The sequence below is a fragment of the Mixophyes fleayi genome, chromosome 4 (genome assembly GCF_038048845.1).
Source record: "Mixophyes fleayi isolate aMixFle1 chromosome 4, aMixFle1.hap1, whole genome shotgun sequence".
Lineage (NCBI taxonomy): Eukaryota > Metazoa > Chordata > Amphibia > Anura > Limnodynastidae > Mixophyes > Mixophyes fleayi.
In genome coordinates, this window is record NC_134405.1 from 22336515 (window position 1) to 22398094 (window position 61580).

Here is a 61580-nt window from a genome sequence, read left to right on the forward strand (position 1 = left end):
AACCACCAACCACTCCCCACTGTCACCCCCGGCAACCACCAACCACTCCCAACTGTCACTTCTCCTTCAAGAAATATATATATATATTTTTTTTAAATCTTTATAAACACTTTTAACAATTAACAAATTAAATTAACAAATTAAAAACATCTTAGTATACCAAATTTCAGCCCTTTCCACACACACTAAGAATTTAGTAGGTCAGTGTATAACTCCGCCCAGCAGGTGGCACTGCAGCTTGGTTTTATTTTTTCCACACACACACAGACAGACTAACACACGCCACTAGACATTTATATTATAGATATGTGGTTTTAAAGATGTATGTTGTCATTTGTCCCATTCCCCAAAACAAAATATTTAAACATCCATTTGGTGGCAAGTGGCATACTACATTATGCAGAAAACTACATTGTGATTACTGGTGTAGAGTATATTGAACTGTAGAATCAGTTTGTTAGAATAGAGTCCACAATTACAATGGTATCCTTTAGATGTCAGTATAGCACTACAGTAAGGTTATATAGTAATTGAATTTTGGAAATCAATAAAAGCTACATGTAATGACATATATAAAATTTAAGCAACAAGATTATATCTGTAATATAAATGTAGGATTTGTTACCAAGTGACAGAATAAATATAAATTCTCCTATATATCTTCCAAATAAAATATATCCTTATAATAAATTGAGAGTAGTATGATAGAATTTTTATTTTTTTATTTATTTTTTTTTGTTCTTTTATTTCTTTTTATTGTTCTTTTTTTTACCTTTTTTTTTTCCTGTTCTTCACAGATATTTTTACAATAACCGTAAACTGTGTAATTCCACATAATGCAAGTGGTGTCTCAATAAAGATATATAACAAATTCTCAATTAGTTGATAAAAATAGAAATAATCTGAGTTATCTCTTTATTAAAAAAGATGTGTTTGCTATTTGCAAGTTATTGGTAGGAATACGGTTTTATCTTGAATGACTTGTGATTTTCTTAGAGAATATTATCTTGATCTGATTATAAGTAATATACTTCTACCTTTGGGGACAACACATCTATACACTATAAGTGTATAGTGTTTATAATCACTGCATCGATTATTTATATAGGATATAAAGCAGGTTTTGTGAAAAGAGGTAAGTATCACTATTTGGAGGTTATATTAAATTATATATTGTAAGATACTGGTGAGTCTATTTTATCCTTACTGATAATATGATGCTTTCTTAGTAAAATAGCGAATATAATTTCAGGCTGACATTAGAGCCCAAGGAGGCTGTGAAAGTGATAAAGAGAAGTGTGTCCATTAGACTAAACGCAGTTAAAATCATGCGGGTGAGTGACTTACCAAATAACCTGTTATCTGTGTATTCCTGGAGTTCCAGCCAATTGGAGCAGGAAGGGGTTGGGACTTATACACAGTTATAAGTCAATGCAGACAGGATATAGTTCTTCCTGCTTCCGGATTCCTCCCGCCCTCCCTGCAAGTTTGTGGGCAACATTTGGAGTTGTTAGTTGGTTAGAGTAGGAGAGCAGTGCAGTCGGTAACTGTGCATATGGTGCTCGGTTGATCTTGTCATAGGTCACTACCCCTCTGTGGTTATGGTGTCATACTATGGTTGGTCTGCCTGTTAGTTGTACCATTGGGCCAGTATTGTATGGTTTTTACTGGCGGAGTTAATAGGGGGCGTAGTCTTGCCTTTGGACTTGATTTTAGCACCGGCCAATAGATAAGGTATGATCCTGGGTTGGTGGTACTATGGTCTGACCTTTCCACCTTTATTGGTTTTGCGTTCCTGACTGCCCTGCTCTTGTCCGCCTTACAGTCCCATTAGTTTAAAGATTAGTTTAAAGATTAATAAATACCGCCATTTATTCCAACTTTAATTTGGTGTCCGTGTCTTTATTTGGTTTGGTAAAAGGTTTTGTCACAGTGTGTGTTATTTCGGGAAAACTTCCCCGCTATGCATTTTATAGATAGATAGAGCAAGATTCTTTTTTCCAGCAGCCTCACTCTACGTTATATAGGAAAAAAGATAACCAGGTTAATCTATCTGTCAATTTGCTGAGTATTGAATAGGAATGACCAAGAGGTTAAAATGTTTTCTGTTACAAAATGGAATTCAGGCAAACTGTATGATGATGGACTCACACTCCACCCATTCCTCGTGAGAGTCTCAATCGTCCGAGATGAATTTCCAATTTTGATATAAATGTGAATATAATTAAGTATTCAAACTCCCCGGCAGACTTCAACAAGGTAGGGGATCAACGAAGGAAAATCTTATCTTCAAGTAATTTTGCTCCAAGTATTTAAAATCAACCAATTTGCGGTATAGTGGAGTAAAGAGAATCAGCTAAACGGGTAAATATCTCAAATTAACTTTTCCAGTCCAAATTTTATGTGAGTCTGTTGAACGCTGAACTGAAGTAAGTGAAAGATTAATATGGCACTGGTGTTATAACGGAACTCCGATGTGAGGATTGGAAAAACCAACAAGTATAGACAGGGCCGGATTAAGGGAATGGAGGCCCCTGGGCTAAGAGGGCATCTATTCCCCCGTGATTTGAACCGCCCTCCGTCCCCCCCTCCCCCGGTGAGACACGCCGCGCCGCCCCCAAGGAACTTACCTCCTTCTCCTGGCATTGTAGTCCTTCCCCAGAGCGCTGTACACTCTTTGCTGAGGAGATCTCGTGAGAGTAAGACTCACGAGATCTCCTCAGTAAGGAGACTACAGCGCGCTGGGGAGGGACCGCAGTCAAAGTGCTCAGCAGCATTGATCAGGCCGGGGGCGCCCCTGCCCCCAACCGATCAATAATGCTGCTGAGCACTTTCAAGGGTCCCCTGGATATCCGAGGCCCCTGGGCTGTAGCCCAGTTAGCCCTAGGGTTAATCCGGCCCTGAGTATAGATCCTCTTCACTCTTCGCAGTCCTCCTTAATAAGAGATCCTCAGTCACAAGATGTCAACCTACAAATTTAGTGTAAAAGCTGATGTAACCAAGTATTTAATCCATGACTAGAGGTTCCCACCTGACAGAACTAATGAAAATAATTGTTGGCCATCTTGGCTACCAAGCCATGCCCACTATCCCACACTTTAAAATTACATTTCCTATGGATTTTTGTTGAAGAAAAGTTTTTACTGGGTGCCCACCCAGGAGAGAAAATTGGACTTTCTTCCAGGTATTCTTGAGTTTAGTTATAGCTATCTTGGTGTCCCAATTATCAGTATTTACACTGTCAGAGAAGGAGCATGCTTTAGGATGGTAGCCATAGGTACAGAAAAATAGAGATGTGCAAGATGATCAGTGGTGGGTATTATTATATTCAAATTCTGCCAAGGTGGTGCATGGGCCTAACTGTTGTGTAAGGGGTGGGGTACGAGATAGCTAAGAACACATTTCCGGCATCAGTAACTGTGACAAAAGAATGCCGATTGCTGTAATTTAGACATGTAGGAAATAGCGACTTATTGAAAAAGTGACAAAGAGCAATTCCGGCAACCCTGCTATCAACACCGACTGTAGAACATGGCGGCACTCAGAGTGACGTCACTTCAAATAGCAACAGTTAAATTGCTAGTATTAAAGGGGCAATTCAAGAACCTGATGGTTCTTACTGTTAAACCCTTTGTAAAAATAATATGATTATGATTTTTATTAATCTGACACTTCATTAATCACTCACTAATCTATATTTCGTATTAATTATGCTTTATGAATAATATTTGTCTCACAGTTTCAGTCACTTTACAATTTATCTTTCACTCCTTATTGCTGTGTTCTTATGAGTGTCTTACAGTTTTTCACATTATTTCCACTCATCTTGTATGAGTGTCTCACCACTATTATAAGTAATATCAATATTTATTATCTTGCAATTCTTAGTCAGTATTAGCTTTGCTTATGATGATAAAGGATATTAGATGACACATACAAGGAATATATAGAATAACAAAGGAATATAGTAATAATATTTATATAACAATCATGAGGCTTGTTTTCTAATTTATCTAAAAATAAAATAATTGAATATCATTAAAATAATCATGAAATCTCTCCTTAAATCAAAAGTTTAAATTATCATTAGGATATTATTTTATGTTCTACTTTTATGTACACGATTGCCTTAAAAAATATCAGCATCTTTAAACCAATAGATTTACATCTGGTCCTGGTTGAATGAGGTTCTTCCGGTTTCAAAGAATTAATGGCTCATGAATGTAAGATTTATTGTGAAGTTTACATTTATTTTTATAGTAAACATAACATTAAATAAAAGTAAATCAAATGCTTAGTTTCCAATATGTTCAAGTAACAGTCAGATTCCTGTGCTCAAATAGTTATAACAATCATTTATTTTGGATATATGTAAGTGCGTTATCATGAGGGTCTCTTAACTACTAGTTAAAGAGAATCCCTCATTATTCTCACATTTTGAAATCTCTTCATCATCATCGTCATCTATTTATCTATAGAGCGCCACTAATTCCGTAGTGCTGTACAGAGAACTCATTCACATCAGTCCCTGCCCCATTGGAGCTTGCAGTCTAAGTTACCTAACATACACACACACAGACCGAGAGAGACTAAGGGCAATTTAATAGCAGCCAATTAACCTATCAGTATGTTTTTGGAGCGTGGGAGGAAACTGAAGCACCTGGAGGAAACCCATGCAAACACAGGGAGAACATGCAAACTCCACACAGATAAGGCTATGGTTGGGAATCGAACTCATGACCCCAGTGCTCTGAGGCAGAAGTGCTAACCACTAAGCCACCATGATGCCTATCTTATCCTGTGGTCTTCTGTGGTTTGGAAACTTAGAGATTTCACCATTGGCTATCTATGTGGTGGAAGGAGTGTTCACATAGGGTGCATATATATTATATTGGAAATATATATTACACTATTACTGTTTCCTTTTATATTTGAGGATATCTGGTAGTGTCACCCCAACATCACTCCAGGTTACCATCTGACAACACCAAGTATGCCATTGAACCTTTCGGACTTTCTTTGAAGATTCAAAGGAATATCATCTGTGGGACTGCTATATGTAAGATAATTTTTTGTATTTGAATGCTTCATTGGAATCTATACACTTTCAAATATTCCTCTATGCAATATTATCTCTGTATGCAAGGGATCAGTGCCGTATTGCCATACCTGTAATTGAATGTACATGTCGTGAAGGGTATTTGGTTAAACCCTTATTGATATTGGTTTTGGCTGCAGATTTATGTTGTTTGGCCAGTCACTTCAATCATTCATGTCTCTACAATGAGATAAGATTTAAACACTCTGTTTTAGAACTATTTGCCTATATTATCAATGAATATCTGATGAACACTGAAGGATTCTGTTGTTAATATTCACAATTACTTTTCTTTTACACATTCTCTATGTATAGTTTTATTTTAATATTTCGCCAACATCTAATCTCTGGAATAAAGGCAAGTTTGCCAAATAATGAGAAAAGATATGCTGGTTATAGAAATATTATTGTATTTGCACAATTGTAATTAGTGGACTGAAGTGATTTTTGTTTATTTCTCTGGTCTTTATATTAATCACTAAGAACAGTATTGATTATTAGGATAACATTTGACTCTTGTTGCCCCTTTTTCTTGAAACTGCTGATTAATCTTTTTTTTTTTTTTTTTTTGCTGCTGATTAATCTTTTATCTATTCCCATTAACTCATTAATACAGCAAAAATTGTTAAATGTTATGGGGCTGTTGCAGAGTTGGTAGAAAAATAGGATGTAAATTACTCGAATAAAGAGCATGGAAAAACAGCGTATTTCCGCCCATATGCAGAGATGGGCACATATTAAGATTGGCAGCATATGTACTTGGTTTACGACAAGTCATCATCATCAGTGAGTAATTGCACCTGCCCTATAGCAAGTGCAGAATAAACACCTCAAAACAAACGTAAATGCAGGTCTGCATGACCAACATTTGCATAAGCACGACCTTACTGTGTTTGGCCAATGTTACAATGCCCCTTACCTCACCCATCCCACCTCTCCAAAGGCAGGAGATTATTAGTGCCAGAGTCATACAAGTCTGCATAGGTGCATATGCACGTGCTTACTTTCTGAATATGCACAGAGCGATTTGACGCTTGATACACTGCGCAAACTAGCGAACGTCCCACTCTGAATCAGTCCGTGTCCCTGATGTTGATTCTAATTAGTGACACATTTCCCGTTATTCGTTAGCTACATTCCCCGTTTTCATTCATCATCATCACCATTTATTTATATAGCGCCACTGATTCCGCAGCACTGTACAGAGAACTCATTCACATCAGTCCCTGCCCCATTGGAGCTTACAGTCTAAATTCCTTAACATACACACAGACACAGACAGACAGAGAGAGAGAGAGTCTAGGAGCAATTTTGATAGCAGCCAATTAACCTACTAGTATGTTTTTGGAGTGTGGGAGGAAACACGGGGAGAACATGCAAACTTCACACAGATAAGACCAAGGTCGGGAATTGAACTCATGACCCCACAGAAGTGCTAACCACTTAGCCACCTTGCTGCCCCATTGAGCAATACATTTTTTTTTATACGTCTCTAACTTTAATAATAATATGCTCTGACTGTCAGATACTGAGCTTTGTTTACCCGGTCGGTTTTATCATTACCTACAGCTGGGAAATCACATCTGCACAATTATATCACGTATTTTTCCCTAAACTATAATGGCCACAGATCTCATTTGGAAATAGACCACTGAGAATGCTGCAAAATTAACTCATTACGATAAGGGATTGTTACTATGAATAGACTGAGGAAAAATCAATTAGTGTATTGATCAGATCATTAAATATAATTACAGTTATCTCTATAAAGCTGGGTGATAACAGTGAGGAAGAAATAGAGAGACTTGTGGCGATGTAAGTATAAGACATATTTTATAAGAATGTTATTGCAACTAAATTATATACTGTCGTAACACACATCACTGTCACTATATCTCTATCATACACTGTATAGAACCTCATCCAAACACATACACTTTGTAAGTAAAACTTCTTAGTATACTGTTACCCAGATGGTGACAAGTCTAAGGCAGTCACATTTTGATAGTAACAATAAAGTATATTTCTGTTATTCTATTAGTGACTACACGAACACTTAAGCTTACTATATTATTGTTCCTAAATACGACAATTTCTAGATTAAAATATTCTAGATTAAAATATTCAGTACCTGATACGTCTCCTCTTTTATAAACACATCTTATATCACTAGTACTCTGCTTTATTCCATCATAGAAGATCACATTCATCACTTTTTAAGCCCATCTGAAGATTTCACAATCTTGATAGGTACAGTACATTAAGCTTGCTGTATATATTCTATAACGCATGTCACCAGGGCCGGGCTGGGTACTACGTAGTCTACCAGGAAATATAGGACCACTTCTGAGTCACAGTTAAAATATAGAGTACAGAGCAAATGCAAAAAAAACCATGAATCGGAAGATTCACAAAGGGTTAACTTTAGATTTTAAGTTATAAGACAAAAGAGTAAAGTAAAATAACATTTTTACTTTAAATTCTGCACAATACGGCTCACTTAATGCTCTAAGACACCAGCGTATAACCAGCTAACCTGAAAAACCTGTCCAAGCCCAGACACTGATTTCACATCAATCCTGTAAGCACATTTCTAATACCTGAAATCTGTACAGACAAACACAGTACACATCTGATGCCAGGTGATGCATTTGATGAACATGGTAAAGCAGAACATGAACAGTGATGTGTATTTTCTGTTTACAGATTGTCTACTGTCTACTGCAGACAGCATGGACCTTATATATACCAAGTGTTTAAATGTCATCTTGTTCCACATTCTAATTGTTCGCTCCATGGATCAGAGATGCAGACTGTCACCTCTGCCAGCGCTGGAGGGGATAACACAACCTGGAGATATCATGATAGGAGTCTTAATAGGAATTCACTTGGACAAAATATATCAAAAACATACATTCAATGTGAGGCCAACCAAGACCTTGTGTACATTGTAAGTAAATATTATGATATAACTGATGCTCTTTTATTGTCTGATTTGTATCTGACTCTGTATATGAACTGTAGTTCAGTTAGTCCTGCACTGTTACAAAATACAAGTGTTATCCATACTTGCCAACTCTCCCAGAATGTACGGGAGACTCCCGCCTTTAGGGTGAGTTTCCCGGACTCCCGGGTGAGTATGGCAATCTCCCGCATCTGCCCACTTCCTAGTGAAGCGGGCAGAATTAGGTCCAAAATGCCGCAATTCACCAGGTATCACGGCATTTGGCCCTGTCCCCCGCAGTTAAATGATGTGTTTGTGTCATTACGTCACAGGGGCGGGGACAAAATGCCACCATTTTCGGAGCCCCATCCCCTGCACGCCCACCTTCCCTCGGCAGCTCCCGGATCATACCGGATCATAGTTTGTGTCTGTTTGTCTCTGTGTGTGTGTTAGGGAATTTAGACTGTAAGCCCTGATGGGGCAGGGACTGATGTGGGACTGATGTGGGTGAGTTCTCTGTACAGCGCTGCGGAATTAGTGGCGCTATATAAATAAATGATGATAATTATACTTGCCATAAGTTGGCAAGTATGGTCTTATCTGCAAGCAGGTGGTCTTATCTGTCATGAAGATCTGGTAAAACCCCTACATCTAGATATATCAGTGTTTCTGGACATATGAATTCTGTAGCCGACCTTCTGTTTCTACAGCATTTTGAATTTAGCTGTTTGACTACTGGAATATCTTACCAAGGGTTAATATCACTAATCCTCTCTCTATGCTCTCCAGTATTTAATTGTTCTTGACTGTTCTACACTGCTCAGTGTATTTTGCAGCTGCATATACCCTGCTCTCTATACTGATGTATCTAAGTACAATATTTTGCTTTGTCATCTTAAAAAGAGTTTATACACCTTATGCAGCCAAATAAAACCTAGATACGTGGTTCCATTTACTGCAATACCTTATACCAAATACATTTTTTTGAAAAATCTTAGACTTTCTTTTTTCAGTTAAAGAAGTATTGCAATATGTGGTAGTATTAATGAAATATGATTTTGCAAACTTTTGAGCATCATGTGTAGTTTTTTTAAATAAATATATAGTAATAAAGATTTTTTGACCTAGTTGTAATGGAGTATAACACGCAATATGTTCACTTTCTGTGAACATTTTATTTCAACCAATAGTTTCGGAATGAAATCATCATACATTACACAAGTTGCGTTTAAAAAAAAAAAGCATGGAACTTGTGCGCAGTTCCGGCCGTATTCAAATACAAATGTATCTCAAGATATGTTTCAATTTGAATCTGGATGTAAGTGTGCTCTGCATAAACATTACTTGCGATATCTAGATATACACAGCATACCCACAAGCGTCTGTTCACATCAAGACACATTAAAAAAAAATTACATAAAAAAATAAATTGACAACTCTTGATAGTATAATTATTAATAAAAATATGGATTTAAAAAAATATTTTTTTTTTACATTAAATACATAAGTCAAGATGTTTTTAATGTGTTCTGTAAATTCTATGCACCTGAGTCATTTAGGAGAGCAAAGTGAAAAAAAAGGAGTAACTTTGCACCTGGGTAAAACCATGTTGCTTTAGAGTGGGAGGTAAATTTAAAATGTGGGGACAGATTTATAGTTGGCGTAGGACATGTCCTAGATCAACTTTCATTTTCAGTGTGTATATAAAGCTATCAAGAATTTGTGTGCGACATGAAAAAGCAGCCAGTATTTAGCTTATGTGCAAAATAATAAACTAATTTGCAGCCCTTGCATTGCAACATGGTTTGTCCAGAAGTAAATTGAATCCTTTTTTTGCCTTGCTTTCCATAATGACTCAGGCCCTCTGTGTTATATAGCCTGTCTTCCTTAGATAGATATGTTGTGTGTTAATTACTGCCATGCATATGTGTAGTTTATAATACAAAGACTGTGATTTGCCAGTTATCGATTTCAGTCAGCACTTACACCTGCCCTGAAGCTGGTAAGCTGGTGCAAAAGACACAGCTGAAACCAGACTTACATATAAGAAACCCAGGTCTTGAATCAGCTGCATCTGCGTTGACATGCCCGTACTGTACACGGGTTATGTTCATTCCGTCATAAGCAGTCCTAAGTGTAATTTGCGTTCAGACATGAATAACGTGTCATTACGCTCATTAGAGTATCTTATCTTCCTTTCATGCCACTCTTCCTCTGCCTCTCGTCACTGGCTTGCTCTACACTGGCTACCTTTCCCCTACAGAATCTTTATCAAACTCCTTACCCGCACCTACAAGGCCCTCTCCCACTCCACTGCCCCATATATCTCCAATCTCCTCTCCTTTTACACTCCCGCCTGTTCTCTGCGATCGGACAATGACCATCACCTCTGCTTCTTTCTGGTCACCTCATCCCATGTTAGAATTCAAGATTTCTCCCAGGTGTGCCCTCCTCCACTAGAATAACCTCCCTCACTCTATCCGACTGTCCCCTAATGTGTGCACCTTCAAATGGACACTTAAAACTCATCTGTTCCTCAAAACCTACCAGCCATCCACCTAACTTGTCCACACCTGATCTCCTCAACTCCTTCTTCGCTGTGTGTGTACCTCTTGCACCTGTTTCCCTCCTCTAACTCCCTCTTGTGTTTACGGCCTTTTTACCCTCTTTTTTAGTATATAAGCTCTTATGAACAGGGCCCTCTTCCCTCCTGTCTCTACGAGTGGGGTACGTTAATCCTACGCTTGCAATACCGACAACGAGTATATAGACAAAAAAATTCTGATGACGATAGGAGCGATATGGTTTAAATGAACCCTAACCCTTACATTAAATTGTCTAGTTGCCGGGTCCTGCCATTGCTGCTTTAAATTCTGAAATCTCAATGTCACTCTTTTTTCTGACGTCAAAGTGACGAGCTGGCCCGCAGTATGTTCGCTATTTCTACCAGTCTGCATGTCAGTGTCTTCGGAAATGTCTTTTTGTTTCTTTTTCCGATTAGGCATTATAAAGGAATAGCATTACCGGCCTCAATTTTTCCCCCAACAATTAAATTTTCTTTGAGTAATAAGATAATTTTTAACAGATACTGTTTAAATGATTTAATGTAATATAAATAAAAATAAGGAACAAAGGGAAAATATCTGATATAATATTTTATCTATCTTAAAGGTTCAGTTTGGAATTCTACCTACAGCTTCAGACTCTGATACACACCATTGAAGAGATCAACAGGGATCCCAATATTCTCTCAAATGTAACATTAGGGTTCCAGATGTATGACACATGTAATGTACCTCATTATGAACTACAAGGAGCTTTACAATTCCTAACTGACGTCACCACACTCTCCTCCAACAGCCGGTGTAACACTAGACCATCTTTCTCTGCTGTTATTGGTTCCAGACTTTCTGCAAACTCCATCATCTTGGCTCATGTCTTGGGGGCTTTCAGATACCCACAGGTAAGAAGTTTGAAGAACATGTATTTATAAACCATCAAATTATTTCTACTATTATAAATAAATCCCAAATTACCATATAATCAACAAGTAAACAATATTATCAAAATGGAGACATGTTTTCAGTGCAGTAAAATAATTCAGTGTCTTGTTAACATATTTATATTCTCCATTTCTGGGCTTCTTGATGGATGTGATTTTGATTGGTGCCATTTTCAGTAACTTTGTGTTAATGAAATAGTCAATAATATTGTTTACAGATGGTAGGCCACAGCATTCTTTCTCGGCGTAATGCCATGGGTATACAAAGCTTGTCTATTTGAACATTATTCTTAAAGATCAATTCCATCAGAAGCTGAAACTTCAATTTTCAGTGGAATAATGTAAGTTCAACCTTGTTATAATAGTTTACTAGTGTACGGTCTAGCTTTCAGGCTATGCAGATGGTTCCGTGACCTCTTTCACACCTGCACACCATTTCAGTCCTGCATACTCCTGCTAGAAGAGTGTAGTTAGTGGACCACCAAGGTAGCCTGAACATTTAATCACAGCTAAATAACTTTTTCGGACAATGGGATCTAAATGCTACAGGCGTCTCATCAATGTTTAGATAAAATAAATAGGGGATAGCAGAGAAGTACAGAAAGAACAGCAGAACTCAAGATATGAGATTACCTTGTACTCTAATTTTGATGTCTTCCTATTTTTGACAACTCAGTGTGGTAGTAATATGTAGAGTTTCTTCAATAAGTAGTCAACCTGACAACTACAGTATACTTTCTGCCCCCAACATATATGATAGACTTTGTTATTTCACTAATTAATATTTTTTCTCAGCAACACACTCCATTGTTTTCCTGTTCTCTTCATCTTGAGCACTTGAGCAATCCCTTCTATGAATGTGTTATTCCTGTGCACACAGCTACTCCTTACAACAAGAGTGGTTATCGGTGTTGGTTTTCTGTTTGATACATAGGTTTTGGTGATGGGATGCCCCAAAACAGATTTTGTTTTTAAAAAAATACAGTTTTTGACTCAAAATGTTGCAAGGTAGCTGCATTTAACATATTGCTATACTCAGTGGTCGAAGTGGAATTTTAAAAGTAGTGGAAAATGTGATGGGAATGTAAGTCAATGGAATTTGAAAGTTTTACATTTAAAGCAGTAGAAGAAGTGACTGTATGGCATACCAACGTATTCCAGCCCACTTTGACCACTGGTTATACTGCATATATTGTTATCTGGTTATTTCTTTGAAGTCAATAAACTAAGGTGACCTTACCAAACAGATAACATAGCAAAATAATGCACTCTCTACAGAAAAATATTCTGCTTACTGTGAACTTACAATATGCCCATATTTGACTATTGATAACAACAGCTGATGTATACGTTGTCATAGTGCATACTGTAACATCCCTTACTGACAAAACTGATAAGTTTACATGTCTGTGGTCATGCAATCTTGTATCTTATCTATTGCAACTACTATGCTAAGTTTGAATTTACTATAAGTTTTCCATATTTGACTATTGTTAACAACTGAGATATACTCTATCTGAGTGCTACATATATCAAACAGGGACCTTATTGATAATGCAGATACATATTATATCATCATCATCATCATCATCACCATTTATTTATATAGCACCACTGATTCTGCAGCGCTGTACAGAGAACTCACTTTAGTCCCTGCCCCTATTGGAGCTTACAGTCTAAATTCCCTAACATACACAAACAGACAGACAGAGAGAGATTGGGGTCAATTTTGATAGCAGCCAATTAACCTACTAGTATGTTTTTGGAGTGGGGGAGTAAACCGGAGCACTCAGAGGAAACCCACGCAAACACGGGGAGAACATATAAACTCCACACAGATAAGGCCATTGTTGGGAATTGAACTCATGACCCCAGTGCTGTGAGTCAGAAGTGCTAACCACTTAGACACCGTGCTGCCCATATGTTAGCAACATCTATGTTTGTGAAACCTTATAACCAATTATATGCTACTTACTCCACAATCCGTATAAGCCAAACCACAATTTGCTTTGTAGAAATTTTATTATAAACACATTCTGAAATATGACATCCAATCTTAATATTTGATATTGCATTTACAATTTAAAGACAAGACATCTTAGGAATCAACACCCATTTTCAGATTTCCTATCAAGATCTCATCCATGACTTTTCTTATGTTCCTAACTTATTCAGTTTGGATGTAGAGATATTGAAGGGTCCCCTTAAGGAGGACTAAGGATGCATCCAAACCCCTTTTAGTTAAGTAAATATATGTAAAAAATAAATAAAACAAAATCTAACAAACATATATTAACATTGCAGTTTCCTTAAAATGTATAGCTTAGCTACTTTTGGTCAGATTCCTATATCATATGGGTAACATATTTATAAGGGTAAACAGACAGATGACATTAACAGCACCTGTGTTCTTTATAAATAGTCTGTATTTTTTATTTTTTAAAATTGGTTAGCAACACAATAATATCTTAACACTTATTTTATGAGATATAGAATTCTCTGTTAATAGCAAGCAACATTCTCTAACTGCACCACCACAGCTAATAACAGCAATGACTGCAGGGAGTGTGTCACAGATGATAAGTAAGCCTCTTTGTAATTTCTGACAAGTTCAAGCACCTACCTCATATCATCCTGGAAACTCTGAAGACTCTTCAGAGCGACCTTGGGCTTATGATCGGCATCCGCACAGCAATATCACCGCTGACTAAATTGTTGGCTCTATTACATTCCTGTGTGTCTGACTCATTCCAGACCATAGTAGCTCTGGTTTCAGTAATGTTAAAGACAGTTGTTCACTGAAGCAAGTCATACGGACATTCCTGTGGCTCCTCAGGGTTTAATTATTTGACATTGGATAAATAATCCCTTTTGCTGATAAAGGAATAAGTTTACAACATTGCTCAATTTCAGCATGCTTTAGGGACAGTGGATGCTACACATGTAGCCTTGGTACTATCAGCCCTGAAGGAATCAATCTTTCAGAACTGCAAACATTCCTATTCTGTCAATATTCCATTGATGTACAGGTTATATGTGATGCTTCTCTCCTTACCCATAGCTTGGTTGCAATATATCCAGGGATTAACCATGATTTCATCCTTCATCTTGAAGCAATCAGCAATATGGAGTAGATTATGTCTTATGCCCAGTAAGTATTAAGGTACATTGAGTACAATTGTCACAATGCTTCATGTATTTTTTATTTTGACAATGCTTGTAAAAGTATGATCACAATATTCCTTTTTAAAAATAAAGAATATTGTTCTTATTATGTACTTTTCTCAAAAGCAACACATAGCAGAGATTTCGATGTTTATATATTAGCATAGAATTGAACCACACATTGTTTTTCAAATATGTGTTTGTTATAGTTGCAGGAGACAGCATCTACCCTCTCTGACCAAGGATTCTCACTCCACTTTATTATCCAGGCACAAAGCAACAACTTACATACAATTCAGCACATAGCACCACAAGACTAGTCATTGAATGAACTTTCAACCTGTCTGCATTGCTTTGATCAGTCAGAAGGAGTCCTCATGTATGTGCTGGAAGTTATTTGCAACATAATTGCACTATGTGCAATTTTTTCATAATGTTGCTCTCATGACTGGGTGCATTTTAAGTATGAGGTAGACATTGTTTTGGAGGAACCAGACAATCTTCATCTTGAGCATTCTGCCATGGAAGAAAGACAGAGGGATCACAATGATGATCTCCATAAATACGTTAGTTGTAAGTGCTACTTAAAAATAAATAAGTAAAGGCAAAACCTGGAAATGTATAGTTCTTCTATTTGTGATAAAAACATCTAGCAGCTGATTCTCCAAACCATGCAGACCCATGTTGTAATGCAAATCATTTTTAAATAGTTAATTTATGTACACCTGGTCATAACATGCATGCAGCTTGAATAAATCAGCTCTGTTTCCCCAAATAAATTTCCATATATTGTGTTTAATTGGTGATATGCACCGCTCTAACAATGCAGCCTATTTTTCATAAAGTATTATTCATTTGCATGTTGAAAATGAACATTATATATAATGCTTTATTCATGTAAAAATGTAAGGATTTTTTTATTAAATACTAGCATATGTTTCATGTAAAATAAATAACATTTCAATGTTTAACAAATATTTGTTAAGAAAAAAAGAAAAGATGGGCTATTTCTCAATCTTTTCTTTCTGGTTAAATGTTGTCCCTGCATCTGACTCTGTGCAAGCCGAGTAGTGGGGGCTACAGGAGCAGAAGAATGTGTTGTGGCTGCTGTCCCATATGGCTTTGCTTCATCAGGTCCAGATGAGTGCCTGGTCAATGTCTGGGGCTTGGAGGACCATCCTATTCAGGGTCCTAGACTGGGATTCCCAAATGTTTGATTTGTGAACAAATAACATAAATCTCAGCAATAATAATATAATAAAAAAGTAGAATGTATAAATATAAATATGAAAACAATAACATATAGTTAATAAAAAAAAGAATGAAGCATGAAATAAAATAATGTTATATCTATATAAATACTTATATATGCTTAATCCAAATCCAGAGCCACTGAGTAGATGCAAAGTGTTTGTTCTTTGCTAGGCATTGAGACTTGCACTGAAGAGTAACGTGGAATCCCCGACAGGCACTGTAGCACTTCCTTAACTCTGTTGCTATATCAGACCTATAACAAAAGGACAAAAGAGAGCTAGAAAACAGATATAAACAGAGAACAAAGAATGGAGAGAGAGGAGAGAGTTATCCATAAAATAGAGCACAAAAGAGGAAAGGCAAAATAAAACAGATATATACAAACACAATATAATAATCATAATACATACAGTAACATAAAACTCAGATGAATTTAAGAACAAGAAATCATCAATGGGCACCTAATGTAAATTAAATGGCCCACTAAAATATAATCAAACTGCGCTGAAAGCATCCTAAATTGAAGTCATCATTCACACCACAAGGGGTTAAGATTTTCAGTCTATAAATCCAATTTTCTAACTGTGGTAAACATTTATCCCGATCACCTCCTATCCTAATGAGTGGAATACCTGAGAGATGGTCGGAGCTTGAATTGGATGGATGTGTGTGCACTCGACCTTGGCATGCCCTTTACATTGCCTACATGCATACACCCCTTCCCTTTCCCATTCCGCACTTTAAATCATAGGCAGTCGGAAGTGTCTTTTGCATTTGAAAATTAATTACATGCACTTTTGTTCACTGGCGTATAGTCCATTTCTCAGGATGCACAGAGCAATTTTTTGCAAGATACTGCACCTATTGAGATTTACATTCCTTAATAATTCAGGCCCGCTATGCTCCACGTACCCTTACCACTAGCTGTGCATAACTCCTCCATGCAAGCACAGACACCTGTTACCCGCGAGCACATATATTTGCTTATTGACTTTATTATTTGGTTAGCTACTTGCTACATCAATCTAAATGACCTTTCTGCTCTGTAAGTAACCACTGTATATTCATGTTATTGTGACAATCAGACTCATTTTCAAACATCCACAGAACATTGACAATTACCACAATTATCTCCAATTAATTTGAACTTTTAAGTAACTTTACTAATAACCACAACATGAAAACACAGAGTGATCATTAGCACCCTACATATGCAGCCGACTGATCAATTGATGGCTGCACCCCACAGGCTAATGAAATCCATGGAAACATTCCCTAGATACAGCTGAAGAAATCAACTGACCAATGATGAAACGTTTTGGGAAACGTCCTCTCAACATTTGCTCCATGATCCTGTTGCTGAGACATCTACACCTGCCTAGGAGAGCTACTCTGGAATTATTGGATGGAGCAATAAACCAGAATAGGACAACCCGCACAGGGAAGACTGACAAACTGACAGACTCATTTGACTTGACTACATTTAACTACTAATAAAACATTGGAATAAACTTCTTTATTTCTTGCTTTTTCCTTCTACTCCAGTCTGGACTATGTATAATTACAGACAACACATGCAGAAGAAGAGACCAATGCAAGAACACAGCAGAGATCACTAACAGGACACCTGTCAATCCCATTGAACGCAAACACATAAGCACCTAAATGTGAGTGGAATTTTTCCTTATTACATACGATCACTTTATTAGACATACACATATATCAGAGATCAAGACACTGTGATTTCTTGGGCAGATCCTTTAAGATCTGGCTTCCGACCGTTGAATCAGTTGCCGACATGTCTGGACGGACTTGCTCACCCAGGACCACTTTGAACAGTGGGAAGTCTCGTCCCTGAATAAGCGGACATGGCGGCTTAGGCACTTATGCAGCCACCACCATAATCGTATCGTTTTTAGGTGTCACTGACAAAAGAATTCTCTCATATTCCTAAGTCGTCCGATTTATATAAAGGATTTTCGTGGGCATGGGCAACCGGGTTGAAAATATGAAACGTTGTTTAATGTGTTTTTAAAAGTTAATTTAATATTATTATGTTAATAAAGTTTTTGTTGCTTAAATCTGCTTCCATTGATTAGATTCATTTAACCTAATTAAGTGAAAGAATATTAAAAAGTGTGATTAATGTGAGATTTTAGTGCTGCGGTCACAGTACACTACACCTATACATAATAAGGTAGTAACAGTTGATGTAGCCATCTTACCAAAGAAGGAGTCTCAGAAAAGTTTATATAGAAAAGCATCAAGTTTATTGATTTCCATGTAAATGGACTACCAAGTCTTAATCGCATCACAAGGTAAAGATTGTACATTTTCAGATAAGTTTTAAAACCAATAATCTTGGCACCCTTCACAAAGGGGTGTTAAAACTTAGTATTTACATTGCTTGGGTAAATATTAATTATGTGCACCTCCGCCGAAATAGCAATCACAAGGGGGCACATTTATCAATGTTTGCATAAAGTGAAAAATAGTTTTCAATCCTTATCGCATTGATAAGGATTGAACTATTTTTTCAAATTTATGAAGAACGCAACACAGAAACAGCAGTTCCTATAAACTGCTGTTTCTGTGATAAAAAAATACTTACCACTGCCTCTTCTGGATCTTCTTCTTCTCTGCTTTGTTTCTTTTCTTACTGCAACTGCTCATGTGCAGTTCGAAGACCTGGGCATGCGCACAAACATCTCTGCTCTTTCTCTGCAACTATAGTTGCAGAGAGAGAGCGATGAGTGACAGGGAGGGATCATGTGATCCCTCCACACATGCGCTAGCTGACAGCACTGAAATTTTTCAATTATGATAATGTACGCCAGCTTCAGCTGGTGCACATTAGCATAACAATTTACCGAAAAAAACTTTTTTCGGAACTTGTTAGATTGCGAAAGGGAGCCGTCACCATACTATTGAATGGTGACTGCCCCCAAAAACAAAACAGAATGCAAAGCACCAGATATCCACGATATCTGTTGCGATGCACCGTTCATAAATATGCGGGACACTACAAGTGGCGTGAAATTTACGGTAAGTGTCTGAAAGTGTAACATCACTACTTGTTAAATATGCCCCAAGGTGCCTTAACTCTGGGGTATGGAGACATTCTTTCTTTTATCAATATTGCTTGATAATCACTGGTACTAGTCAGCACATATTTGCATAATCACATTCCTAGAAGCAAAAATGAACATATTGCATAAACAAATTCATCTCTTATAAAACCAAGAATATAAAAAAGACAGACCTATGTACATCATGGCTGCTAATCTCCATTCCTACATCAGTCCTCCTATTCCCTCAGTCATTTCGCCCTTCCAATCGTGCGACCATGACTTGTATGCAGTTGTGTTCTCTGGCATAAGTCTCCTTCTGGCGCATGGGCAGAGCGATTTAATGCAAGATACGGCACGTAAATGGACTTATGTTTCAAGATGAATCAGGCCCAGTGTTTCTAGGAAGTGCCTATAAACAGTTTAAATAGATAGCACACAATTTGGTGGCTAGTGTAGAGAATCATGGGGCTTACCAATAGGCCCTAATCAATTGAGCCATAGCTGTCTTTGAGAAGGGCATTAAACCATGACTATTTTGGGACAAAGCAGGGTACAAACTTTTAGGTGCAACAGGCTTACCCTCCTTAATGCACAATCCTCGTGGTCTTGTTCACATCCTTAATGCTACCAGCCAAAGACTTCATATAGAAAACAAACTTTTACATAGTAATTAACATTTGCACATCAGGTATTACAATAACGGTCATCATTTCACATTTTGTTCTTTTAATCACTTTTTTGCTGTTGACATTGCAGCTTTGTCAGCTCTGTTATTACATTTAGATACCACATGAGTGTTTGTGGTGTGTGTCTGACATTTCATAATGTTTAAAGATGTTGGTAGAATTAATGCACTCAACAGTTCTTACACAGCTTTAGCATGTGCAATAGGTGCACCATTTGATGTGAGAAAGTTTCTCATTTTCCACAAGGCCCCCAAAATCATGAACTACGTTGAATGTGTACCTGGAGTCTATGTATATATTTAGCAAATTGGCAGACTCTAGTGAGTACTGTATGTTCTGCCATCTGTGCTGAATGTGAAGATAGTGTCCATGACTTTGTTGTCAGTGATCACACATATAAGACACCTTGTTCAAACCTGTGACTACTCCCATCAAAAAACAGAGTAAAATCAGCAATGGGATGTCAACAAGATCTGGAACAACTTTGTTCAACAATTTGTAGACAATCATGATGTATACGCCCAACTTCTCGTCATCCTCAGGAAGAGGCAGAAGTAGAGCAGTATTGCACATCTTTACAAAATAATGTTGGACTGAAAGAGCAAATTGAGTTCCAATCTTGTAAGCTTCGCAGTGTAGATGTATTATGTCTATTTACAAGTGAGCAGTGCTTCTACTGCAGATTTCCCAATTAACAGTGCAGCTGTTGAAACAGCTCTAAGACATGCAGGCAAAGCCCTAGCGACAGATTCTGGGGGTGGGGGGGGGGTTGTAATATGTCACAGGCCTTTGTTTGTCACCAAGTGTCTGTGTAGGAACCCTTGATGCATGTCCTAATTGTTCAAGTGTGAAAAGTGAGAATGGTTTGTCATATGTTGAAACTCCAAGTACAGGTGAACTGGAAAGAGCTTTTTGAGTGTGGCAAAACATTCCTTTGTTTCTGCAATATGTATGACTGTATCTGGTGCTGTGCCTTTTGTAAGGTCGTAGATATTGAGGCTTATGAGAGAGATTAGGAATGCACTGCCTGCAGTATCACACCATTCCTAAAATAGCTCTAACTTGTTTTTTGTTTTTGGGAAGCTGTACGACCTACACCACTTCCATCCTGTTAGTAGTGTGAGAGATATACATTTTATGAGCTTCTTGTATTAATGCATTTTGTATAATTACTGCTGAAAGAAGGATGGTCTGCAGTCTTGCAGACCATTCTCTATGACCTTTGCCTTACATTTCTTTTCTCTTCGTCAACATGTTTCTTCTCAAGAATGTGCACATCAAGCAACTTCTGTTCCAGGAATCCACAACCCCCACCTAAGACCTATGTGACTGAGATAAGGACATCTGCTTTCTGTCATGACCACAAACTGCTGACATGTACAAGCTGCTTTCACAAACCTTGTATTTCTTATCTCCTCTTTCTGTTTTACTATGTATAAATAAAGCTACTCTGACTTAGGGCTGGTCAGAACCAGATGGAGCTTCAGCCTAATATCTGAACTTGTCTGTCTCTCTATCGATCGATACCCACAAGGTATAGCAGCCGGAGTTCAGGAGAAAGGACCCGTTTAGGTCATCTCTGACAGTTGTGAGGTGTATACTGTATATCCATGTGAAAAACAATGACCAGTGAATTCAAACTTTTATGGCACAACTGCAAGTTGTCTTTACAAACTTTGCGTCCTCTCTGAGCCAAGAAACAGAGGAGAGCCACTGTGTCCTGATGGGACATTTGTAAGCTTAGCGAACACAGCAAAAGGTCATCCACTTATTGCATCAGTGTGGATCCACCTGGGGCCTGATTCATTAAGGATCTTAACTTAAGAAACTTATTATTTCAGTCTCCTGGACAAAACCATGTTACAATGCAAGGGGTGCAAATTAGTATTCTGTTTTGCACATAAGTTAAATACTGACTGTTTTTTTCATGTAGCACACAAATATCAACTTTAAATTTCAGTGTACAAATAAATAAGCTATCAAGTATTTCTGTGCTACATGAAAAAACAGTCAGTATTTAACTTATGTGCAAAACAGAATACTAATTTGCACCCCTTGCAATGTAACATGGTTTTGTCCAGGAGACAAAGCTTGACTAAAGATTGTGGGACTAGCAGAATAGCCCTGAGGAATATTGACGCCCCCTGTAGGTGAATGCAAACAGAACTTGGCTATCTGGATGCAGGGGAATGCTGAAAAATGCAGAACATAAGTCAATTATAGAAGAATGTGTGCTATTTTCTGGTACCTGCATCAAAATGCATCCCTGGTGTATGGAGACATTCTTTCTCTTATCAATGTTTCTAGCTAATCACTGGTACTAGTCAGTATGTACTTACCTAAGAATATTCCTTAAAGCAAGAAGGTACATTTTGCATAAACATATTCTTCTCTTAAAAAAACATTCAGAAAAAAGCCAGATCATTGCTGCGAAACACCATTTTGTATCCAGTATGTTTTTAAATTTCCATACAGTCTAAGTAAAAAAAATGTTTTTGTTTACAAGTAAAGCAGTTGAGGAACTTTTACAATGCAGAATATATCAAACCAATCAGTACATACGAATTAAGGTGATAATAGTTACGGAAAGACAACTTGTTATTCTTTGGTTATGGAGATATCTCAGTAGAGAAGACATACATGCTGTTAATGTAACGTTACTGTATTCATGGATAATCTGTTATATGGGGTTCTTTCTAAATGGGTGTAGTACCAATTAGCGGTACTGACTACCCTGACATAAGAGAGAACGACATGAGGAGGCCGATTGAGTACTACACCGACCTGTAAAAAAAAACTACTTACCGCAATCAAGATTACTTCACATCCCTATAAGCTCTCTTGCCGACTGGAGAAAATGACGTCATCAGACTCAGCGACTTGGCTTAAAGCGGTGCTGGACGAACCCGTCTGTCATTTATGTCCTGTAAGTATTATGTTAGGGGTTAGGGGTGTTAGGGATATTAGGGTTAGGAGTTAGGGTAAACCGCAACCCTAATTCTAAACCTAACCCTATCCTTAACCCCTAAAATAATACAGGACAAAAATGAAAGGCGGGTCCGTCCCGTGCCGCTTTAAGCCAAGCCGCTGAGTTGGATGACATCATATTCTCCAGTCGGCAAGAGAGCGAATCGTGATGTGACGTAATCTTGATCCCAATAAGTAGTTTTTTTTACAGGTCGGTGTAGTACTTAATCGGCCTCCTCATGTCATTCTCTTCTCTGTCTGGGTAATCAGTAACGTGAAACTGACTACCACCGTTCTAAATGTCAGCTGCTGGAGTTGTGTAAGTGTTATTGACACCACAGAAAAAACTGATACATTTGAAATATACATTTTTATGTGCATCTTTTTTTTTATACATATGTTCTGAAACCTATGTCTACATCAGCCTCTAAGTGGTTATTACAGAAATGAATTAGGTTTTGTAAAATTAAAGGGCAGTGTTGTAAGATGAAAGGATTTACCATGCTCTATCTGAACGTATATATTATTACTTTTTCAACTTTCAGATCAGTCCCCTGTCAGGTGTTTCTCTGCTGAGTAACCAGAAAATGTTTCCATCTTTCTTCAGGACTGTTCCAAGTGATAAAGTGCAGTCCATGGGACTGGCTCAGCTTGTTTTGAGCTTTGGCTGGACTTGGATAGGCCTCCTGGCTACAGACAATGATTTTGGTCTTCTAGGAATTCAGCCAATAAAACAAGAAATAATCAAGGCTGGAGCATGTGTAGCTTTTACCGAAAATATTCGTCTAGGTCAACCAAATAACAATGCTCAACAAATAGTCAGGGTTATTAAGAAGTCATCAGTTAAGGTGGTCGTTGTATTTTCTTTTGAAACTGATTTTGTTCCTATTGTGAATGAAATGTTGAAACAGAACATCACAGGGAGGATTTTTATTGGAAATGCAGGTTGGTCAAGGTCCTCCTTATTATCAGAAGCAAAATATTTTCAGATCTTATCTGGAGCTCTTGGCTTAGCTGCTAATGATTATGTGGTCCCAGGATTAAGTACGTTTCTCAGCAAGATACATCCCTCAGAGTCTATGCAGGGAAATTGGGTGAATTTGTTTTGGGAAAAAGTTTTCAACTGCAAATTTCTTTATGGAAAAAACCTTACTGGTTCTTTGGAGGCCACAGTAAAAGAATGCACAGGAGAAGAAAGTTTAGATGATGTCAAGAACAGCTCCACCTTCATAAGCAGCTTAAAATTTACTTATTATATATATAATTCTTTAAATGTTTTAGTTAAAGCTTTGGAAGATCTGAAAAACTGCAAGGAGTTTGAAGGGCCATTTTCTTACAGAAGCTGTGCAGATATTTGGACTTTCAAACCATGGCAGGTAATATAATGTCTAAGAATTAGAAGGGAAAAATAATTAGGTCTTATATATATTGAGAGCCTGATTTATTAAGGAACGCAATCTGAACACATGTTTGAAAAATTGCACGCTATCTGGATGCAGATCTGCCTGTATTCCAATACAAGCGGATCTCAAGAAATGTTTCCATTTGAATATGGGTATACGGTCTTGCTGTACGTTATTTGCCTTATGTAAACAGATTGAGCGGACTGCAGGATATGTACAATGCATATGGGCAATAAAAAGTTCAGAACACATGTGGGAAAAAAACATATTAAATACATTAACAGCTCAATACTATAATCATTAATAAAAATACATTTTAAAAAATAATAATTTGTGGAGTAATATGTAGAATTATTTTAGTGTTCTGCTACTGTCAACAGATGATCTTTTTCCCTTATGACTCTTTACAGCTCACACACTATATCAGGAGAGTCAGCCTCTCCCTAAGCAGTGGTCATTACATTTACTTTGACAAGAATGGAGACCCACCTGCAGTCTATAGTATTGTGAACTGGCAAATGAGTCCAGAAGGGACTATAAAGCAAATTCAGATTGGCAATTATAGTTCTACAGCAATTCCTGATCAAGCTGTGACCATCAACTCAAGTTTGTTGCTTTGGCCTATGGGAGGTCAACAGGTGAGACTCCAGATGAAACTACAGCTCATCTGTAGAGGTGTATTCTTCCGCATATGTTTATCTGCTAATCATCTATGTGAAAGGAGTGAGCAACTACCTTCAGCCTTCTGCTGTTACTGTGGAAGACAACTCAAAGCATGCATGTTAAACTTAATTTTATTACGTTTACTTTGTAACACGTCTCAGACCTGTATGTAACTGAACCTAGGTGCAGTGCTACACCTGTATGTAACTTGAACTGCAGCCTTTTGCTTCCAGACTGTCACTCAAATAGTTTATTCCTTCCTTATACCTGTTCACACTGCCTCAAAAACCTGGGTTAATGCCGGGGCAAGCTCAGATGACCCTTTTTGAGGATCAGTGTGAACGGGTCCTCTGATAATTCCCGGGTCATCCGACCTGGGAATTAGACCCGGGTCTTTTGGAGGGTTATTCCCGGGTCTGATCCGGGTAGCCTCCAGTCTGAACGGTGAGACCAAGGCTTTTTTAAAGTTTAAAAAAAAACATCATTTGAGGAGCCAATCATAGTTCCTTTTGTGATGTTGCCAGGGAGACCTGGGCAGACCCATGTTCAGTGTGAACAGGGTCTACCCAGGTATTTGCTAGGGTGTCCTGCACTGTCACCCGGCAAAATCCCGGGTTCATTAACCCAGGACATTGTCACGACGGCAGTGTGAGAGTGGTATTAGAGGCATGTAGCAAACCCATCTCTTTGTTAAAACGTATAAGATAATAATAATCACTTCTTATATAAAATGAAAGGTAAAGTAGTTAACGCTTGTATAAACGAAAGTGTAAAGTTTGTCGTTTTCAGCCCTTGAACTTAATAATAATAAAATTGTAAAATTCATCTCGATAAATGGGAATCCAATATCTGTAATTGTCTCTCCATAAGATGATAGTTTGAATGAAAAGAAGTTTAACTGCAGGGCCGACAATACTACAGCTCTCTGGTGGCTGAGAAGTCGTAGTGTAATGCAGTAACTCTGGCTATTTGTGTTTTGACTTTATGAATAAACGAGTCACATTAAAAGTATAGGGACAGGTCTGGTTTTCCTCTTATCAGCTGGAGAACTTAAGTCCATTTGGTTGGAGTAAAAATGTGTGAACCTACACATAAAATCGGGAACACCTCCCTAACTAAATATCCCTACTCCACTGAAATGAAAGCAGTGAAGTAGAGAAACACACACCAAAAATGCAGATTGACACAAATACACAGTACCTATATAAATACCAATATGAGACATATTACTGATACATATTTACTGTACAAAAGATAACACTGAGATACAGATATACACATTATTATTATTATTATTAATTTTTATTTATAGGGCGCCACAAAGTATCCGTAGCGCCGTACAAGGACAAACAATGGCACAGTACAAGGTGAAACAGCACAGTACAAGTAACAGTAAGCACTATAACTCTGGGGGCTCAGGCTCAGCTAACGAGAGGGAGGGGAAAAGTCAGTACTGGCAGGTAACTTTGGCCCAAGAGGGTGGGCACGGATGACAGGTTAAGAGCCACTGAGGGGAGCAGAGAGAAGCGAGAGGAGACAGAGGGCAGAAGGACCAAGAGGAGGAGAGATGAGTAGCTGGAGAGCGCAGTTAAAAGTGATGGAAACAGGAGGTAGGAGAGCCCTGCTCAAAGGAGCGAACAATCTAAAGGGAGGGGAGGACAGACAGACACAAGGATGAGACAGAGAGACGGAGATGGAGTCGAGGAAGGGGGAGAAGGGAAGAAGGCATGAGAGAGAGAGGTAGCTGACCGGTGGTAGGTTAGGCATGAGACTGGAAGGCTTTTAACACATATTAATAAACATATTAATAAACACACAGTGATATATATACATGAACACCATCACTCATACAAATACACATTCACAGTGGAAATCACATCCGAATTCAAAGGGAGACACGGACAGTGAGACATACTCTCAATACTCTTTAGGCTTTCATTGTGGTCTATGCTCTGTTAGGTTAATAGTCAGTTTTTTATATTCTGACACCTGTTCGAAGCCCAGGAGCATCCAGATATGCAAATAGCATATTTGTGTATCTATCAGTTCTATACTTTGCATGCCAGCCTGGATAGGCCTATTCAATCCATAGAGTCCAATAATAAGTACCCAGGGGGGAACTAGTGCATAAACGAACTAGTATGTAATTAGAATGGTAGGCTTTCTTTATTGCTTGTTTCTACTAGACTTGAACATTAAAATGTTTATTTTTGTTTTTTAAAGAACATTAATATAATAAAATGTCCTATTATCCGCAGGTCCCTCGTTCGGTCTGCAGTGAGAGTTGTCCTCCAGGATTCAGGAAGGCTGCTAGAGCAGGACAACCTGTGTGTTGCTTTGATTGTGTCCAGTGTCTACAAGGAGCAATATCTAACCAGACAGGTTGCCATGTGTGACCATATTCTATCTTGTATCATGACTTCCAAACCACCTACTAGTATGAGGGCTTGTAAGGAGCCTTCACCAACCCAACTGATTACCATTTATACTCTGACCAATTAAGGATTGTACATGTAGATGTGACAGGAGAAATATGATCAGTCTGATAGGAGATTTTTAATAGATTGCATTTTATTATTTTAATGAAGTTTATAAAAAGTAATGATTCTTTTGTCTCGTAAAATGTTAGAGTATGGTCTGTTGTTAACATTACATCGTGATGAACACATGGATATTGACTATCATCATCGTCATCAACATCATCATCATCATCACCATTTATTTATATAGCACCACCAATTCCGTAGCGCTGTACAGAGAACTCATTCACATCAGTCCCTGCCCCTTTTGAGCTTACAGTCTAAATTCTCTAATATACACACAGACTATTATACAGGTGAAAGAAGTAACTGGACAGTGAATGACTGCAATTATCAGCTCTAAAACAGTCCATTACTGACACAAATCAGCAGAAAGAGCAGCGCCTTCTGTGGCACAACATAGCTATTGGAATGTGGCCATCGCCCTATACGCATTGACTCTATCTTTTTGTTGGTTTATGATTGATAATAACTTGGAGCTGAGTGCTCCAGTAGTGAGGCTGAGACATTGCTGCAGGAAAGGCTTTTTGTTTTGGTTTTGGCAAAACCGCCTTTGTGTGTTTTGGTTTTGGCTTTGGGTCCCAATTTTTTTTCTAAAATCCCTATTTTTTTTTGCTAAAATCACATAATTTGGCTCTTTTTTTGTTCCGACATTATTATTAACCTCAATAACATTCATTTCCAGTCATTTCCAGTCAATTATTGCCAAGTGACAAGAACACTGCAACCCCTCCTGTTTCTGTGTGAGCAATGGCACTGAGCAATGTCACTGGAGAATGGAGATTGACAAAAACACTGCTACACCTGTTTCTGTGTGAGCAATGGCACTGGATCTCCTGGGGAGGGAGGCACTTATGTAATCTAAAACCCGCGAGATACGACCACGCAATGATGATGTTTTGCCTTAATTCAGATCCGAGGACGCTCGAAAATACCGAGCCGGTTCGGGATCCCTTAGGTTCGGGTGGGTTCAGTTTTCAGAAAACCGAGCATCTCTATTATAGCCAAATTCAACAAACAAAGTGGATAATCTGTTGATTCAGCAACTCATTGGTGCTTCAGCACAATGTAGTTTCTAACTCTCAGTTCAAAGGCTTTCCATAATCATTCAAATTAATGTAGTGGTATTTCCAGCCTGAAAAATCTAAAGATCATGTGACATTGAGATACTGTGCCATGTCAATTCCTGTTGGTTCTACTAACACATTCAAAGCATTTGTTTAAATTACACTTGTGTCACGGGCACTAGGAGTCTTTACCCAGGGATCACCAGGTGATAGGCTTACCAGAGCAGTATAGGTGGTAATATGGTACTCTGGTAGCAGGGTGATCACGGAACAGGAAATAGCAGATGATGAGATGCTCAGGAAAGTCTATGACTAGCAGCACTGGCAATATGGAGGTAGTAATACACGAGGAACTGTATGGACAAAGGACACGTGAAGGTAGTCAGTGGTCTGCGGTAGCAAGTTGTACCACTGCTATAGTGAGGAGGAATGTCCAACAGAAACGAGGAGGTGATGAGAGTCAGCGGTCTGCGGATAGCAAGTTGTACCGCTGTCTGAGTGAAGGAATGGAATCCAAGTGGAGGTATCCGGGGAGTCAGTGGTCTGCGTTAGCAAGTTGTACCACTGCTATGTGAGAGGATACTGGAACAGGTGAAACTGTAAACAGGAGTCAGTGGTCTGCCACTAGCAAGTTGTACTACTGAATATATATGTGAGGAGGTGCACGGGGAGAGACTGCAATACAATATATACACGGGCACCTTGACTTTGATCCACAGTAATATGCACAATATAAATGTATAAATGACTGAACAACACTGCCAATATAGAAAGTCTCTTGAAGTAATCCAGCATGAGATAACACAGTCAATGATGGCAGTAGAGTCAGCAGATAGTACACTCCAGAGGAGAACCAACACAGTCAATGATGGCAATAGACTCAGCGGATAGTACACTCCAGAGGAGAACCAACACAGTCCAGCAAGGTATGCAATACACAGCACAGTCAATGGGAAGTATGCATACCGTGGTTCAGGAGAAGGCAGTCAGACAGGAGTGCAGAGATACCTGAAGGGCAGGAGGCCAGCAGGATACAAGTCCCTGGATGGGTGAAGCAGGGGTCTAGCAGGTGCAGCGCACAGGTAGGTAGACCAGCAGGGAACACAGGAAGGCGTGGAGAGCGGATCAGCAGTAGATGGATGAGTAGCGCTGAGAAGTAACAGCAGCGGGTCTCTGCGGGAACACGGAGGTAACCAATAGCAACCAGCAGGTGCAGTAACGATGGGACACCGGAGCAGAGTTGAACTGGAACAGATGATCACGGAGAGTAGCGGGTAGCAATAGTGGCAGCAGACTCAAGGAAACACGGTAGCGTAGACAAGGACTGAAGACTGAAGCGCACAGAGGCAGCGGATAGGAATCAGCTAAACAGTCACGATGAAACACAGACGGGTTGCAGGTTGAAGACTGTAGTGCACGGAGGCAGCGGGTAGGAATCAGCTAGCAGTCACGATGATGAAACACAGACGAGTTGCAGGTTGAAGACTGTAGTGCACAGAGGCAGCGGATAGGAATCAGCCAAACAGTCACGATGATGAAACACAGACGAGTTGCAGGTTGAAGCCTGTAGTGCACGGAGGCAGCGGATAGGAATCAGCTGGCAGTCACAATCATGAACAGGTGAGTGGATGTGGTTGAAGCCTGTAATGCACGGAGGCAGCGGATAGGCATCAGCTAACAGTCCCAATGATACATGGTAGAGTTGAAGTGATTAGAAGACTGTAGTGCACGGAGGCAGCGGATAGGAATCAGCTCACAGTCACGATGATACAGTAGATGGTAGAAGTGGTATGGGAACCACAGTAGCAGAAGTGGTTTGGAAACCACAGAGGTAGAAGTGGTTTGGAAACCACAGGAATCAGCAGGGCTGAATAAACAAGGAAACACAGGAACACCTTCAGAGACTCATGGGGAATGAGACTCCAAGATCAGGCAATGTGGTGATGACCACAGGTGCTTAATATAGGGAGGTTGCCTGATCTGCCAATTAAGTTAAAGGAACATACACTGGAGGTATAGAAAGGGCTGCGCATGCGCAGTCCCTCAGGATGGAGGACGGCCACGGTTCCTAAATGTCCGGGAAGAAGCACTCACAGTCCGGTGAGTGACAGTACCCCCCCTTTTAAAGGTGGGCACAGAACGCCTGGAACCGGGCTTGTCCGGATTTTTGGAATAAAACTTCTTCAGAAGGGCAGGAGCATTAAGATCTTCAGCTTTGATCCATGAACGCTCTTCAGGACCAAAGCCCTTCCAATGAACGAGGAAACGGAGGACTCCTCGCGAAATTTTTGCATCCAATACCTCAGTAATCTCGAAATCCTCCTCCTGATGAACTTGAACTGGCTGCGGTGCTGAGGAAGGAGTCGAGAAACGGTTGATGATAAGAGGTTTGAGCAAGGACACATGGAAGGCATTGGAGATCCGAAGATTCTTAGGAAGAAGAAGTTTAACACATACTGGATTGATAACTTGAATGATCCTATATGGACCAATAAAACGAGGGGCGAATTTCATAGATGGAACCTTCAAACGAATATTTTTGGTAGATAACCAGACACGATCTCCAATTTTTAGTGGTGGAATAGCCCGCCTCTTCTTATCTGCGAAAGACTTATATTTGTTAGATGTCTTCTTTAAACAGGTTTTGACCTGAGACCAGATATTTTTGAAGGTCTGACAAGCAGTCTCCACAGCAGGAACTTGGGTGGGCGGGAGGGCAGGAAATTCCGGAAAAGACGGATGGTGACCGTAGACCACAAAGAATGGAGTTTTGGATGATGACTCATGGTACATGTTGTTATGGGCGAATTCAGCCCAAGGGAGCAATTCTACCCAGTTGTCTTGGTTGGCTGAAGAGAACATCCTAATAAAAGTCTCAAGATCTTGATTGACTCGTTCCGTTTGTCCGTTAGATTGCGGATGGTAAGACGATGAGAGTGCTAATCGTATGCCCAAGGTTTTACAAAGGGCCCGCCAGAATCTGGAAACGAATTGTACTCCTCTATCTGACACAATCTCAGACGGACATCCATGGATGCGGAAGATTTCTTTAATGAAATGTTCAGCCAGAGTAGACGAGGAAGGTAAACTGGACAGAGGGACGAAATGAGCCATCTTCGAAAATCTGTCTACCACTACCCAAATAGTATTGTGATTCTTACTTGGTGGCAAATCAGTAACGAAATCCATACTAATATGGGTCCAAGGCTTGGACGGAATGGGTAGTGGTCGCAGCAACCCTGCTGGAGTTCTGCGGGAGGATTTGAACTGAGAACATAAATCACAGGAAGCAATAAACTCTTTGACGTCTCTCCTCATTGAAGGCCACCAGTAACTACGAGAGAGAATCTCAAAGGTCTTATGTTCACCGGCGTGTCCAGAAAAACGAGAGGCATGGAACCACGAAAGGATTTTCCTCCTCAGAGTAGGAGGCACGAGGGTCTTCCCAAATGGTAGCATTTTGGTGGATGAAGCAGCCAGAGAAATACATTTGGGGTCTAGAATAGCATGGTTGGGAACCTCTTCTACATCAGAGGACGTCACAAAAGCTCGAGATAGAGCGTCAGCTTTCTTGTTCTTAGCAGCTGGTTTGAAGGTTATAATTAATTCAAAACGGGAAAAGAAAAGAGACCATCTTGCTTGACGAGGGTTCAAGCATTGAGCAGATTGCAAATATGACAAGTTCTTATGATCCGTGAAGATCGTCACCGGATGGCGAGCTCCTTCCAACAAGTATCTCCATTCCTCTAATGCAGCTTTGATGGCCAGCAACTCCTTGTCCCCGATAGTATAGTTTTTCTCTGCGGGCAGAAGACCCCGAGAGTAGAAGGCACAAGGATGTAATTTTTGTTGCTCCGAGCGTTGGGAGAGAATAGCTCCTAAGCCCACATTAGAGGCATCTACTTCTAGGAAGAAGGGGAGTGTCACATCAGGTTGTCGCAGAATGGGAGCAGACGAGAAGGACTCTTTGAGGATTTGAAAGGCTTGGAGAGCCTCAGATGACCATTGCTTAGTATTAGCCCCTTTCCGAGTTAAGGCCACAATGGGAGATGCAATGGATGAGAAGTCTTGAATGAAGCGTCTATAGTAATTGGCAAAACCTAAAAAACGCTGGATGGCACGAAGAGTAGTTGGCTGAGGCCAATGTAGTACAGCATTTACTTTGTCTGGATCCATCTTCAGGCCAACTCCGGAAACTATATACCCCAAGAATGGAATCTGGGGTAACTCGAATGAACATTTTTCCAATTTACAGAACAACGAGTTTTTCCGTAGTCTGGAGAGGACCTCTGCCACATGTTGGTGATGAGAAGGCAGGTCCTGTGAGAAGATCAATATGTCGTCCAGGTAGACAACGACACATACATATAATAAGTCCCGAAAGATCTCATTGATGAAACCCTGGAAAACCGCGGGGGCATTACACAGCCCGAAGGGCATTACTAAATATTCGTAATGCCCATCTCTGGTGTTAAACGCGGTCTTCCATTCGTCACCGGAACGGATTCTAATTAAATTGTAGGCACCACGAAGATCCAACTTAGTAAATATCCGAGCTCCCTTGATGCGATCAAATAGCTCAGTGATCAGCGGAATGGGATACCGATTCTTGATAGTAATGGCGTTGAGTCCACGAAAATCTATACAAGGGCGTAATGATCCATCCTTCTTTTTGACGAAGAAGAACCCAGCTCCAGCGGGAGAGGTGGAAGGTCGAATGAACCCACGCTGGAGATTCTCCTGTATGTACTCAGATGTGGCTTGAGTTTCAGGTAACGAGAGAGGATAGACCCGACCCCTGGGAGGAGTCTTGCCAGGTAGAAGGTCGATCGGACAATCCCAAGAACGATGAGGAGGAAGACGTTCAGACTGAGCTTTATCAAACACATCGGCAAATGAAGCATACTGAGGAGGGAGTCCCGGGGAGGAAGATGAGATGGAAGATTGCTGTACTTTAAGAGGAATAACTTGAGAGAGACAACGATGGTGACATTCAGGCCCCCAAGACGTAACTTGAGGGGTGCGCCAGTCAATCTGGGGAGAGTGACATTGAAGCCATGGAAGGCCTAAGACAATCGGACTTGTCGTAACAGGAAGAATTAAAAACGAAATTTCTTCATGGTGTAGTACACCAATCTGAAGGGTTACTGGAGACGTACTCTGGGTGATGAGACCATTGATGAGACGTGATCCATCTATAGCCGTCACAGTAATGGGTGTTTTTAAAGTGATCACTGGTAGGGACCATTGATTCACTAGTGATTTAGAAATGAAATTTCCTGCTGCTCCGGAATCAATCAATGCCTGTGACTCAAAGGATTTGGTAGCAAAGGAAATCGTAACATCGAAAGCGCAGACTTTAGATTTCATAGACAATGGAGAGGACTCCAGGGACCCTAACTTCACCTCTCCAGAACTAGTTAGGGCCTGGCATTTCCCGATTTCTTAGGGCAAGAACTGAGCATATGTGTGGAATCAGCACAATAGATACAGAGTCTATTCTTTACTCTTCGTTTCCTCTCTTCTAAAGATAATTTGGAACGTCCTATCTCCATGGGAATCACAGAAGGTGAAACTGGACGAAATTGAGGGTTTAAACGAAGAGGTGCTTTAGCAGAAGTTGTTTTCTCAGATTCTCTTTCACGAAATCTCATGTCTACACGATGGCAAAGAGAGATCAAATCTTCTAGTGACGAAGGAAGCTCTTGGGTAGTCAGTGCATCTTTAATTTTATCGGAGAGCCCCTGCCAGAAGGCGGCAACTAATGCTTCAGTGTTCCACTGAAGTTCAGAGGCTAAGATCCTAAATTGAATGACATACTGTCCTACTGTATGGGAGCCTTGTCGCAAACGAAGAATGCTGGAAGCAGCAGAGGTCACACGACCTGGTTCATCGAACACACTTCGGAACGTGGAAATGAATTTGGCACTATCTTGTAGAATTGGATCGTTTCTTTCCCACAGAGGGGAGGCCCAAGCCAGGGCTTGTCCAGAAAACAATGAGATAAGATAGGCCACTCTGGAACGATGGGTAGAAAAATTTTGAGGTTGGAGTTCAAAATGGACTGAACATTGGTTAAGGAAACCTCTACAAGTTTTGGGGTCCCCGTCATATTTTGACGGAGTAGGCAGGTGAAGCGTAGGAACTGTAGACACCTGGGATGGCACTGGGGAAACGGAGGAAAGCACAGGAGCTCCAATATTAGCTGTAACAGTCTGTCCAGATGTTCCTTGGGAGGTTAATGATTGGTAACATTGAAGTAACAGCTGTTGGCGAGCATCCTGTTGCTCCACACGGCTGACCAGATGCTGCAGCATCTCTTTAGCAGTAGGTTCCGTATCTGGGTCTGTCATGGCCTGATCTTACTGTCACGGGCACTAGGAGTCTTTACCCAGGGATCACCAGGTGATAGGCTTACCAGAGCAGTATAGGTGGTAATATGGTACTCTGGTAGCAGGGTGATCACGGAACAGGAAATAGCAGATGATGAGATGCTCAGGAAAGTCTATGACTAGCAGCACTGGCAATATGGAGGTAGTAATACACGAGGAACTGTATGGACAAAGGACACGTGAAGGTAGTCAGTGGTCTGCGGTAGCAAGTTGTACCACTGCTATAGTGAGGAGGAATGTCCAACAGAAACGAGGAGGTGATGAGAGTCAGCGGTCTGCGGATAGCAAGTTGTACCGCTGTCTGAGTGAAGGAATGGAATCCAAGTGGAGGTATCCGGGGAGTCAGTGGTCTGCGTTAGCAAGTTGTACCACTGCTATGTGAGAGGATACTGGAACAGGTGAAACTGTAAACAGGAGTCAGTGGTCTGCCACTAGCAAGTTGTACTACTGAATATATATGTGAGGAGGTGCACGGGGAGAGACTGCAATACAATATATACACGGGCACCTTGACTTTGATCCACAGTAATATGCACAATATAAATGTATAAATGACTGAACAACACTGCCAATATAGAAAGTCTCTTGAAGTAATCCAGCATGAGATAACACAGTCAATGATGGCAGTAGAGTCAGCAGATAGTACACTCCAGAGGAGAACCAACACAGTCAATGATGGCAATAGACTCAGCGGATAGTACACTCCAGAGGAGAACCAACACAGTCCAGCAAGGTATGCAATACACAGCACAGTCAATGGGAAGTATGCATACCGTGGTTCAGGAGAAGGCAGTCAGACAGGAGTGCAGAGATACCTGAAGGGCAGGAGGCCAGCAGGATACAAGTCCCTGGATGGGTGAAGCAGGGGTCTAGCAGGTGCAGCGCACAGGTAGGTAGACCAGCAGGGAACACAGGAAGGCGTGGAGAGCGGATCAGCAGTAGATGGATGAGTAGCGCTGAGAAGTAACAGCAGCGGGTCTCTGCGGGAACACGGAGGTAACCAATAGCAACCAGCAGGTGCAGTAACGATGGGACACCGGAGCAGAGTTGAACTGGAACAGATGATCACGGAGAGTAGCGGGTAGCAATAGTGGCAGCAGACTCAAGGAAACACGGTAGCGTAGACAAGGACTGAAGACTGAAGCGCACAGAGGCAGCGGATAGGAATCAGCTAAACAGTCACGATGAAACACAGACGGGTTGCAGGTTGAAGACTGTAGTGCACGGAGGCAGCGGGTAGGAATCAGCTAGCAGTCACGATGATGAAACACAGACGAGTTGCAGGTTGAAGACTGTAGTGCACAGAGGCAGCGGATAGGAATCAGCCAAACAGTCACGATGATGAAACACAGACGAGTTGCAGGTTGAAGCCTGTAGTGCACGGAGGCAGCGGATAGGAATCAGCTGGCAGTCACAATCATGAACAGGTGAGTGGATGTGGTTGAAGCCTGTAATGCACGGAGGCAGCGGATAGGCATCAGCTAACAGTCCCAATGATACATGGTAGAGTTGAAGTGATTAGAAGACTGTAGTGCACGGAGGCAGCGGATAGGAATCAGCTCACAGTCACGATGATACAGTAGATGGTAGAAGTGGTATGGGAACCACAGTAGCAGAAGTGGTTTGGAAACCACAGAGGTAGAAGTGGTTTGGAAACCACAGGAATCAGCAGGGCTGAATAAACAAGGAAACACAGGAACACCTTCAGAGACTCATGGGGAATGAGACTCCAAGATCAGGCAATGTGGTGATGACCACAGGTGCTTAATATAGGGAGGTTGCCTGATCTGCCAATTAAGTTAAAGGAACATACACTGGAGGTATAGAAAGGGCTGCGCATGCGCAGTCCCTCAGGATGGAGGACGGCCACGGTTCCTAAATGTCCGGGAAGAAGCACTCACAGTCCGGTGAGTGACAACTTGCTCCATCTTTAGCATTGTTTACTATATACATCTCACATGTGGCGATCTGCTTGGTTTAACTGTACCCTACTGAGAGAGGTGGAGTCTATCAAGGCAAAGGTGTTCACCAGGGACCCTGCAACGAGGTTTGGTCTTAGCTGCTTCTGTCCTGCAGGTTGCAGTCCTCCGAGTGGTACCAAGCGAGATTAATTGTACATAATGAAGGAATCTAGAAACAAGCAAGTACAGGTGGTGAAGATATGCTGGTGGTAGCGGAAGGAGTAGAGTAGATGAGCACCAGGCAGGTTTGGACAGTCGGAGTGAACGAGTACCTGGGAAGCTGTAAGGATGAAACCAGGTGATAACAATAACCTGCAGGCACAGGTAGTCAGGATATCCAAGTAAAGCTGAGAAGCTATTGTGCTGGATACCAGGCAGTAGCGATAGTCTGCAGGCACAGGTAGCACGGATGTCCAGTTAAGCTGGTAAGCTTGGAACTGGTTTCCAGTTGGTAGTGATAATCTGGAGGCCCAAGCTGTTTAGATGTCCAGGTAAAGCTGAGAAGTTTGTGCGCTGGATACCATGCAGTAGTGATAGTCTGCAGGCACAGTTAGCACAGATGCCCTGGTAAGCTGGGAATCTTGGAGCTGGATACCAGGCGGTAGTGATAGTTTACAGACCCAGGTAGCATGGATGTCCAGGAAAACTGGGAAGCTTGTAAAGCACAGGATATATGGAGTGGAACCAATTCTTATCAAGCAGAGGGAATTGAAGATCTGGCACCATTGAAGGAGAACAGGTGCCTTAAGTAGTTTAGGAGCCATAATTGATTATCTAATGGCTGTCAGGCAGAGATGATAAAAGACGGGTCTGCACATGCTCTGACCCGAATCCAAGATTGGCGGCTTCCATAGACATCCGTGGCACTCAGGGCAAAGGAGAGCAGGAAAGCACACCAGACCCCGACTGAGCGGTCTGTGGGTCTGGTGCATGACAATACATGTACTTTATAGAGTTCAGCAAATTTTTCTAAATTGTTCTGGCAATTTTTTGCCTCATACCACATTTGGTGGTAGATTTTCACACATTTCTTCAACAGAATTTGACCTTTCCCAGTCCTTCTCCAACCATATCACAGAGCATGCTCATTGACTCAGCTCTAGTCATAGTCTATTATTTCAACAAAATGCAATGTTATAAATGCAATTAAAAACTCAAAGAGTAATCCCTATAGGCGCTAATAATATAATAATAAAATTTGGAATAAAGCCACTGTCAGAAAGGATTGTGGATAATTCCAATGTAGATAAGTAAGTGACAAAATAAATAACAAATAAGAAACAAATGTGACTGCGCTAAATAATCAAAATTGAATAACAAATCTTTAAAACAAATATAATAGTTGCATTTGCTTTATACTATAACAATATTAGTTATGCAAAACAATCAGATAAAATACATATAAAGTTGTAAAGAACACACATAAAAATTGTATAGATTCATTATAAAGCGCTACGGAATTTACTGGCGCTATATAAATAAATGTTGATGATGATGATGCACCAAAATAATACTAAGGTGTGTAATGGATTCAAATCAATAAAGCCATATTAACATAATGCATCGATAATGTATATTTGTGCGTAAGAATTTAAAATGCCAATATTTTGATTCTCTTGTCTATAATCGTTTTCCATATCTAACAATGCTCAGATGTCAATATTATTGAAATGTGATCAACTTCTCACAATGCGATAGCTTGGAGGTGTGGCCTAGTAGCAAGGATTGTGTATGATGTGGTGAGGTCTGGAAAGGTTTAATATGACCGACAACAGGCAAAGAGGTAGTAGGCAAATACCTCTAATTTTTTCCTATCCAGCTTCGTTTTATTATTTCAACTAAACAAGTTATTTAGTATTGTTTGACTAAAATAATCTATTTAAATGTCTACATTCAACAAAATCTGCATAAAGTGAACATAAAACATTGGGTAATATATCTTATATAAATCTTATCATTTTAGTGGATGCAGGAAAATAATATTATATATTCAGTTTCAATGTTTCCTTTAACATTACTCAACACATTGTTGACATGCAGATGTGTAACGGTACCATATATGTTCTATCTTCCAGATTCAATTACCTGCATAAGGTGTCCTTGGGATCATTGGCCAAATCCTGAGAAATCTAGGTGTCTCCCAAAATCCATGGAGTTTCTGTCTTATCATGATGCATTGGGAGGAACTTTAGCTATAATCAGCATAATATCCTCACTTATTCCTGCTTTTATTCTGAAGCTTTTCATCTTGTACAGACAAACACCTATAGTGAGAGCCAATAATTACTCTCTAAGTTGTCTTCTACTGATGTCACTGTGTCTCTGCTTCTTGTGCTCTTTAGTATTTATAGGTTACCCCCACCAGCATAAATGTCTCCTACGTCAGGTATTATTTGGCCTGGCCTTCACTTTGTGTGTCTCAAGCATTTTGGCAAAAACTATCATGGTGGTGTTTGCTTTTATGGCCACTAGACCAGGCAGCAATCTGAGGAAATGGACCTCACCCCAAGTGTCCTACATGATTGTTTTTATCTGTTTCCTTCTACAATTCATCTTATGCATCAATTGGTTGTTCACAGCTTCTCCATTCCCACAATATAACATTAATACTAAACCTGAACTCATCATTGTTGAGTGTAATGAGGGATCACCTATCGCATTCTGGACCATGCTAGGTTATCTGTTTCTTCTGGCCACCATTAGTTTCATTGTAGCTTTCCTGGCTCGAAAACTTCCTGATAGGTTTAATGAGGCTCAGTTTATTACGTTCAGCATGTTGGCCTTCCTCAGTGTCTGGGTGGCTTTTATCCCAGCCTCCCTCAGTGCTCAGGGACAATACACTGTGGCAATGGAAATATTTGCTATTTTGGCATCCAGTTGGGCTCTGGTGATCTGCATGTTTCTTCCTAAATGTTTCATCATATTGTTCAGACCAGATAAGAACTGTCGACAACTCATGGGGAAAAATAAAGATTAAGATAAGATCCACATCTCTAATCAGAAACAAGATCAATAACAATGTAGTATATAGGAAAAATAGACAATTGATAAAATGTTAACATATAAAAATGGTTTAGCCCCTTGTTTAGACTTGTAGGTATCCAAATAATGTTTAATAATTATACTCTCTAGATTACCAATGATCTGAGAAAAATAAATGTTTTTGCTTTAAAAGCTTTATGGTTATTTCTATAATAAGTAATTTAAATGAAGTTTCAGAAACAACTGGTTAATTTGAATGAGACTAGATAATTATTTTGGGTTTATATTTTATCTTTACTTTGTCTTTGTGTTCAGTAACATGTTACTTATTGCTGTTCATAATACAGTGTTTTCTTATTTAATGAAATCAGTCCAAACAGCCTCAAGTTGCCTATGAAGAGTCTTACCTGGAGGCATGTAACAGATGGGCTCTGCAATTTATTTGGGTCTTGGATCCCTCCCACGGAAAGTTAAAACCTCACAACTGACTGAATAAAAGGCTGTTGAAAACTATTAAGGATAACATGATGCAGTTTCCCAAGGATTCATGCCCAGACTTGATGCTTATTTTCAAAATTGAGGATGCCACCTCATACTGCATCTGTTTATATGTGTGCTTCTATACAAGTAGATTTCAGAGAATAGGTGAGCATCTAAAGTGTTGTATGCTGAGAGTCTGATTAGGCTTGACAAGTAATTCCATCAGAAGCTAGTGGTGATGAAAAATTATTTAAGAAGTAAGTGGCAGGTGATTATGAGAGATGAAGAGGAGAGTATGTCACAGGCAAATCAGAGAAGGCAAGAGTTAGAATATTTGGAGACTAGTTGACGTTCCCAGCGTTGCCCGTGTTTAAATCTTCAAGGTTTCAAGCTACCAATGAGTTGAATATAACTGTCAACGTTTTAAAATAACTAGCAGCTTAGCAGATCTTCCAACACACTCATTAGGTGGCTGCCCGGTGTCGTTTTTGTTTTATATTAAATGTTATCCAAATTCATCCAGTGGAAGGTCAAGAACAGGATCCCTGGGTCCAAGTTCTGGCCAGTGTACACCAACAAAAGGTCTGATTGAGACCTCAATTCTCTAATATGTATTCTAGAATTCAATGTTACCAGTCTGTGAAATTTTCATCCAAATCCATCCAGTGGAAGGCTCAGGACAGGCTCCCCTGGTCAAATTTCTGCTCAGCGTATACCTACAAGAGGTCACTAACCCCTTTAAAACCTGGCCAAGATCCAAATTAACCACCTCACGTTGGTTAAATCCCAATCAGTGTAGAGTATGAAATATTTTTGCAAACATACACAACGAAACAAACAAACGTCTTCTTATATATATATAGATTTTTTTTCAAATCCATCCAGTGGAAGGCCCAGAACAGGCTCCCCGGGGCAAAATTCTGGCAAGCATATGCCAACAGGAGGTTTGCCTGGGACCTCAACCCCCTAGTTTGTCTTCAAGGATCCAATGTTACCAGTCTGTGAAGTTTTCGTACAAATCCATTTAGTGAAAGACTCAAAACAGGCTCCCCATGTCAATGCTCTGCCTATTACACACCAACGGGAGGTCCGATTGAGACCCAAAACCTGGCCAGGAACCAACTGTACCACCACATGTTGGTTTCATGCCAGTCGACGCAGGGGTGTCCGAATGCATAACCAGACAAACTAACAAACCAAACCAATCCAGTGGAAAGCCCAGAACAGGCTCCCTTGGTCAACGTTCTGACAGCGTACAGTGGAAGACTCACAGCTAATAGTATGAGAAATGAAAATTGACATGTAATAAAATAAACTATGCAAATGTGCACCAGGTATACAAAATAGAGCACATATGAAATATATTGAAGATATAATGCTCCAAGTTGTAATTTATATAAGGCTGAGCATGTACCTAAACCACCGGAGTTAAAACAAATTGTACAAAGAAATTATATGTATCCAATATAAAATATCCTGATACATCCAATGAACAAGAGGTGTAGGTGCATACTGTACAAGGCCGGACACCCTAGGGTATCAGAACATCGCCATTGTTCTACAGGAGGTAGGTGCAATTTCACATTATCAGCTACATTATATATATTTTGGGGGCTTTTATGTTTTTACTGCACTTGGAGTGGAGGTACTTATCTGTATTGAAAAAAAATCCTTAGCTTGTTAAAAAATAGTATAATAGTTTCACAACAATCAAATAAAAATTAATGGTGATTAATATGTGAAACACTACATGGATTTGCCTTACAGCATGGTGACACACTCTTGATAAAGTTCCACAGGGGAACGAAACGCGTTGAGGAGACAATTATGAACATTTGGACATTTACTGAAGTGTAAGTACTGATGTACTTTTGTATGGTACAATAAAGTTTGTTGATACTTATTGATTGTTCTGGTCTTCCTGGGTGCCAATACACGGATCTGAGGGCACAGTCTGTGACTGGGATTAATCAACACTCTGCTACAAGTTCTACATCTACTCAAACATCCAGAAACTTTTCAGACGTGTCATAGGAACCAGAGGCCCGCTGGGCGCTCCATATCGGGCAGTTTATACGATCCCCGGGAGGGCACAATTGATCATCATATAACACCACCTGTGCATAAGCCTGCAATCTTTGGAGGACCGTATTCATCCAGATCACTACGGTGTCAACAAGACTGCACTTATTACGATACTCTTAAATGCATAATACCTAGTAACATTTTGTAAAAGGACAGCAGAAGATTGAAAACAGAACGGTCTGAGGTCACGTAATATACTATACGTTACAGACACAGCTTACTCATATAGACTTGTTTATATCCTTACTGTTTTAATAACCAGAGTTATGTTGTGTGTGTCCCAGATTTGGCATTTGAGCGCTGTAGAACTCATATATGTATATATGTGCAGTTGCATGTGTGTATGTATATGTGTATATACATGTTTTTATAAAATATTAATTATACATGTGCATTTATATGTTTATGTGTTTAGTGGTTAAATTGTTAATATACAGATCAAGGGTAATTTTGGTCATTTTTATTTGTATTTACAAGTTTGTATAATAATTTTTTATATATAGAAAAAGAACCTTGACTTGTGAAGTTTTATTGAAATCGGGTCTATATTCTATTGATTAAAGTGAATTTGATATAGATATGAATGTTTGTGCTGCCTTCAACATAAGATTATAAACTCATTTAATTTTGCAGCCAGAATGTGCTACTGATATTGGATCTGCAGTATCTACATCTGCACTTCTGATCACCAGTTGATTAAATAATCAATGAGATGGTATTTAAGAACAACCCGGTGGAGAACCACTTAGTACCTCTGATGAAATCACCAATTGGTGATGAAACGCGTCAGGTCACGTGACCAGTTGAACTGATCTATTTTCGAAGTGGAGATCGAGTGGTGTGCTGCTAGCTACGATCATTATCAGATGAGAATACAAGGTTAACCTTTTGTAATTTTGACCTTTTAAAGTTTAAAGTAGCCACTGTATTACTAGATGTTAGATGAGTACTTAGGGGAGTCTCCCTACATGCTGCTCGTGTCAGAGTATTTGTTGTACTGGATTTGAGCGCTTATCCCTATTCTCTTTCTATATGGTGACACAATGGTTCGCATTGCTGCCTCACAGTACTGGAGTCTGACGCCAAGCAGGGTCCTATGTGTGTGAAGTTTGTATGTTCTCCCTGTGTTTGTATCTGTTTCATCCAGTTGTTCCGGTTTCTTACCATTGTCCAAAATCTGTGAGTTTAATGGTTTATGACATAATTATCCGTAGTGTGTGTGTGGTAGAGAATTTATAATATTTATTTCCCTTTATATTCCCAGGTTAGTATCCAATAATGTTGTGATGTTGCAAGGAGGAAAGGAGAATATTTCTGTATTCTAAAAACCACAACCACAGTGTGGAAACCTGGAAACACCTTTATCCATGAGGAGGAACAGTCATTCTAGAGAACTTGGAGTGGCTAGAGATATGCAAGTCTATTCATTCAGTAGTTAACTGAATGGACAACTGCAGTTCCATAGACTAGTTCACCTCTGAGATTTAGTTTATACTACAGCATACTTGCCTTTCTTTGGCAAGTTGTATCCGCGAGAGGGGCGTGTCTAGAGGGTGGGAGGGGGTGGGACACAGTGAATTGCATCATTTTGGGCCGCCCCCGCTTCAAATATGCCGTTTTGTCGCGGGGCAGGGTCAAAATGACGCAATTCAATGCAAATCGCGTCATTTTAGCCTCGCAATTGCGGGATGCGGGAGATTTGCCAGCTCTCCCGGGAGTCCAAGAGACCAACTCGAATTTCGGGAGTCTCCCAGACATTCCGGTAGAGTTGGCAAGTATGTACTACAGATGAGAGGTTCAGATTCAGAGAAATCCAACAGAACTAAATTTTGTGGAACCAAGTGATTAGTCACTTGGTTCCACAAAATTTGAGCCTGAAAGTGAGGTAAAACATAATTTGCAGGAAAATGTTGAATCTTGTTTTGGATCGAGATATGTAGCCCTCCCTTCTGTTTTCAGCTCCCATTTCAGAATTGATAGTATGTGGGGCAATCGGTTGCTGCAATTGAGTGCTGATAAAGTGGGTTGCGAATGGTTAAAGAGAGTGAAAAAGGCAAACAATGTGTAATAGACTGTGATTTTATTGCAGAAGTCTTCAGTTTATTTACAGATCACATTCTGCTGAGATTTTGTACCGATAATGTCCATGAGTGCTAAATGGGAATCTGACATTTCAGATTCTGACACTGAAGATACAGTGCAGTCTCCATTCAAAATTTCTCAACCATTTTGAAATTTGAGGATGAGTAGTGATGATGATTTAGACATAGACATTGAGGATGCTACTTTGGAAGTTGCAAATATGCAACACGATGAAGGGGATAGGTGTGGATATGACAATGATGAATGTGTTGGACTAGAATAAAATAATTCTTGAGTGAGGTCCCCCCCACAATTTTATGAAAATCTCCTGCTCTCTTTGACTCTAGTGCATTATACATGATGTCTAATATTGAAAATAACAAATATATTCAATTTTTGCAAACTATTTCTCTCCTGGATGAGGTAATCCTTGATGTATATTCTTTTCTAAAGTGGCATTTTATTAAGGGCAATACTGTCCATCTACTAAGCTTTAATTAATGCTGCAGCTTTCCCTGTCTTCAAATTGTTGCAAACGCTGTCTAACACTGAGAATAGGTCAGGATTTCTAGTATGAACACAATGTAGAGTGGTGGTAGTGAAACAAAGTGACTTTAATTTCCTTTGGCTTTCAGTATCATCTCTATGCGGATGATACCCAAATCTATCTATCCTCTCCTGATCTCTCGACATCTGTGTTGTCCCGTGTAACTGACTGTCTTTCTGCCATATCATCTTGGATGTCCTCTTGCCAACTCAAACTTAATCTTTCTAAAACAGAGTTAATAATATTCCCACCCACCAACAAGAGCATACTAGAGATGAGCGGGCTCGGATATCTGAAATCCGAGCCCACCCGAACATTGCCGATCCGAGTCGGATCCGAGACAGATCCGGGTATTGGCGCCAAATTCAAATCTGAAACTGAGGCTCTGACTCATAATCCCATTGTCGGATCTCGCGATACTCGGATCCTATAAATTCCCCGCTAGTCGCCGCCATCTTCACTCGGGCATTGATCAGGGTAGAGGGAGGGTGTGTTAGGTGGTCCTCTGTCCTGGTAGATCTCGTGCTGTGCTGTTTAGTTCTGTGCTGTGCTGTTTAGTTCTGTGCTGTGCTGTGCTGTGCTGTGCTCTGCAGTATCAGTCCAGTGGTGCTGTGTGCTGTGCTCTGTCCTTCTGAGGTCAGTGGTGCTGCTGGGTCCAGTGCTGTGTCCTGTTCAGTCCAGTGGTGCTGTGTCCTGTGCTCTGTGCTTCTAAGGGCATAGTTATTTCCCCAATATTCCCCTGTGTTTAAAAAATTAAAAAAAAGTTATTTAAAAAAATACCAAAAACTAATTTAATTTTTTTTAATTACCACAAAATTTGCACAACCAATCCTGCAGTATAAGCCCATTGGTACTGCAATATTACCAAGTTCACACATTCAGCAGTAAAAGTCCAGTGGTACTGCAATATTACAAAGTTTACACATTCTGCAGTATCAGTCCAGTGGTGCTGTGTCCTGTGCTCTGTCCTTCTGAGGTCAGTGGTGCTGCTGGGTCCTGTGCCATGTCCTGTTCAGTCCAGTGGTGCTGTGTCCTGTGCTCTGTGCTTCTAAGGGCATAGTTATTTCCCCATTATTCCCAAGTTTTTAAAAAACAAAAAAAAAGTTAAAAAAAATAAAAAATTTTTTTAAAAAAAAATATATAATAATTATTAAAACCAAATTTGCAAAACCAATACAGCAGTATAAGTCCATTGGTACTGCAATATTACCAAGTTCACACATTCTGCAGTATCTTGTGCTACATATAATGGAGACCAAAAATTTGGAGGATAAAGTAGGGAAAGATCAAGACCCACTTCCTCCTAATGCTGAAGCTGCTGCCACTAGTCATGACATAGACGATGAAATGGCATCAACGTCGTCTTCCAAGCCCGATGCCCAATCTCGTAATACCGGGCATGTAAAATCCAAAAAGCCCAAGTTAAGAAAAAGTAGCAAAAAGAGAAACTTAAAATCATCTGAGGAGAAACGTAAAGTTGCCAATATGCCATTTACGACACGGAGTGGCAAGGAACGGCTTAGGCCCTGGCCCGTGTTCATGACTAGTGGTTCAGCTTCACCCACGGATCTTAGCCCTCCTCCTCCTCCCCCCCCTACAAAAAATTGAAGAGAGTTATGCTGTCAGCAACAAAACAGCAAACAACTCTGCCTTCTAAAGAGAAATTATCACAAATCCTCAAGACGAGTCCAAGGGTGTTGGTGGTTGTCAAGCCTGACCTTCCCATCACTGTACGGGAAGAGGTGGCTTGGGAGGAGCCTATTGATGATGTAGCTGGCGCTGTGGAGGAACTTGATGATGAGGATGGTGATGTGGTTATTGTAAATGAGGCACCAGGGGGGGAAACAGCTGATGTCCATGGGATGAAAAAGCCCATCGTCATGCCTGGTCAGAAGACCAAAAAATGCACCTCTTCGGTCTGGAGTTATTTTTATCCAAATCCAGACAACCAATGTATGGCCATATGTAGCTTATGTAAAGCTCAAATAAGCAGGGGTAAGGATCTTGCCCACCTAGGAACATCCTCCCTTATACGTCACCTGAATAACCTTCATAGTTCAGTGGTTAGTTCAGGAACTGGGGCTAGGACCCTCATCGGTACAGGGACACCTGAATCCCGTGGTCCAGTTGGATACACACCAGCAACACCCTCCTCGTCAACTTCCTCCACAATCTCCATCAGATTCAGTCCTGCAGCCCAAGTCAGCAGCCAGACTGAGTCCTCCTCAATACGGGATTCATACGAGGAATCCTGCAGCGGTATGCCTACTACTGCCACTGCTGCTGTTGCTGCTGTTAGTTGGTCATCTTCCCAGAGGGGAAGTCGTAAGACCGCTAAGTCTTTCACAAAACAATTGACCGTCCAACAGTCGTTTGCCATGACCACAAAATACGATAGTAGTCACCCTATTGCAAAGCGTATAACTGCGGCTGTAACTGCAATGTTGGTGTTAGACGTGCGCCCGGTGTCCGCCATCAGTGGAGTGGGATTTAGAGGGTTGATGGAGGTATTGTGTCCCCGGTACCAAATCCCGTCGAGATTCCACTTCACTAGGCAGGCGATACCAAAAATGTACAGAGAAGTACGATCAAGTGTCCTCAGTGCTCTAAAAAATGCGGTTGTACCCACTGTCCACTTAACCACGGACATGTGGACAAGTGGTTCTGGGCAAACGAAGGACTATATGACTGTGACAGCCCACTGGGTAGATGCATCCCCTTCCGCAGCAACAGCAACAGCTGCATCAGTAGCAGCAACTACAAAATGGCGGCTCGTGCAAAGGCAGGCAACATTGTGCATTACAGGCTTTAATAAGAGGCACAATGCTGACAACATATTAGAGAAAATGAGGGAAATTATCTCCCAGTGGCTTACCCCACTTAGACTCTCATGGGGATTTGTGGTGTCAGACAATGCCAGTAACATTGTGCGGGCATTAAATATGGGCAATTTCCAGCACGTCCCATGTTTTGCCCACACCATTAATTTGGTGGTGCAGCATTACCTCAAGAGTGACAGGGGTGTGCAGGAGATGCTTGCGGTGGCCCGCAAAATTGCTGGACACTTTCGGCATTCAGCCAGTGCCTACCGCAGACTAGAGGCACATCAAAAAAGCTTGAACCTGCCCTGCCATCACCTCAAACAAGAGGTTGTGACGCGCTGGAACTCCACCCTCTATATGCTGCAGAGGATGGAGGAGCAGCAAAAGGCCATTCAGGCCTACACAGCCACCTACGACATAGGCAAAGGAGTGGGGATGCGCCTCAGTCAAGCGCAGTGGAGACTGATTTCCGTGTTGTGCAAGGTTCTGCAGCCATTTGAACTTGCCACACGAGAAGTCAGTTCCGACACTGCCAGCTTGAGTCAGGTCATTCCCCTGATCAGGCTGTTGCAGAAGCAGCTGGAGAAAGTGAGGGAGGAGCTGGTAAGCCATTGCGATTACACCAAGCATGTAGCTCTTGTGGATGTAGCCCTTCGTACGCTTTGCCAGGATCCGAGGGTGGTCACTCTTTTAAAGTCAGAGGAATACATTCTGGCCACCGTGCTCGATCCTCGGTTTAAAGCGTATGTTGTGTCTCTGTTTCCGGCGGACACAAGTCTACAGCGGTGCAAAGACCTGCTGGTCAGGAGATTGTCCTCTGAAGAGGACCGTGACATGCCAACAGCTCCACCCTCATTTTCTTCCACATCTATGGCTGCGAGGAAAAAGCTCAGTTTTCCCAAAAGAGGAGCTGGCGGGGATGCTGATAACATCTGGTCCGGACTGAAGGACCTGCCAACCATTGCAGACATGTCTACTGTCGCTGCATTGGATGCTGTCACAATAGAAAAAATTGTGGATGATTACTTTGCTGACACCATCCAAGTAGACATGTCAGACAGTCCATATTGTTACTGGCAGGAAAAAAAGGCAGTTTGGAAGCCCCTGTACAAACTGGCTCTATTTTACCTGAGTTGTCCCCCCTCCAGTGTGTACTCGGAAAGAGTTTTTAGTGCAGCGGGGAACCTGGTCAGTGAGCGGCGAAGGAGGTTGCTTCCTCAGAACGTTGAAAAAATGATGTTTATAAAAATGAATAATCAATTCCTCAATGAAGTACAGCACTGCCCTCCAGACAGTACAGAGGGACCTGTGGTTGTGGAGTCCAGCGGGGACGAATTGATAATGTGTGATGAGGAGAAAGTACACACTGTAGGGGGAGAGGAATCAGAGGTTGAGGATGAGGACGACATCTTGCCTCAGTAGAGCCTGTTTAGTCTGTACAGGGAGAGATGAATAGCTTTTTTGGTGTGGGGGCCCAAACAAACCAATCATTTCAGCCAAAGTTGTTTGGTAGGCCCTGTCGCTGAAATGATTGGTTTGTTAAAGTGTGCATGTCCTATTTCAACAACATAAGGGTGGGTGTGAGGGCCCAAGGACAATTCCATCTTGGACCTTTTTTTTTTGCATTATATGACCAATCAACAGTCATTTGCCATGTTCAAAAAGTAAAACCAAATTTAAAAAAATACAAGAAATTAAACCAAAAGTAAAATGCCGTGTCATAATTTAAAACAAGAGGTATTGACGTGCTCTAAAACTACTGTATTGTTGTTTATATTTTATAAACACTACACTTGAAAGCTTGAGTCTTTCAATAAAAAAGTAACTGTCCATTGCACGAATATTTGCAACAGGGACAATTTTAGGGTTAAGAAAGTCAACTAATAACACTTCGACGCTGTCTGTCTTTATAAACACTACACTTGGAAGTTGGAGGAGGTATTGTGGCCCCGGCACCAAATTTACTACCGGGGCCACTCCACTGTGCAGTCCATATTTAGGTGTATCAGATATTAAACAACGGTGACAGTTGATGCCCAATTTTTTAATTATATTGTGGCCTCGGTACCAAATTGTGTACCGGGGCCACCACACTACGCAGTCCAGATACTTGTTTGGTGGAATTCAGACCAGTTGAGGGTTTTATTATTATTATATTGTGTGGACCACTCTATCTATACCACACTACAACTCTATATACCACTCTATTTCATACTTTAATTCTATTTCATACTTTAATTCTATTTAATACTTTAATTCTATTTCATACTTTAATTCTATTACTAATTACCATAAAGAGGAACAAAATAAACCGATTTTACCAAAAGTATAATATGACTTAGACTTACAAACACTACACTTGAAAGATCGTGCCTTTAAATGAAAAAGTCAGTCTTCATTGCACGACTATGTGCAACAGGGACAGTTTTTTGGGTTTACAAAGTCAAACAATAACACTTTGACCCTGTCTGTCTGGGATCTCAATGACGAATTGTCTGTACCATGTTTGGAGGAGGTATTGTGGCCCCGGTATCAAATTGGGTACCGGGGCCACCCCACTATGCAGTCCAGATACTTGTTTGGTGGAATTCTGACACGTGGAGGGTTTTTTAATTATATTGTGGCCTCGGTACCAAATTGTGTACCGGGGCCACCACACTACGCAGTCAAGATAGATAGATGCGTATCATAGATAAAGTACATTCAGTGGTGTGGGGCAAATTGAAAAATATTCAAAATGCACTGACATTATCAAAAACAAGAGGTTGTCACACGCTAAAACTCCAACATGTATATGATGGAGAGGATGGAGGAGCAGCCGTATGTGTAGTGTAATGCAGACCTGTTGAAGGTTTTTTATATATTTTATTGTGGTGCCCAGTGCCCACTCCTCTACGCAGTCCAGGTACATTTATTGGTGCGATTCATAAAAGTTCTGGGTTTTTAAGATATTGTGGTGACCCACTCCTCTACGCAGTCCAGGTACATTTATTGGTGCGAATCATAAAAGTTCAGGGTTTTTAATATATATTGTGGTGACCCACTCCTCTACGCAGTCCAGGTACATTTATTGGTGCGATTTATAAAAGTTCTGGGTTTTTAAGATATTGTGGTGACCCACTCCTCTACGCAGTCCAGGTACATTTATTGGTGCGAATCATAAAAGTTCAGGGTTTTTAATATATATTGTGGTGACCCACTCCTCTAGGCAGTCCAGGTACATTTATTGGTGCGATTCATAAAAGTTCAGGGTTTTTAAGATATTGTGGTGACCCACTCCTCTACGCAGTCCAGGTACATTTATTGGTGCGATTCATAAAAGTTCAGGGTTTTTAATATATATTGTGGTGACCCACTCCTCTACGCAGTCCAGGTACATTTATTGGTGCGATTCATAAAAGTTCAGCATTTTTAATATATATTGTGGTGACCCACTCCTCTACGCAGTCCAGAAAGATACCTTGTTGCAACGTTTTGGACTAATAACTATATTGTGAGGTGTTCAGAATACACTGTAAATTAGTGGAAATGCTTGTTATTGAATGTTATTGAGGTTAATAATAGCCTAGGAGTGAAAATAAGCTCAAAAACTTGATTTTTAAACTTTTTATGTTTTTTTGCAAAAAAATCCGAATCCAAAACCTTAAATCCGAACCGAGACCTTTCGTCAAGTGTTTTGCGAGACAAATCCGAACCTCAAAAATAACGAAAATCCGGATCCAAAACACAAAACACGAGACCTCAAAAGTCGCCGGTGCACATCCCTAGAGCATACCTGACATTTCTATTTCTGTTGATAACATGACCATAAATCCCACCCCAAAAGCTCGCTGCCTAGGTGTAATCCTTGACTCACACCTATCCTTTGTTCCCCACATTGACTCTATGGGCTAGATTTACTATCAGGCGTGATGCATGGCGGCTTGAAGCATCGCAGCGGTTTTCCGGCGGGTTTGCATTGCAAACAGCTGGATTTACTAATGGGCGCATATCAGCTTCAATTTGAAGCCGCCGGCAATGTCACGGCGGGATGTAATGCTCAAAGCCGCCGGCGGCTTTGAATAGAACATGGCGCTTTTGCTTTAAATGATGGCGCTTTTGTGTAAAGGCGTTTTTTTTGAAAATTACACCTGTCTCCTAGCCTGTTACTATTGGCTATTTTCAAACTAAGGAGATTTGACATCACAAGCCCTATATAAACCACTGGCCTGACACTTTTTTCTCTGATAGGGTTTTGAGAGAGGAGTTAGTTGGTTTGTGCTTTGTGAGAGTTGGTGAGAGTAGGAGTTTGGTGGATTGGTGGAGCGATATCTGATTGAAGTTTGAGTAGTCCTGTGGTATTTTTCTGTTTTGTACATTTATTTTCTCTTTTATTTTCTGTCTTGTATTTTTTGTATTTGACTTGTCCTTTGTCTGTGTTACTTGTGTGTGACTGTGTGGAGAGTGTGTCTGTATTTAGTGTAGTTTGTCCTTTGTGTTTGTAAGTCTTTCTGTGTTTTCTGTGTTTGGCATTTATTTGTCATTATGTCCAGAGATAGGAGGGGAGAACAGGCTGAGGAGAGGGAGATGGAGGTTGAGGGGGTCAGAGGAGGGAGAGGGAGAGGTTGAGGAGACAGGTCAGGGCAGGAAGACCAAGACAGGGAGGAATGTGCGCTTCTCACATGATGAGAATTGTGTGTTGGTGCACAACATCATTCCCTGTTATGAGGTCATACTAGGCAACCTGGCAGCCCGGACTCCTCTAAGGCGGCGTCACCAATTGTGGGGGCGTGTCTGTGATGCCGTGAACGCAGTGGGCCCACTAAAGAGGACAGTGGCGCACTGCCGCAAGCGGTTTTCGGATATAAAAAGGAGGCTGAAAGAGAAGATGGCCCAGGAAAAGAGGGCAACCAGGCGCACGGGTGGTGGCCCCCCTCTTCGTATTGAGTACACAACGTACGAGGAGGAGCTGCGACAGATAATGCCGGCAGAGATTGTCGAGGGGATAAACGTCCTAGACACGGATTCGCCCTCTTTTGGACAAGTAGTTGGTGAGTTATTTGCATATTTTACTCTAACAGTATTTATATTTTTTTTCTCTTTTTAAAACTGCTTTTCTCTTTGCAAAACTGCTTTTCTCTTTGCAAACGTTTTTTCTTAAATTTTTTTTTTTGTTTTTGTTTTTCAAAGTGTATTTTTGCCTCTAATAGTTTGTAAAGTTTTTTTTTTCTTATAGAAAAAAAATAAAAAAATTGCAAACACATTTGTGCAATAATCAGTATATTTGGAAATGGTTTTTTTCTGGAAATACATTGTATGCTTTTTCTAATACATCCAGAATCGCCAGGACCGCAGTTCAGTCCCAGTGCCAGACCTACACCTCCACCTTCAGCGAGAGATTCGGGCACAGACGAGCAAGCAGGTGCGTGATTTCTGTTTAGGAGAGAAATAATGGAGTTAATTGATTTTCTGTGCAAATGTTGCTGTCAATTTTTTTATTTTTTTTTTAATTGTTTGCAATGAGAAGTTAGGGCTACATTTTACTAAACTGATATGTTGCCTATAGTAACCCATCAGAATATACCTTTACTTAATTTATTGCATTCAACAAAATGACAGCTAAAATCTGATTGGTTGCTATAGGCAACATCTCCACTTTTTATAGCATGCAGTTTAGTCAAAATAACCCAGCATGTATTACACAGTCCAAATGATAATGGGTATTAAAAGGATAATAAGTGCATCCGTAAGCAAGTAGCATAGGACTAGAAATCAGGAATGCAAACATTGTGAAAGAATCTGTAGTTGCTAAAGAATATTCTTTCCTATCCAGTGTTCACAATGCAATATACAAACATATTATATACTATATACTTACCCTCATTTTTCATACACAGGGCCCTCTTCATACCAGCCACCTCAGGCGGAGTCCCTGGAAATGTCCCCTGAGCCAGAGGATCAAACGACCATCACCCTGGTAACAGTGGATGCCCCTGTGTCTGGCCTCCAGGAAGTTTCACCTGGCCCTGCTGAACCATCACACCACCAACCTGCACCTGAAAGTATGGACCCAGCCAGAGAAATGGCGCTGTCTATTGGCGCAATCCAGCAGCAACAGACATTGTTCATGGACAGGCAAACTCGCCACATGTCATAAATTGCGGCCCAGTTGAGGCGGATACACCGCTCCAATAGTCAACTCCCTGCTGGAATCAACCGTCTCGCAACAGCTTTAGAACAGACCAATGTGCAGCTGGCCCAAATGACTGGGGCTGTGGAGGCCTTACATTCCACAGTACGTGAGGGGAATGCCAATGTGACCCGGCTGGCAGGGCAACTACATTCAGAAATTGTAGCCCGTTTACCAGCACCTATGTCTTCAGCCACCACCAGTGCCGCTAGTATGCCTACCACATCTCTACAGAGTACTCCTCCAAGGAGAGGTGCTCGCACCAGGGGTGGGCGAGGGAGGGGAGAGAGTGGCACCAAGCATAGCGATATGCCTGCAAAAAGGCATCGCTAGCACAATGTTTCTTATTGATTAATGTTTTGTCAAGTTTCTATAACCATTATACGTTATTATTTATTGTGTTCTGCAATAAATGCAGTTAAATTTCTATTGTGTCAGTCTTTCTTTTCTGCACATTAAACAAGAGTATACTGATTTTTTAACAACTATGCACTAATTTCACTTACACATTGACCTCTGACTGTCACATTCCAGGGATGTTCATATTTACCACATGAGGAGTACACACTATCCTGTTTTTAAAGGTTCCAATTTACAAAACATTTAAAATAAAATACTAAAATTGCACTCACATAAAACACATTTTGGAGCAAAAAATGTTTTTCATACTATGTACTTACACGTAAAGTAGTTTGCAATTAGACGGTCTCTAATCTCCCTTCCGCCCTCTGTGCTCTGCACATCACCAGATGTGACACGTACCCCTTCTTCTTCACTGTCTACTGCAATAATCGGTGGGGTAAGTTGATGTAAAGCCAGGTTATGCAGCAGACAGCAAGCCAGGACAATCTCAGATACCTTTTCAGGTGCATACATAAGCACCCCACCATATTTATCAAGGCACCTGAACCTGGTTTTCAAGAGTCCAAACGTACGTTCTATGACACCTCTAGTGCTTATGTGTGCCTCATTGTATTGGTGCTGTGCAGGAGTCTGAGGATGCAGCAGAGGAGTCATGAGCCAGGAGCGACACCCATATCCTGAATCTCCTGCAATAAAAGTAAAATGTTAGCTACCATTTACTTTGAGCATGTTGTACAGCAGTTAGCATATGTGAGTCCATTTGAGCAAGGATAAGGGATATATAAAACATGCAAAGTACATACCCAAAAGCCATTCCTCCGGCATTTCACCACTTTCAAATTTGGCATAAAGGGTAGACTGTCTCAGGATAAAGGCATCATGACATGACCCAGGATAGCCTGCAACAACACTCAATATACGCTGGTTAGCATCGCACACAACCTGCACATTCAGGGAGTGGTAATGATGGCGATTAACAAAAACCTCTGCCCTGTGGTGAGGTGGTCTCAGGGCAATATGAGTGCAATCTATTGCACCCATTACATTAGGGATACCTGCGACCCTATAGAAAGCTCCCTTGAGCTCATGCCACTGTGACTCCTGGCTGGGGAAGCTGATATAGCTAGGGCACACTCTTTTAAGGGCACCTAAAACCTGTCCAAAATGCCTTGAAAATGTCGGCTGCGTTATGCCAATCACTCTGGAGGACACAGATTGAAAGGAACCTGTTGCCAAAAAGTGAACTGCACACAGTAGTTTGTGTAGTCCTGACACTGCATTAGAGCGGCTGGTTGTAGGCTCCAAATCATCCTTCACTTGCTCATACAGTGCCATGAGGTTAGTACGATTGAGGCAAAACATTTGTACTACCTCCACATCAGCCAAAGACTCCAGATTCAAACGCAATGGAAATGCACGTGGAGTGCGGGGTCTTTGCAGGCTCCGCGGAACAGATGCCAACTGCTGTTCATCCTCCTCCTCCTGGCGCCTTTCTGCCTCCATCAGGTAAAAAGCTGCAAACATACACTGGCAAGAATGCACCACATTACCTGCAAAAGCCATTCTCCAACAACCCCACACCTGCCAAATAATGAGGGGCCCTTTTTGTAAGCATCATGATTAACTGCTGGGCAATAGACGGTGATTGTCTGTGATTGCTTCAGGCAGAAAAACCATTTTTTCACATGTGGATTGCATTAGCATTAAAATAAGGGTTAACTATGTAATGCAACAATTCCCATCCTAGTTTCTTTGAGGCAACAGTATTCTAGTGGTTTTTTGGAAAGTACAAAACAACTAGAAAAGGAAAGGTGAAATGAGATTTTACTATGCAATCATACTGGGTGAAAAAATAATGGAAAACAAAAAAAACAGTAGCCTGAAATTTCATGACACTTTGCCCATTTTCTATACACAGTCCTAATGGGTCATTGGACATGAAATAGGCCTTTCTCTTATGGTCTGATTGGCAAAATACCTGAAACAGCACACTGTTTGAACCATCACGCCGCTCACAAGCAGCGCTTTCATTTTGGTCTTTTGAATGGCGGTTTTCCGGCGGCTTTATAAACCCCCTAATAGTAAATCCGGCTGTTTGTATGTTGAACATTGTTGAAACCGTCATGGCGCTTTACACAGAGGCGGGTTTGAAAACATATTTTCTGGTCGTTTGGACGGCGGGTTTAGCCTTAGTAAATCCGGCGATGGCTAAACCGCCGCCAAACCCGCCGAAAGTCAGCGGGTTTACAAACACGCCTGATAGTAAATCTAGCCCTATATCTAAATCCTGCTACATACATCTAAAGAACATTTCCAGAATTCGCACATATCTCACGCAAGACACTGCAAAAACCTTAATTCATGCACTTATCATCTCCCGCATTGACTATTGCAATTCCCTCCTTACTGGTCTTCCAAAAAACAGACTCAAAATCCTACAATCTATTTTGCACGCTGTGGCAAGACTGATTTTCCTTGCAAATCGTTATTCCTCTGTTGAATCACTCTGTATGTCTCTTCACTGGCTGCCTGTTTTGTACTGAATCCAATATAAAATACTCTTACTAACCTACAAGGCCATCAACAAAGCTACACCAACATACATCTTCTCGCTTGTCTCAAAATATCTCCCAACTCCGCAACTCCGTTCTACACAAGATCTGCGTCTCTCATCCACTCTCATTACATCCTCCCATTCCCGATTACAGGACTTTTTTTGGGCTGCCCCCACTCTATGGAATTCTCTCCCTCGCACAGTAGGACTCTCCTCTGGTCTACAAACTTTCAAGCGTTCTCTGAAAACCTACCTCTTCAGACAAGCTTATAATATTCCTCAGCCACCCTCTTAACCTCGCTTCCTTTAGCCTTTTACACAATTTCACACAAAACAACTACCCCCTGACCAACATTGTTGTGTGACGGGATCATTTAGCTTATGAGTCACTTTTACCTTTGCAGTCTGGCTGGGCCAAAATGCAAAATGTAGACTTAACCTCATGTGTCAATCTCCTATTGTCCCATAGATTGTAAGCTTGCGAGCAGGGCCTTCTCACCTCTTTGTCTGTTTTACCCAGTTTGTTTATTAGTTTATTATGTTTGTCCCCAATTGTAAAGCGCTACGGAATATGTTGGCGCTATATAAATAAATGATGATGATGATGATGATGATGATGACTTTATTAACAACACTGATTACACAGGAGTCAAAAAGGGGTAGTCAATGGTTAATGGCAAACTTTGTCCATAGAAGCAGCAAGTTCAAGATAACAGGAATAGCTGGTATAGCACAGATACACTGAAAGTAAATAGCTGCAGACAATGGTTATTGGATGATCTGCAGCACAGAATAGAAGGAATACCAGGTATAGCAGAGGGAGCAGGAGATACTGGTTGTATGGCAGGAATTAGAGACCAGGTATAATAGATGAGATGCCGGCACAATGAGACTGAATTACCAAGTTTAGCCAGTAGGCATTAGGCACTGGATGAACTATAGGATATTCAGGCAAAGGGAGGGTCAGGCACGCCAGGTGTCAGAAGTCAGAAGGTCCACAATATACCAAGGAGTAAGCAGGAGCTAGGTCAATGAATGTGGGGTCTGGGCCACACGCAGAAGTGCAAAATGTAGGAACAAAGCAGGGGTCAAATGCCAGGATCCAAACAGGAGTATCATAGAGATATCAGCCACAGCAAAGACAATTGATGAACTGGTTCAGATTGCAGGGAAAGGCAGTCTCTTAAAGGTCAGCCACAGGTGACTAGGATCCACGTTCAACAATGAGGAGTTAACCACTTACAGGCAGGATCTGCAACCACAGCAAAGATGCTGCAGTGCCACCGAAGGAAGATCTTGACAGATCTTTTTCAATCCATTTCACTTCTGGGTGAGGCCCACCTTGCTTATCATCATCATCAGCTATTTATATAGCGACACTAATTCAGCAGTGCTGTACAGAGCACTCACTTACATCAGTCCCTGCCCCATTGGAGCTTACAGGCTAAACTCCCTAACATACACATAAAGGGAATCAAACTTTATGACCTCAGTGCTGTGAGGCAGAAGTGCTAGCCAGTAAGCCACTATGCCACCCCCATTGTCTTCTTTTCTATATATTAAACTGCCATGCTATCTGCCACTACTGTGCCACTATGTTTCATGTATAGTACTTTATTTTTTAAACTACCATATGTTTGTGCAGATACTCTGTCACTATTTTTAGCCACCCAGCTTGCTGCAGCCTTTGGCCAATAATGGTGAAAATATTGACAGTTGTGACAATTGTGAGGTCATTAGAAAATAGACTGTAAATGACTGTAATGTAGGTTAAAGGTACAAATACAAATGTAGGCCAAAACAAAACCAATAGACAAAGATGGTTTTAAATCCAAAAGCAATTCACCAGGCTCTGTGTACATTAGAAAATTTACACCAGAGGCTCCAAATTGATTTAATTAAAAGTGCAGAACGAGCCTGATGACCAACAGCTCTTACCTGCTTCAAAGCTGATATTCTTATTGTGAAGTGGAAATGGTTGCGTACACCTCTATACGGATGACCTAAAAATGTTCCACCTCATAGCACTAATCTTGTTAGAGCAAAATGAACCCTAGATTCTCCACTACTCAGAAAAATGGGGCACTGCGGAGCATCTAGTTCATACTTTACTAGGAATGTCTTCATTCCATCCACCTTATTTCCCCTCCCTGTGCAATCTGCAGCTCCTATGATGATATGGCAATCTTGCTCCGTAAACCTCTTCACCACGGTGGACATCTGGGCACACTCTCACAAGCCGGGGAGTGCAGCAGATGATAACCTGATTTTGCACTGCAAAGTAGAAATATTGCCCTTTTGGAAACTATCTCCTATGTGTGTTGGTATTGTTGACAAGAGTATTAGTACTTATTACTAATGTAATGTATACAGTGATGGCATCCAGTTTGTGTGCTGCACTATAACAATGACAGCTACTCAGCTCACAAGTATGTAGGTAATGTTGTTATTTAGTGTGCCTGCCAGCAATAGATACAGATAAATGCTTAAAATTAGGTACAGTGTTAACATGATCATGTTTGGCATTTCATAATTCAAGACTTAAAATAGTTTTATAGTAGATGCAAAAATATCCCCTCTAACAGGCGAATGTGCTTTATCTGTAGGTCTGCATGAGTTGCATTTATGTAAATACGCCCTTACTCTGCCAACATTAGAATGCCCCATATATACCCCATTCCAGCTCTCCAGGGGCAGGTGACAAGTCTGCATAGCACCTTATGCATTCGCCAACTTTCTGACCATGCGCAGAACGATTTCGCTCTTGATACTCCACGCACTTTGCTTCAGCCCCTATATGTCTGATGTTGATAATAATATTAGTACATTATTAAGTAAATTCTCAATTACCATTGTGTAATAAATCTTTTATAAACCTCCGCAACTGTAATAATAGCATGTTCTGGCTGTCAGTTACAGAACCGTATTTACCAGGATACGTTTTATCACTACCTACTGCTGGGAAATCCCATCTGCACAATTATGTAATTTTGTTTTCCCTAGACTATAACGGTCACAGATCTCATCTGCAAATAGGCCGCTGAGAATGCTGCAAACTTAAAACATTGCGATAAGGGAATGTTACTATGAATAGACTGAGGAAAGAGCAATACATGGATTAATCAGATCATTACATATAATTACAGTTATCTATAAAAAGCTGGGTGATAGCAGTGGGGAAGAGCTAGAGAGACTTGTGGCCATGTAAGTAAAACCTATATATTATAAGAATGTTATTATATACAGTCATAACACACAGCACTGTCACTACACCTCTATCACACACCCTCATATATACAAATCACTGTGGGCCTGATTCATTAAGGAACATTAAGTAAAACAATTGAGTATGTAGTCTCCTGGACACAACCATGTTACAATGCAAGGGGTGCAAATTAGTTTTCTATTTTGCACATAAGTTAAATACTGTTTGTTTTTCATGTAACACACAAATATCAACTTTAAATTTCAATGTACAAATAAGCTATCAAGTATTTGTGTGTTACATGAAAAAACAGACAGTATTTAACTAATGTGCAGAATAAAAAAAAAAAATTGCACCCCTTGCATTTTAACATGGTTTTGTCCAGGAGACTACTTACTCAATTTTTTTTACTTAACTTTCCTTAATTAATCAGGCCCTATAACTCCATCATACTTCCCAATCTGTACTCATCACTGACACTATGTCCCCTATTTAAGTAGCACCGTATATTATGAAAGATACTTTTCAGTCCTCATCGCATAGATGAGGATTAAAAGATCTCTCATTTTTTAAAAAAAATCAACACAGGGACATCTGTTCCAAAAAACGTCTGTTTCTGGGAAGTGTATCACTTACTTTATACTTTCTTTTCTTTTGCGGTCCTATTTGCGATGTGTTTTCCAGCTTGATTGAATCCCTGTGCACATGCTCCAACGAAAAGCTCAGGCATGCACAGAGAGAAACCTACCATAGTGCAGTAAAGAAGTGAATTCATGTGTGGAGGGATCACATGATCCCTCCACACGTGCGCTGTGCAGCTCTGCTCCTAAGAAACTTTGCAATCATGTTAATGTACACCAGCCATTCATTAACATGATTGAAAACTTAATTTAATTCATTGTTAAATAGCGTTACTGAGCACTCCCCATACACTGTTATGGGGACTGCTCAGTAAAACGAAGAAAGGTGCAAAGCTCAAGATATCTATGATATCATCATCATCATCATTTATTTATATAGCGCCAACATATTCCGTAGCGCTTTACAATTGGGGACAAACATAGTAAACTAATAAACAAACTGGGTAAAACAGACAAAGAGGTGAGAAGGTCCTGTTCGCAAGCTTACAATCTATAAGACAATGGGAGTTTGACACATGAGGTTAAGCCTACATTTGCAGTTGGCCCAGCCAGACTGCAAAGGTAAAAGTGACTCATAAGCTAAATGATCCTGTCACACAACAATGTTGGTCAAGGGGTAGTTGTATAACTGGTGGTAATAGGGTAATGTAGTTAGGTTAAGAGGGTGGTTGAGGAATATTATAAGCTTGTCTGAAGAGGTGGGTTTTCAGAGAAAGCTTCAAAGTTTGTTGACCAGAGGAAAGTCTTATTGTGCGAGGGAGAGAATTCCATAGAGTGTGTGCAGCCCGAAAAAAGTCCTGTAACCGGGAATGGGAGGATGTGATGAGGGTGGATGAGAGACGCAGATCTTGTGCAGAACGGAATTGCCGAGTTGGGAGATATTTTGAGACAAGAGAGGAGATGTATGTTGGTGCAGCTTTGTTGATGGCCTCTGGCT

General features: G+C 40.6%; 1 protein-coding gene across 1 annotated transcript; it reads left to right on the plus strand.

Moving 5' to 3' along the window:
* Positions 1 to 22577: 22577 nt before the first annotated feature.
* On the plus strand, positions 22578 to 39690 carry LOC142150548 (extracellular calcium-sensing receptor-like). Its single transcript, XM_075205746.1, has 5 exons — positions 22578 to 22646; positions 23233 to 24063; positions 24501 to 24728; positions 27012 to 27135; positions 38789 to 39690. The coding sequence occupies exons 1-5, from the start codon at positions 22578 to 22580 to the stop codon at positions 39688 to 39690; spliced, it is 2154 nt and encodes a 717-aa protein (XP_075061847.1).
* Positions 39691 to 61580: the final 21890 nt, after the last annotated feature.

What these genes read in the sequence shown, in the direction of transcription:
- LOC142150548 (XM_075205746.1), top strand. Translation starts at nt 22,578, where the DNA reads ATGACGTCATCAGACTCAGCGACTTGGCTTAAAGCGGTGCTGGACGAA. An exon ending in CCGTCTGTCATTTATGTCCT is followed by an intron (nt 22,647 to 23,232) that starts GTAAGTATTATG and finishes TTCAACTTTCAG; the next exon opens with ATCAGTCCCCTGTCAGGTGT. An exon ending in GGCCTATGGGAGGTCAACAG is followed by an intron (nt 24,729 to 27,011) that starts GTGAGACTCCAG and finishes TATTATCCGCAG; the next exon opens with GTCCCTCGTTCGGTCTGCAG.